At 37.0% G+C, this 72,089-nt stretch overlaps 3 protein-coding genes, 1 long non-coding RNA gene and 1 pseudogene across 5 annotated transcripts; 2 read left to right on the top strand and 3 right to left on the bottom strand.

Annotated features, from left to right (window-relative positions):
• Nucleotides 1-1,734: 1,734 nt before the first annotated feature.
• LOC145790894 (uncharacterized) lies at nucleotides 1,735-6,698 on the top strand. Its single transcript, XR_014330258.1, has 2 exons — nucleotides 1,735-4,513; nucleotides 6,484-6,698. It is a non-coding gene; the product is annotated as an uncharacterized LOC145790894 (long non-coding RNA).
• A 1,296-nt stretch (nucleotides 6,699-7,994) lies between these two features.
• LOC114283371 (perakine reductase-like) lies at nucleotides 7,995-11,833 on the bottom strand. Its single transcript, XM_082872175.1, has 6 exons — nucleotides 11,681-11,833; nucleotides 10,107-10,325; nucleotides 9,433-9,528; nucleotides 9,257-9,326; nucleotides 8,119-8,263; nucleotides 7,995-8,004 (listed from the first exon to the last, which is right to left on the bottom strand). The coding sequence occupies exons 1-6, from the start codon at nucleotides 11,831-11,833 to the stop codon at nucleotides 7,995-7,997; spliced, it is 693 nt and encodes a 230-aa protein (XP_082728301.1).
• A 3,117-nt stretch (nucleotides 11,834-14,950) lies between these two features.
• Nucleotides 14,951-22,737, bottom strand: LOC114298432 (putative aldo-keto reductase 1). The gene is made up of 4 exons (XM_082872174.1): nucleotides 22,585-22,737; nucleotides 15,968-16,162; nucleotides 15,168-15,227; nucleotides 14,951-15,070 (listed from the first exon to the last, which is right to left on the bottom strand). The coding sequence occupies exons 1-4, from the start codon at nucleotides 22,735-22,737 to the stop codon at nucleotides 14,951-14,953; spliced, it is 528 nt and encodes a 175-aa protein (XP_082728300.1).
• Nucleotides 22,738-32,536: 9,799 nt separating this feature from the next.
• On the top strand, nucleotides 32,537-33,917 carry LOC114283380 (uncharacterized). Its single transcript, XM_082868024.1, has 2 exons — nucleotides 32,537-32,833; nucleotides 32,943-33,917. Exons 1-2 carry the CDS (start codon nucleotides 32,572-32,574, stop codon nucleotides 33,794-33,796), a joined length of 1,116 nt encoding a protein of 371 aa, XP_082724150.1. The 5' UTR covers nucleotides 32,537-32,571; the 3' UTR covers nucleotides 33,797-33,917.
• Nucleotides 33,918-50,488: 16,571 nt separating this feature from the next.
• Nucleotides 50,489-68,206, bottom strand: LOC114319372 (putative aldo-keto reductase 1; annotated as a pseudogene). Its single transcript, XR_014330257.1, has 7 exons — nucleotides 68,140-68,206; nucleotides 54,067-54,237; nucleotides 53,124-53,327; nucleotides 52,610-52,782; nucleotides 52,170-52,266; nucleotides 51,562-51,715; nucleotides 50,489-50,819 (listed from the first exon to the last, which is right to left on the bottom strand). The product of XR_014330257.1 is annotated as a putative aldo-keto reductase 1 (transcript).
• Between the last annotated feature and the right edge of the window lie 3,883 nt (nucleotides 68,207-72,089).

The following is a 72,089-nucleotide window of genomic DNA, read 5'->3' as shown; positions in this document are numbered from 1 at the left end:
AACCTTCAATTGTAATAAAAAAACCATGGGCGAAACGCCACTAATCAATCCACTACTGAAGAAAGAAAGATTACAAAGATAATACAAAAATTACCCAACTCAGTCAATTTGTCTTCGAATCTTCTGTAACTCTTTCACCCCGCCTTCGTCTCAGAACTGATCAATCCTGAAGTTGAATCCACAACTTCACTTGTCGAATTAACGACTACGTACAGAATCAAACGCCTTTTGAAACTCTACACTTGAATCTCCAGAATCCACCGAAGAGAACTCTCTTGAAAATAAAGTAACAAACTCCTTGATGTATGAATCTCAAATCATAAGTTTAGAACTCTCTCAAAAATATCAAGGAAAACTCAAAAAACCTCAGAAGAAAACTTCAAACAAAACCCTATGTCCATTTTTTGGACATTTGTGGTACATACATATTTTGATATTTGGATGTTTTGTTCATATTTGGATATGTTGGATACTTTGTTGATATTTGGATATTTTGAATATTGTAGTTGGTGGTTAAGTCTGATTTGTTTGGATATTATTGTGGTCATTATGGATATTGTATCATGGTTATCTTTCTATGTATGTTTTGATATATTCTTATACAATTCCACAAGTTTTGTTTTTCTGGTATGTTGCTAGCTATTTCACAGGTGAATGTTGGATGAAGTTGGATGGATGGATTGATCACATGGCAAGATTGTTTGATAATAGAGTTGTTTCGAGTTTTTTTTTTTCTTTCTTTGTTATTAATCTTGTCTAGTGCGTGTGTTTAAGGACAATTGTTTAGAAAGGTTTTGTCCAGGAATTGACAAAGGGGGAGATTGTTAGGTCCCTTTATTGTCAAATCCGGGTACAAAACTTTGTGTTGAAAAAGTTATAATTTTTTCTATGTTTTTGTCTTTCCCGCTCGAGCAGGACCATTGGCGCTCAAGCGGAGATTGGGTTCTCTCAGTATTTTGTCAGGTCTGTAAAAATACTGGAGTGTGTGATTTCACGCTCGAGTGGGTTCTCAAGCGCTCGAGCGGAAATCAGTTTTATCACACGCATATTTTGCTAAAGTCGCTCGAGCGGGCTGTTGGGCGCTCGAGCGGAGATCGCGGACTCAGGTTGCCTATTTATACCTGTTTAGGTTATTTTTAGGTTTTACCTTTTCTAGATCTTATTCAAGAGACCTAGGGTTTTGTTTGAAGTTTTCTTCTGAGGTTTTTTGAGTTTTCCTTGATATTTTTGAGAGAGTTCTAAACTTATGATTTGAGATTCATACATCAAGGAGTTTGTTACTTTATTTTCAAGAGAGTTCTCTTCGGTGGATTTCGGAGATTCAAGCGTAGAGTTTCAAAAGGCGTTTGATTCTGTACGTAGTCGTTAATTCGACAAGTGAAGTTATGGATTCAACTTCAGGATTGATCAGTTCCGAGACGAAGGCGTGGTGAAAGAGTTACAGAAGATTCGAAGACAAATTGACTGAGTTGGGTAATTTGTGTATTATCTTTGTAATCTTTCTTCTTCAGTAGTGGATTGATTAGTGGTGTTTCGCCCGTGGTTTTTTTATTACAATGTGGTTTTTTCCACGTAAAAATCGTTTGTGTCAATTTATTGTTTATTCCAAAAAACAAACAATCTAAATCAGTTTCGTAAGTGCTTGTTGATTTAGACTGTGTGTTCTAGATAATTGGGATTTGGAATATTTTAATCTTGATCTAATCACGAATCACTTAGGATTTTTCAGAAGTAATTAAGCCCTTACATTTTCCACCTTCTTGAGATCAAACCACCCAAATTCAATACGTATACAGAGTGTACAAAAGAACATAATTGCCAAGAATGGTTGATGCTGTTGTCTCTTCCGTAGTGCGGAGACTTGGTGGTCTTCTCATTGATCAAGTAAATTTTTTGCAAGGAGTGAGAGATGAAGTTAACTATCTGAGAACCAAATTGGAATACATGTTGTGTTTCTTGAAAAATGCAGAAGAAAAACAAGATCAAGACAGTAGGATATGCAAATGGGTATCCGATATTAGAGATGCTGCTTAGAAAGCCGAGGATATTATTGACAAGTTTATTCTCAAAGTTGAAGAAGGAGGGATTCCCAAAAGGACAAGGTTCAAAGCTTGCCTCAAAAAGTACTTGTGCATCTACAAACAAGCAAACAAATATGGGATAGGAAAAGAGATTCAAGAATGGAAGAATAGACTCGATGAAATCGATCGAAATCATGAAATTTTCAAGATTAGAAATATCAAAGCTGCTGAGGAGGGATCAAGTAGCATGAATGAGAGATTCAAGAAACTACGAAGGACAACACCTTATGAAGACGACCAACATGTTGCGGGCTTCACGAAGGATGTTGAGTTACTGACATCTGAACTTCTCCAAGAAACGCCCCATCAATGTGTGGTTTCGATTGTGGGCATGGGCGGTTTGGGTAAGATGACCTTAGCTTGAAAATTTTACAACTCTAGCAGTGTTGGAGATAAATTTAAGCGTAAAGGTTGGGTTTCTGTATCCAAGGATTACAACATCCAGAATCTTCTTCGAAAAACAATAAAATCTTTCAAGATGCCAACCAGCAAAGATGAATTAGAGATGTTGGAAAAGATGGAAACAGAAGATTTGGAGTGTCATTTACATGAGTTGTTGAAAGAAAGTCGATACCTGGTGGTGATTGATGATGTATGGGATGCAGATGCTTGGGCAAGCTTGAGGAGAGCCCTCCCAGACAACAAGAAAGGAAGTAGAGTAATCATCACCACTCGTATCAAACTTGTTGCCGAGAGTTTTGGTAGGAGAAAATATGTTCATGAGCTTCCATTTCTACAACCAGAAGAAAGTTGGGAATTATTTTGTAAGATAGTAATGTTTCCACACTATGATGGGGTCAATGATAAAGCAAATCGTTGTCCTCCAAGGTTGGAGGAATTGGCAAGAGATATGGTCAGAAAATGCTAGGGCTTACCCCTGGCCATAGTCGTCTTGGGTGGGCTATTGTCAAGAAAACATCCCGATGAGTGGCCCAAGTTGCAGGGCCGCTTCTGGCAGCATGTAAGCGGTGATGACTTTGAAAGCCATGACTCGGCTCATGTAACACAAATATTGGCTTTGAGTTTCACCAATTTGCCTCATCACTTGAAGTTGTGCTTTCTTTACTTGGGGTTGTTCCCTGAAGATTTTGAAATTGAAGTAGAGAGACTTATACGGTTATGGGTGGCAGAAGGTTTCATACAACAAGCAGAAGGAGAAACTTTAGAGGAGACAGTTACAGAATATCTAAATGAGCTGATTGATAGAAATTTGATTCAAGTAGCTGAAAGAACCTGGATGAGAATTAGAAGATGCTGAGTTCATGATCTTCTTCGGGATTTTGCAATTGAAAAGTCGAAGGAGTTAAATTTCCTTCATATCTATGATGGAAATGTTTATTCCGCACCCTCTCCCTGCAAGCATCGAAAACTAGCTTCTCATAGCTATGGATTAAAAAGGTTTGCTTCCTTTGATCAGTCATCAAATTTGCATTTACGAACTATTTTGTTCTTCAACTCGGAAAATGAATCTGCCCAAATAGGGGAGTTACAATTTCTATACGAAAAATTGAGATTGTTGTGAGTGTTGGATCTTGAGGAAATTATATTCAATCATTCCCAAGAAACAGAGCATGGAAGCTTGCTTGATGCAATAGATAAATTGATTCACTTGAGGTACTTCAGGATAAGTGGCTTCAAAATGAACAAGATTCCACCGTCCATAGGTAACTTGCAAACCCTACAAACCCTGGAATGTTCCGAATTTCGTACCTCAATTATGTTACTAGATGAGATATGCAATGCAAAGCAGTTGAGACATTTAATTGGATGCTTCAAGTGGCCTTTCCGAGTGGAAAACCTAACAAACCTTCAAACTCTAAACTATATTGAGGTTGATGACCGGATGGAATTTAATCCATCAAGGGGTTTAATCAATCTTCGTGAGCTTGTGGTAATGTTTAATGGAGAAAGCAAGGGGTTCACTCTAGACTCTATTGGTAGATTAAGAAACCTTCAAAAATTATATCTAGAGTTTAGGGACACTGTTTGGAAGCCTACACTGCAACCACTTTATCACTGCCAGCGCCTCCTTCAATTGAAGTTAGATGGAAGAATAGGAAAGCTACCAACAGAGATGCATGAATTCTTACCGAATCTCAAATACCTCTCCTTGTTTGGATCAAACGTGAAGGAAGATCCTATGCCGTCATTGGAGAAGCTTCCAAAGCTGACAATTCTTGACTTGTGTTTCTGGGGAGTACATAAGTATGTTTGCACTGCAGGAGGGTTTCCTCAACTCGAAATTCTATATCTTCTCGGGTGTCATGTGAAGGAGTTACAAGTGGATGAAGGAGGAATGCCTCTGCTTCGGGGTTTGTTCATCCCTAACAATGTTAGCATCCCATAGAGATTAAGGTCCATCCCTGTCCTCAAAAATTGGGGTTTGGTACGCGTTGATGAGTGGCCTTACTAACAAAGAAAACAAGTTACAGGTGAGTAATAGTTGCTACCAGAAAATATATTGTAAATAAAAGGTTTCCTTTCTTATAGATCACTTTTCTATACGTTCTAGTTTAACTTAATAAAGCTTTTCAACTGGATAGGCTATAATAAAGTTTATTTGTTCCATGTATAATTAAATATATAGTGTATATATATATATGTGTGTGTGTGTGTGTGTGTGTGTGTGTGTGCGTTTGTGTGCATTTTCTTAAGAGAATGGCTTCCCTCCAGTCATCGGACTGGAGGGTACTGTTAAGCCCGTGGAGGTCCACCACGGGTCCCATTACGATAATCTATTCAATATGTAAAACTCGTTGAACAATATATGCCTTTAAAAAATCACGTTGATCGGATATCGATAGTTATGTGATCAAATTAGTTTTGTATGAAAAAAAATGGACAGTGAAAAATAAACAGCTGACAAAAATCTGATTTGATCACATAGCTTTTGATATCCGATCAACTTGATTTTTTACATTTATATATTACTCAACAAATTATACACATTCAACGGTTCGGATTATCAAAACGGGACCCGTGGTGAACCCCCACGGACCCAACAATACCCTCCAGTGGAGGGAAGCCATTCCCTTTTCTTAACAATGTATGTTTGGTAAACTAGCTAGGTGAGTGGAGAAATAATAAGATTCACTCTATTTGGTTTTAATTTTCTGAATTTAATTTTTTGCAAAATTGAGTTTCTTTTGGTTTTTTTAGGGAATTTTTTTAATAATTTAATCAATTTTTTTTTTACTTTTTCGTATTCTTGTATATTTATTGATTTTTTTAAAAAAATTTTTTACAAATATTTTACTTTTAAGGTACATCTAGGTTAGGTACATGTAAAAAGTAAAAAAAAATTGCTTAAAATATTAAAAGCATGTATTGAATTTTCTTTTTCTTTTCTTTTCCTTTTTTTTATTTTATATATTTGGAATTTAGTGAATTTTTTTTAAAAAAATTCACAAATATTATACTTTTTATTTGTATTTATATTAAGTGTATCTAAAAATTAAAAAAATTGCTTAAAATATTAAACAAATTCACTAAAAACATGAAAAATACAAATTTAAATTTCAAAAAATTGAATTCAGAAAATTGGAACTAAAAAAGGTGATTATGATTTCTCTTCTAGTACTTGGGTGAGAAAAGAAAAGAAAAGAAAAATTAAATAATTATGATTTCTCATCATCGTATTTAGATAAACCAAAATAAAAGAGAATAAATGTGTATTGAGGGCCAAAAATTAGATTAACTTTTTAGCTCTCTCATTTATTCTTTAATTATCAACTAATTATCTTGTTGACACATTATTGGTCGAGAAAGTGGGTTTAGAAAGAGAACACGTCTTTTTATTATCAATACTTTGTATCTAGATAGACAGTTGAAGTATTTTGATTTTTTTTTATACAACTACTTTTGTTTTTCACCAAAATTGGTGAGAAACAAAACAAGAGTTTTAGGAGTTTTTTTTTTTTGTTTTTTTTATTAACCTAATTCATTTGTGGACTCGTTTTCAAAGAGCTTGTTTTCTTATCTGCCAAATGATGAATCCAAGCATTTAGTTCCTTGCTAGTTTAGTGAGTTAGACAAATGAAAAGGTTTCTCAAGAGAGATTATGATTCAATCATTCAATTATCTCAAAGATTATGCTTAGAAAATGGGATAATCCAGTTATAATATGCATTAGTTACGATTTAAATTAATATTGACGAAATGTAAAAAGTAAGGCGGTAGTACTATATTTTAGATACATAGTTCCATCGTAACACATGTCCTACCTCAAGTGAGATAATCGATATATAGCAATTGACCCATCTCATGTGCGTCACTCGTGTGATAATTGATATTATTTTTGACATACATCTTTAAAAATTTTGTTTTTCATTTTTTATTTTTTAACACATTTCTTACATCTTAGTTTTCTTTCTTGTTTTTTTTCATTTTATTTATTTAACAGGAATGATAGTCGGAGGAAACAAAGAAAGTGGTTGGTGATGCTTGTGTGCCTGTTGTGTTGTTGGAGACAAGAAGTTCTTTTTATTTGTTTATTTATTTTCCTTCTATTTGTTGTCATGTTGGTAGTATTTTTGATTTCCAATGCCTTATCTTTTTATTATTTATGTATAAAAGACTATTGTGTGATTACATTCTACTATTGGCTATTACTTTTTTAATTGTGATGATATATAGGGTTATGAACATCCATTCTATTGTCAAAATATATATTAACTATTTTAGTTGGCTTTTTAGTTGTTTGATTATTGTAACTTGTCTAAAAAAGTTATGTTTGAAATGATAGTTGATTTTTTATTTTTTTTAATTTTTTTTTTAGTATTTGATTTAATGATTGTGAGAGAAAAAATTAAATAATTATAATTTGAATGTGACATTTTATCTTATTAACTATTTTAGCCTATTTTATCTTTATTAACTATTTTAGCCAAAAAAATCCTCCAAACCCAACTTCCCAAACACCCCTTATAGGGTGGTTAATAAGAAAGGCTATAAGGAGAGTCACTTGATGGTTGAGTTAAGCACTTCCACGAGCTCACGGAGCACAAAGCCAAACAGAGCATGTTGCATACAATTGGGTGGTTAATAAGGCTATAAGGAGAGTCACTTGATGGTTGAGTTAAGCACTTCCACGAGCCAAACAGAGCATGTTGCATAGAATTGGGTGGTTAATAAGAAATGCTATAAGGAGAGTCTAGTTGAACAGTTAAAACTATGACATTTTTGTAGACTAAGGAAATATTGATCCAAAATCCACCACCACCACTACCAATAAGACCGCCACAGACACAAATGAAAGCCCTCTCTTTCACTACTGCTAAGTTTTGATGAAATTGAACTATAACCGATGATCAGAGTACTTAATTGTCAGTGAAGTGAGATGCACAATTCAAGTCAATATAATGGCGTCAAACCTACTATAGTAATCTAACTATATTAGCCTACTAGTATCATATCATGTGACACAAAATTTAAAAGAGAATTTCCCCTATTTTTCTCAATTACGGGGCTACATTTTGGGCATTAAACTTGGTATTCACATCTCATTCATCTAATACTATGAAAATGCTTAGCCAAAAGATACACTAACATCACAATCTTATTTTTGATATTAAAAGTCAAACCAACTTTCATTATAGACATAACCAAATATTACTTGTTAACTGCCACGAAGGACAGTTTTAGCAAAAACATGAGCCAGCTCGACTACCTGCCAACTTACCTTACATATATTTACATAATCAAAACTGTTAAGTAAAGATCAAATCTCCAAAATTAGCAGTTGTGAGGCCCAATCGCATGATGATGTACCACGAAGTTGTTCGACCAACCATAAGCAATCTGTGAAAACTTGGAGAACTCGAATATCCCAAACTTGACGCCATCGGAACACATCCAAACATGTGCAGGTTTTAGCCGCAGTGGCCACAATGTTATTAAGACAACACACCAAAGCTACAACAAACTACAAGAGGAAATACAAAATGACAAAAGCACTATTAACATTAATTCCATCACAAAAAAATATAAAGCCAATCACTTGGAATTCTTTGGTAGTGGTGTGTTTGCAAAAATTTACGAGACACGAGTAAAACTTTTATATATTCTAGGCCCCGCGATCTTGAGGATGGGCACTGCATTAGATATCTCTTTTAAATCATCTTCTGTGAGCTTCACTCTCAAGGCACCAATATTCTCATCAAGGTTTTTAATCTTAGTTGTCCCTGCAAATGTACAATGCGAGGTTAAATACAACTTGACCATTCGAAATACAATATTAAGGAGCACATTTGGAAGTTTTGGTTTTGTTTTCAAAACTTGTTTTTTAAAAAATACTGAACACTAGTTTGGTGAAAATAAACACCAAAAATTAACAAGGATCTTTCTCTTAAATTGGTTAACAACTGATTTGATTGCATAATCATCCACTTGAAACAATAACAAAATATTATTAAAGCATTCAGTAAACATCCAAATATGATTAAAAAAACTCAAGAATTTTTAGAAAAACTAATAAAAACTAATCATTCAATGGAAGTTACATTTAATTTAATTCAAAAACCAAAAAATATACTTCGGCAAGGTTTGGGTTTGATTGTAAGAAAGACCACAACCTCCTACTTATCGAACTAGTTACCAGGGAATTAAAAGTTTTCGAGGTTTGTTCAAGGATCCATTTCACCTTCTGGCAATCAAAATTTTGATTAGTCACTCATCGGGAATAGGCACCGTATCATCCCCTTGATGAAGAACCCATGCAAGTGCGAGTTGAACAGGGGTGCAGCTATGCTTCTTAGACAATTCTTCTAGTCAAAGATAAAAGATCTTGTTGTGATCTAAATTCTGCCCTGTAAACCTAGGAACTGCTAGCTGATGGAGAGAAAAAGTCAGTCATCCATTCATCTAGTTGTTTGACTAACCAAAAGTGGAAATGTCTGAATGAATTAACACTCTGTTTCAACAAAGATTATTTTCCTATGGAACACATTTTCCAATAAATTTTTCGTAGAAAATGTTTTCCTATCTTTGTTTGAGACCTTGAAACTAATGTACTAGTTGTTTGTTGTGTTGGTGGTTGTGGTAGGGTGTTGGTGGCTGTGGTAGGGTGTTGATGATGCGAGTGTGGCGGCATTGGTAAGACCTTATTTCGGAAAACGTTTTCCACCTTTCAAAAGGAGAAAATGTTTTCCGCCTAAGTAAACTTGTTCTCTATTGACCACAGTTAACATTTTCAGTTGCCTTTGATTTTCCATTGTACCAAACGCCAGATAATGTGGAAAACATTTTCTAAAATACATTTTCTGCCAAAACAAGAGCATTAGTTCACAGAGATGATTTTTATCTAACATTAATTAAATTGAAGTAAATAAAAAACATAGATCCAGTTCATTACCAAGAAGCTATCTGTGGGGACACTCTCCACAACTGCCTTGCCAACAAAAAACCATGAGCAGTAGGGGAATATGGAACTATCGCAATTCCAAGTTCCCTGATAACCAAAACATGGTTTAGAAAAAAATATGATGAAAGGAAATATCAAAACAAATTGGAAGTGTAACTGAAAATAGTAAATGGCTATAAGTTTAAGATGCAAATTTCAATAAAGAAGAAATCATTATAAAAAAATAAAATAAATTATTATAGGAAATTGAAGTTCAAACAGGCAGTAGGGTGTCTTCTCCTGATAAACATATTTTTGTGAATAAAAAATGGCAACCCAGTACATGAGGCCAAAGCGAGGTCTTGGGAGGGCAAGAGGCCAAAGCGAGGTCTTAGGAGGGCAAGATGCCCACAGCCTTACCCCTACTTCTAGAGAGGTGGTTTCCATAACTCGAACTTGGGCCACCAAGGGCGCTAACGGAAAGCATTACTATTAAGTAAAGCCGCCCTTTCAAACATCTTTTGGCGGATGAATTTTTTATTTTAACAAAGAGCAACATCTGAACAGGAGCCCCAAAATTTTTGAATAAAATGTAAGTAAACTCAAGATGAAGATTCTTGGCCTTTCTTATCAATGTACTCTTGATGAACCTCTCCTGTACTTGAAAAAAACAAAAAAAAAAAAACCTCAAGATGAAGGTTCTTGCAGAATTTTGGAAGCAATATCAAGCACCTACAAAGCGGGATTATTTCTTCTTCAATGTCTCGAGTCAAAAGGTAATACTTCATTTGTAGAGCAGTTATAGGATGAGCAGCATGTGCCCTCCTTATTGTGTTTGGGCTTGCTTTTGGTAAACCAATGTACTTTATTTTACTATCTTCCATCAATTTCTTAAGTTCTCCCATCTGCCATTCAAAAAGAAAATTCAGCACCAATCAGTAAATATTTCCAATGTCACTTAGATTAAGGAAAAGATTCCAACTAATTAGAAATGAGTGGCAACTAATACAGCGCTGAAGTAACCCATACCATATGGGAGGATTCATTTAAATAACTAAAAAAGAAGTTTGCTCTTTTCTTTTACTAGAGGAATTTTGATAGATAAGGCTCGATAAAAACATCGAAATCATAACAAAAAATGCATTGTGTAAGAATTCATGGTTTTTTTTTTTTTAATTCCAGTAAAGTAGTTAAAAAAAAAAAGCAAATGAAAAAGGAAGAAAGGAATAATAAGAAAAGACACTTTCTTGTTGCTTTAGTAGCAAGTATTTTTCTTCAATCATATACTATGATTCATTGGAACAAAAAAAAGCCCGGTTAGATACTGACCTAGCCCGGCCATGGGATAAAAAAAAGGCCTTTTCGAACAAAATCAAAGAAAAGTAAGTCTTCTTTATTTTGATTTTTCTTTATATTTATATTGGATCTTTCCAACCCTTCTTTTATCTAAATGGAATTGCTGATAAAAATTGTACCATATCTATATAATAAAGATAAATGGAGAGAAAGAAAGACTTTTTTTAATCCTTACTTTACGTGTAATGTAACATAGTAATTATTTTCTTTTCTTTTTTAATTGGGAGAGGTGCCTGAGTGGACTAAAGCGACAGATTGCTAATCCGTTTTGTGAGTTATTTGTACCGAGGATTTGAATCCCTCTCTTTCCGTTTCCCTTGATGACTTGATATTTGATTTATCTTTCAAAGTACGAGGGTTGTTTTGAATTATATTCTCTACCACCTTTCCTACTTGCCTAAGTCACACTTACTGCCACTCTACAAAACCGTACATGAGATTTTCACCTTATACGCCTCCTCGTTCAAATCTTTTGAAGTCATTGGATCCTTTTCCTCGTTCAAGAATCTCCTCCTTTCTTCCACTCCGTCCCGATAGGACCCATTTAGTCACGTTTTCATGTTTCAATTGAACACTTTTCATTTTTATTTTTTATTCTTCTCAAAGGTTAGCTCCCCATTCTTTCATTCTTTCAACAATAGAAGACTCAAACCTGCTGCCTCTTTCCTCTGAGCTCGTTACCTTGTAGTTTTCATTTCTCTCCTAGCTGCGAGCAGGAAGCTATCGGAGTAGCATCCCATTTTTTGACCAAGATTCTTGTTATTTATTTTTGTAAGAGAAAGGGTCCGCTATCCTATCTCCTATCTAATATAGGCAATCAGTGGTAGCATCTCCTGCTTATGCCTGCCCTTTTTTTCTTCCTTTGCTTCGTGTCTACCTATCTATTATGTAGGGAAACCAAAACCTGGGTACCCCCCAATTGTAGCGAATCAGTTATGGGAAAACGATGGGAATTGAACCCACACATGGTTGATTCACAATCCACTGTAGGTGATTCGGTTGAAGCAGTCGATTTAGCAGTTAATTCAGTAGTTCCAATCGATGCTGATTTAGCCATTCATAACTCGTTGATTGCAGCGTGGAAGGACCAAAGACAGAGCTTATTACTATGCCTGTTCGTGAGCATACTAATGCTTCACTGAATCTATCCCGCCCTTCTTTTTTATACAGGCATATACAATCTCTCTACTTTAAAAAAGGGGGAAGAAATGAAAACCCAGAAGAAAATGTAAAAGAAGTATAAGTACCTCACCTCAAAGGCAAGCCAACCAGTAAGCCAATTGGTAATTGCATCTAATCTGTTCTTACAGAAATTTCCATCATAGTAGTCAAGCCTTTGTATTAACTGAATCACTTTAAGGTTGTTCCCCCGTGTCCTACTAATTGCGTAAGAGCAGTTTGAACTTCACTACCTTACAAGGCTTTTTCAGCTTGATCAGAATCGATTTTATGATTGAATAGCAGAAGTGCTACTTAGTAGTAGAAACTTAGAGAGACCGACAGTATCTAAGAGATAACTCTTCTTCCTACATACCAGCCAGGCACAATCGAATGAATATAGCTGATAGCAATTCTTTATCCTCAACTTTTTTCATTAAAAATTGGAAGTAAATGAGTTACCGCCCAAGTTATGAAGTCAAATTATGAATTACATGAATTATAGATCTGGGAACTTTGGATGAACTAATGCAAATGGGTGTAAGCCTCGCTGCTTGGAAAAACCCAGTGTTGACCACACTGAGAGAGACGAAAGCGCAGGTAACACTAGTTGGCGAAGTGGCGTTAAGCATCCCTCAATTTATACCTCAAAATGGTGGCTTGCTTTCATCACTTTCTCTCATTCAACTGGTGTCAAGGCTAAAGACAAAACCTATAATACATAGATAGAGTTTTGATGTCGACTCCCTTCTCACTCTAAGAGTAGTGAAGTAATTAGAGTGAAAAGCAGTTAGCTCAAGTAGCTTGAACTAAAACTCTTCCTCCCACAGTAGTTCGCACTGGTCTTCTGTTACCTCACAAGCTCACCGACGCCGGCATATCATGGCAGAAAGCGTCTGGTCTACTCTGCTTTTTCCGCCTCACGCCCTCCCATCTCATGTCTTTTCTAAACTAGATTTTCCTGTGAAGGGACTATAGACTCCCTCAATAATAGGTAGGTAGGATAGCAATCTAGGAATTAGAACCATAAGAGTCAGAGTTCTCTTTTGATTATTTCAGATTGATCGGAAAAAATAGATATAAAGAACCATAGGATATTCAAACAATAAGATAATCCCTGGCCAATCCCATAGAAGGGATGGGCCCCTTTGCTCAACTTCCAGTATAGGATAGGCAATCCTAGGTCTATCCTAACAAAAACAAAAAGGCCCCCAACTTTGGGATGCCTACAAGAGAAAGGCACCTTAGGGAAAAAATCACCCTTCTTTTAGAGAGAGCTAACCGTTCCCGTAAGGGGGGCGGGGGCAAGTCCAGTACTAAATCAAGTGCTTTCTATCTATCTTTCCTATTGAGTGCTCTTAGAGGTGCATGCCTTGACCCCTTTGCGGATGTCGCAGCACAAGTCTGACTTGTAAGTAAATCTCTAGACCATCTTTGTCCTCGCTTAGACCCTTATTGATTAGATTAGGGCACATTGCCACTTTTATGACCAAGCTGACCCTGGATAGGCTTTACCATCCCATGGAGTAGGAATGGCAGAGCGACCCGGAATTGGAATATGCACCATAGCACTACGTTTACTCTCCTCTTGCGCAGTTGATCAGGAAGTATATTCATATGTCCACTATAGTCTGTTTGAAGCATTCTTACCCTTCCTTGACTGGAATCAAACGAAATTGTTGAACCTGTGTAGTGCGTAGGGAATACCCATTTTATTAGCGGAAAACAAGAGTTATAAGCTCTCTCGTGTGAGATCACGTTCGTTTCGAGTTTCTTATTCTCCATTAGCAGCGGGAAAAGAGTCTATCTACCTGCCTAGCTTTGGTAGATTTCCCCCAACGCAATCCACAGAAATTCCACGAATCCCTTGGTGGATAACTCCGACAACTCAGCAGCAGTGCGGAATTGGTTTGAGGATGGTAAGTATACTATAGGTCATATCATGAAAATGCCAAATAATCAAATACCAACAGAAGATATTTCCTTTACAATAGGTAGTGCTATTTCTTTAAATGATTCTATTGGTAATGCCTTTCCTAACATGGATGTATATAATAAGTGCAAGTCGACTAACGCGTGAAACACCTATTCCGTAACCATAGAATATCTTTTGCTGCTAATCTCACATTGAGTTCTCCACAGACATACAAGTCCAATAGGTATAAATAGTGTGGTCATACCTCACTACATATGACTTTCCTGCTCTGAACTAGTTCTCAAAGGCTTTCTCTGCTTGAGAAAATGAGAATGCTTTTAGAAAAGACGAATGCAAGGTTTGAGGAGAAAACATAGATTGAGAAGTAGGAAGCTGATAGAGACCATTGCAATCAAGGTTTCAAAAAGCGGTGTTACATAACAGCTTACGTAACAGTTGCGTCCGTTATGTAACAATTCCGGCGGTAGGCACTACGCATTACACCCGCTTTTGCGGTGTAACCGAAATTCAAACATGTAACGGCCGTTTTGGTGTTACATAACGACTCGTTACACACCGTTACACACATTTACAATATTCTGAACAACTTTCTTTATTAAAAAGAAAAAAAAAAAAAACTTACAAAATATACATTATACACATTCTGCAATATTCAGTAGCTCAAAAATAATTTTTGTTTTATTTTTATAATCATTTCATTTAATAATTGTAAAAAAAATTATTTAGTTAGTTCAAGAATTGGTCAAAATAATTTTGTAGACATTTAAAATCAATTTTTCTTAAAAAAATAAATAAAAATAAGAAGTACAACATGGATTTCTGACATATAAAGTCATTAACTATTGAAATAAAATGTAAAAAGCTTATTTTATAGTGATTTAAAAATATGAAATATATTAGATCATACTTAAAAACTAACAAATATTGATCAAAATCTAGTTTAAACTCCAATAAATGTGATTTTGAAAAGAAAAAAATATGCATACCGGGTAAGTTTTTTTGAAATTGTGTGAAAAATAAAAAAATTCACGGTTCTGGTTACTGCAACTGTTACACTACGGGCTTTACACCCCGCAACTTTTACGCTACAGGCTTTACACCCCGCAACCGCAACCGCACCACTGCAACCACTTTTTGAAACCTTGATTGCAGTGATTTGAAGAGAACTTGTTTAGTGAGACGCCTCCGAGGGATGAAATTCTGGACGCCATTTCCGAATAGACAAATAATGTCCCACAATAACTCATGGACCATCAAAAAGCACATGATCATAATCATCCCTATTGGAAAGCCTTACCAAAAAGAAATCTGATCCTAGATCCACAATCTTCACATCTCCCATAGCTCCCCACATCTGCTGTAAATGATCACACATAAACGGAAAGCTAATGGACTTACCTAACAATTTCACAATCAGCACATTCCGCAAGAGTTACCATTCTTTTTATGAGAAAGAACAAAAGAAAAGTAAATCAATAACACAACTGTCTATCTTGTCAAAAAGATAAGGGGGAAAAAAAAACTATGGCATCCCTTTAGGCATTGGTTTTTTTGGGATTTTTTTTTTCTACTTTTTATCGACTTCAGTAATGATTCAAGATTTTTACTTTTTAGGTTCATCTAAACGAGGCAATCCTTACAAAAAATAAAAAAATAAAAAGGAAAAAGAATTTTTTCGAAAAAATTACACTATAGACGAAAAAACCAATGCATGTTTAGTACTTTCAAAAAAAAATTGCCTAAAAAGTGGGTTTTTTGGGGGGGTTCTTTAATGGACTTTAAATATGTTATAAATGGCGGGGCCAGGCTAGAATTACTCATGCCAAGCCCATCCCATAAAGTAAATGAGCTCAAAATCTCAGCTCAACTCATGGGCCAAATATCTATCTCAAGCCATAGAATGGGTTGGGCTGGTTAGGCCATCAAGCCCATGACCACCCTAACCTAGATGGATTTCAAAAGTACATAAAAAAACAACTAAAAGTTGAAAAAAATTCAATAAAAACAAAAAAACACCACCAAAAAAAATGCCAACTTAAAACTAGGAACTAGACTTGAGGCGCATTCGTAAATGGCAAATATAAACAAGAAACTTACAATCTCCTCTATAGGTACTAATGTGTCAATCCGGTGTACGTAGTAGAGATCAATGTAGTCCACACCAAGGCCCTTCAAACTAGCCTCACAACAGGAGCGCACATATTCAACAGTACCCTTCACTACAACTTGAGTAGGTTCCATTTTGACAATCCCAAATTTCGTAGCTAACTGAACTTTTTCTCGAGGCAAATCCTTTAATGCTTGCAAATATTAGGATCAACAACTGAAATATCACACAAAATTGCAAAAGCATATTCATTTTTGCTTTGGAAAACAGCCAACAAGACTCTCTTTGGTTTGATTTTTAGAATAAATTTTCTGAACAAAAAAATTCAAATAAACTAAAAACTAATTTGGTGTAGAAAATGAGAAGGGCAAATATGCAAATGGTCCCTGTAATTTACACGTGTCATTTTGGTCCCTCTAATTTCAATTTGCTCGATTTTAACCTTGAATTTTGAACTATGTATCATTTTGGTCCAATAGATAAGTTCTGTTAAGCATTTGGACGGAAAAGGCCCACGTGAACATGTACAGAGTTTTTAAGGGCAAAAAAGTCAATTTACTATCTCTTGATTAACTCAATGATTAATCCATCTAACTCCAAGTGAGTTAAGTCATTCCCATTTAACTCAATGATATGTATATATATATATATATATATATATATCTATCTCCGTACACAGAAGAGAGAGAGAGAGAGAGAGGATGTGGAGTGAGGAGGAGATGTCGAAGAGTTGGGGGTGGGGGTGTGGGTGGGGGTAGGGGTGGGAGAGGGAGAGGGAGGTAGCGTCGAGGGCCTATGAGGGATGGCAAGACAGCGTAAGGTGATGGCATGGCGGTTGCTGTCGCAAGTTTGGAATGAAAGGAGTGGGGTGATGGCTCAACATTGTGGAAGAGGCAGGGTGACGCGATGGAGAGAGAGCCCCTAAAAAGAAGAGAGTTTTAACCAAAACCCTGAACCCTATTCAGCTGAGGCCATTTGAGTCGATAGAGATCGATTCAAATTTTGATTTGTGTTGGGTTTTTGTATGTGTTCATGGTTACTTTAAAAGTTCCTTTTGTGTTCAAAATTGGGTTCAGTGCTATGACACGAGGGTTTGAATGGGTTCTTCAATGGCGTATTGTCTCAGCCTCTAGAGCTTCAAAGAGAAGAAGAATTGGTAGAAAAAGAAGCTCCGATTCGGCCCTTGGAGGTCCCTCTAAGAGATTCGAATCACCAACATTCACAATCGAGAAGGCTCGCGAGGCAAATTAGAGAGTACAAAACTCTATCAAGTTTGAATTTCGAGAATAGTGTTAAGAATAGTAGTAGTAAAAATGAGTTTTCAGGGATTTTGAAGTCGAAGAAAAAGGCATTCGAATTGGGAGAAGAAGCTCTGGGATGATCTCGAATCAGGGAAAGTTCGAAACAATGTGAAAAAGACTACAGAGAATCGAACCGAGTCATGCCCAAATTCGATTTCATTGTTAGGGTCTGAATTCATAAACCGCGGAGGAATCATTGTTTTTCTATGTGGATTAACATTGGATTTTCATATAACTGTTGTGGGGAAGCCGAGACAAGCTCACGCCGAGCACGACCCGAAGGTATCTTTAAACGATGGTCAGTATGTGATGGTGTCATAGTTTATGAAGGAATTGCAAGGTGTGAAGACTGTTGATGGAGAGGACTTCAAGATGTCTCTGTGTTGTGATTTTTGATCAAGGATAGAAAATTAGATTTTGTTCTGTAATTTTTGATAGTTATGATGATCTGTTGATGTTGGGATTGTTGTTTGGCTGTGGCGGCGACAACGGAAGGCAGTGGAACGACAGATGACGGTGATCAGTGGCTCTGTTTAATCACAAGCAAAGAAGAAGCTAAAAGAGAAAGAAAAATGTCTATTTTTCCCTTGGAAACCAATCACATGTCATTCACATGCAAATTTTCCGTCCAATTTCTTAATTTTCGTTTTCAATTGGACCAAAATGATACATAGTTCAAATTTCAAGATCAAAATCAAGCAAATTGAAATTAGAGGGATCAAAATGACAAAACGTGTAAACTACAGGGACCATTTGTATAATTTGCCCAAATGAAAAATACTCATCATTTTCACACAGTTTTATCTTTTGGGGATACAAAAATATTCTTTGAAAATTTGAAAATACCTTTTTGGGGCTTATTTTTATCAGACCATCTTCTATTTTATTCAAAAAAATTTAGAAAATAGATTATGAAAGTGAAACAAAATTTTCCAGTTAAACTCTGACTGTATTTTGTATGTATCATATTCTACATATTTATTTGTTTTCCCTTTTCTCATTAATAAGAACAACTACATTTATAGTTATAGTCTTACCCAAGTAAACCAGCAAAACAAAAAGTATTACTATCCTCCTCGAATATTTCATTTCTTGTTAAAAAAACTATGAAAAGAGAACACTCTCTCCCAAATGTAGCCTCCACTCTGTAGGTGTTATTAGTTCAAGTCTTATGTATCAGATCAATCTATAACACATCCTATTCCATGATGCAAGAAAAACAACAACAATCAAATCAAGTATACTACCAAAACCTTTCAAAAAGTTAGGGGAGTCTCCACTCTAAAGGTGTGAATACAAAACATTCATAATCAAGTGTTATATTTCAGATCAGTTAAAAATGCATCCCATTCAATGATGCAAGAAAAATGACAACAACATTAATAATCAAAGAAGTATAGCTCCAAGACCTTTCAAAACGAACTTTTTTCCCTTTCCTTTCTTGGACTCATAGCACAAATACTTCTAAAAGGAAATTGTATCTATATTATACCCATATTGGATATCGAAACTCCTCAGATACTCGCGGTTACATATCCAATACTTCCTAAAACGTATCTAATATTTGATGCCAATTTTGAGAAGTATTGCATACTTTCTGGATAATCTAGGTCACATATCCAAACTATTATGAAAATGAAATTGTAATAATTTTGCATATAATTAGAGTATAATTGTTAAAATAGATACATAAATAATTTTTCAATATTTTCTAATTTCTTACCCAAGAAGAAAATAATGAAATTAAAGTAGTACTCTACCTTTTCAAAAATTATCAAATTAGTTATTGGCTCAAAAAAACAAAAAGTAAACTAGCTCTTACTCTAATAATTAATAGAGATTATTTCATTTTTACCCTTATACTTTGTCACAATTTTCAACGACCCCTCCCAAACTACTTTTATTTTCACACGTACCCCTATATTATTTAAATTGCTATCAATTTTGCCCCTGCCATCAAATTTGAAACGGAAAAAAAGTTTAAAAAATTATATTTTGGCCCCAAATTTCAAAAGAATGATGCAGACCCACCTTTTTTCCTACCAGCAAACCACCACCAGCAACCACCACTTCAAGCCCTTTTATCTCCTTCGTCATAACTCTGTTTCGTCTCATTTTTATGTCGTTGGATTCAACTCACGGTCTAGTTTTCATATCACATCTCACATGTCTCATTCTTCCTCTTTTCGCATGCTATCGGAGCTCTGAAAGTCGATAAAAAAAAAAAAAAAAAAAAGACATTTCTTCTTGTTTTCGACTTTTCTTTGAGCCATCTTTCGGACTTCATATCTTTCTCAATTCTTCACAGTTTGACTTCATTCTTTCGCCATTCTCTTCACCTCACTTCCTACTTCGCCCTACACTACCTCGCTTTCTCACTTCTTCGTGTAATTGGCGGTTTTGGTATGCCGAAAGTTGTCCGGAAACTAATTTCAAAAATTTCAAAATATTCATCTTTTGTTTCTTTCTTCTCCATCCTCCTCATTCTTCTTATTCTTCTTCACTTATACATAAATTACCTATAGTTGCATAATTTACCTACTCAGAAACTCCAACCAAAACATGCAAAGTTTTGATTTACTATTTATGGCCTTCAATGCAGATGTTTCTATACAGCATTGCATGGTCTTCCTGGGTACTTCCTTGCAGCCCAAAAAGCTCTTGCAAGTTTTTTCCTTTTCACAGTAGTGTTATTGCTAATGGTTACCTAATTTGTGTTACCTCTTAGTTTCTCTAACAATTGTAATCTGGTAGGTTCTTTATGCGGCTGCTATGTGCTCTCTTCGGGCTATATTTACAACACCTTGTGTGAGTTCTATGTATCTTATCACAAACTCAGTCATGTGTAGTGACTAGTTTGAAGCTCATATTTAATGAATAGAGGATCTAAAAAATGTGCAGTTATGGAGCATTACATCTAAACAAGTTGGCCCCAATGAGCAAGTAAATCCTGAAAAGTGGCTGTTTTGGGTTGATCAACCATCATGTTATAAGGTTGATCAACCATCATGTTATCGATCTTTCTCTTGTTATAATTAAAAAAAATAAAAATTTTATTTTATTCTATTGATTAATTAGATTGTTTGATGAATTATAATTCTGGGTTTCTAATATTCGGTGTTTTGATTGTGTTGTTATGTCTCTTTTAGGATGCATGGTTTTGAATTGTTTGCTTTTTAAATTTGTGGGTTGCATTGGTTTTCTCTTTTGAAATTTTAGAAATTAATTTTCGGTCAATTTTCGGCATACCAAAACCGCCCATTACATGAAGAAGTGAGAAAGTGAGATAGTGCAGGGTGAAGTAGGAAGTGAGGTGAAGAGCATGGCGAAAGAATGAAGTAGAACGGTGAAGAATCGAGAAATATATGAAGTCCGAAAGATGGCTTGAAGAAAAGTCAAAAACGAGAAGAAAAATCTTCTCTTTTTTTTATCAACTTTCGGAGCTCCGATAGCATGCAAAAGAGAAAGAATGAGATGTGTGAGATGTGATACGAAAACTAGACCGTGAGTTAAATTCAATGACATAAAAATGAGGCGAAATGGAGTTATGACAAAGGAGATAGAAGGGCTTGAAGTGGTGATTGCTGGTGGTGGTTTACTAGTAGGAAAAGGGTGGGTTTGCATCTTTGTTTTGAAATTTGGGGCCAAAATGTAATTTTTTTAACTTTTTCCGTTTCAAATTTGACGGCAAGGGCAAAATTGATAGTAACTTAAATAGTATAGGGGTACGCGTGAAAATAATAGTCTAGGGGGTCATTGAAAATCGTGACAAAGTATAAGGATAAAAATGAAATAATCTCTAATTAATATCTAAATAATGGTTTCTCACTATTTTTGGAGCTTATGTATAATATAATACTAAAAATAAGAAACAAAAAAAGAAAAAGAAAAATTCAACATATCCTTGCCATACCCGTATCCAATTTTATTAGATTTTATTGTATGGCCGTATCCGTATCGTATTGTATCTGTATCCCGTACCTGTATCCCGTATCAATATCCTTACTTCATAGGTTGTTGGATATGGTCCAAAACATGCTTTGGGCAACATAAAAAATAGTAAAAAACATAATAAACAAAGATAGAGAAAGTATACCGAACCAAGCCAAGTCTTAAGTCCCATTAAATGAGGTCGGCTACATGAATCCTTCTCCTCCACTCGACTCTATCAAAGGCCATTTCGCTAATCAAATTAAGGAGATTCATATTTCTATTTACTACACTATCCCATATCAATTTAGGTTTACCCCGTGTCCCCCAACACTTCCATCTACTGTCACTGCATCACATCTCTTCACTACTGCCTCTGTTGGTCTTCGTTGTATATAACCAAACCATCTCAATCTATTCTCTCTCAACTTAGCTTCTATCGATGCTACTCCTACCCATTCTCGAATATACTCATTCCTAATTCTGTCTTTCCTAGTCTTGCCAAACATTTCCAAGCTTCAATAGGGATATCATCGGGTTCTAAAGTCATATTCGATTTCATTTTCTTAAGTGCAACCTCCACTTCAAAATTCCTAATCCTACGATAGACCTTATAGTATTAGTTTTCCTTATTACGGGCTAGTTCCTCCCTTATTGACCTACCTCTATGTTCAAAAAAAAAAAAGACACAGAAAGTGTGATTGGAAAAATGGAAAATTGTGTTTTAGTGGGACCAACTCAAAATAATTACAACTTTCATGAAGATACAAGTTGGTCTTAGTCCAGTATCAGTGAAAGTTGTGGCATAGAACACAACTCCCACTTGCACCTCCATAAAAATGCACTTTTTTTGAGTTGTTTCAACTAAGATGCCATTTCGCTAAGAAAAATTGATCTGGGATATATGACATCTTTTCAACAAGTCCTTAAATGAGCATAATCCTAACGGTCCTTTATACCAATGTAGAGTAGGGAAGAACTCATGTTTTCTTTTTCTTTTTTTAATTTTATTTTATAAATAAGAGTAGCTTTATTAGAAAAAGAGTATCAAGATGATACTAACAAAAACAATCCACACCAAGAAAATTACATCTCAGCCAACTAAGAATCAACAAAAATCAATAAGGAAAATAAATTCAGCTCAACCCTCCCCAACACCCAACAGGACGACACCACCAACAACAGGAACTCATGTTTTTCTTTTCAAGGATTCTCCCAAAAAATAGTTTCAACAAAATCTTTCAATTTCTTAAGACTTACTAAGTTCAATTCTTTATATTTCTCTAAAACAGAGTACGTTAAATGTAATAAATGGCTATAACCAAATTCCCATAACAAGCCCAGATGCTCAAGTACCATGTTAATGAAAGCATTACCTTTCCCACTAACATTTCGTTAGAGTGGTCAACACCATAAATATCTAACGTATCAAAGAAAGTAATTCCTTTACTGAATGCATACTTGATTATTGCAATGCCATCCTCATCAGAGACGAGAATTGTAAGCTCCACTAAGCCCCATACAGCCATAACCCAATTTTGAGACCTGAGAAAAAGAAGAAAAAAAAAAAGATTCCAAATTCAGAAAACGAATGAGAAACAAAAATACATTGACAAAACATTTCTAACACTCACACCTAGCCTTCCTAACTAGTTGGTAAAGGGTTTGACTCCCCCCCCCCACAAAAAAAAAAAAAATTCAAATTCCTATTAAAAGACATATAACTTAAGTTCTAAATATAGCTAAAGGTCACCAACTTTTATCATCGCAAACATGGAAAGATATATATAACTTTCTTCATAATATAATTTATTCCAAACATGGAACTAATCACAAGCATCCAACTAGGCAATTACATAAAACAACAATAAAAATCTGGTGACACACCATTTTGTTTTTAAAAATACTAGCAAACAAAAAGAAAAATGTTAAGTGTTATTGTTATCAAAGGGTAGTTTAGTACTTTAGCTTATGTTTATGTTTATTAGCTTAAATACGTATGCTTAAGTTGTAACCCTATCATCATTGAAATAATATTACAGCAGATGTTTCTCTCTTTCTCTCTCGGTTCATTCTTCTTCCTCTTCTTCTTCATCTGTGAAGTTAACATGGTATCAGAGCCTCCTCTTCCTCCTCGAAGAATTTTTCCTGGTTTTTCTTTACTTTCCTCTTGTTTTTTTTTCATTTTTTGTGTACAGTTTCAAAAAAAAAAAAAAAAAACTCCCCGTGCTCGAAATTTGATGGGCTTCCTCTATATGATTTTATTTAAATTTTTTGTCCATTGTTTGGCTGTTTTTCGATTTTTGGTTGATTTTTTGGGAAAACGACTGATTTTTCGAAACTCCTTGCTCCAGCCTTTTTAGGGCTAATTTTTCCCTTCTTCTCTTCTCCTTGGGAGCCGACTGGACCAATGTGGTAGGTTAGAAGTCCTGCTTTGATGATTTCTTGAGGTTTCTATAGTTGATTAGTCCTTTACTTGCTCTATCTGGCTTGTTTTGGTGTGGGTTTGCTTTGTTTTCACCCATATCGGTGCATTGCTGTCTCTAGTTGATTGTTTTTTGATTTGTTTGATACCTTGCTCTATTTTCCTATGGCTGGGTTCGAGCACCAAACTTCTAAGGGCCTTAAGGAGAAGGGATTGAGTCGTGGTGTGAATCTTGGTGATAGTCCTCTTCAAATTAGTCCTGTTAAGCTTGATAGTACCAACTACTTGATTTGGTTCCACTCCTGTAGTCTTGCTATCGCTGCTTGTCATTTGACTGGATATATTGATGGTACCCTCAAGCAACCTACTGATGCTAGTGATTTGTGAACTCAATGGATTTTCGAGAATGCTTTGGTTATGACCTGGTTGATCAATTCCATACAGCCTCCACTTAGTCAGACTTTCCTTTTGTTGGACACTGTTCATAAGATTTGGATAGCTGTGGCACAGATGTATTCTCAAAAAGGTAATGATGCACAGGCCTATGAGTTGCGGAAGAAAGTTCAGGGCTTAGATTAGAAGGATCGCTCACTTGCGGTGTATTATGCTGAGTTTAGTCGCTTATGGTAAGAATTGGACTATTACCAGAGCAGAGCTTTCAAGCTGTTTGTTCTCAGGATGCCTCTTTGTTTCAGCAGGCTATCGAGAAAGAACGTGTTTATGACTTCCTTGCCTAGTCCATCTCAATTTGGCAGCAAGGTTCCATCGGCTGATCAGGATCGCTTGAAGTGTGATTACTGTGGGAAGAACAGACATGACCGGGCACATTGTTGGAAATTGAATGGCCGTCCTTCTCGAGGCCGTGGTCATGATAGTGAAGTTCGTCCTCAAGCACGTGTCCGAGATTACTGCTAGCACCCCTACTGACACTGGTACTATTTCAGAGGATGAGCTACACACTCTTAGGCGTTTGATGGCTCGGCTGGATTCTACCACAACCTCTTCTTCTTCTGTTTCTTCCAACTTTGCTCACACAAGTATTCCTGCTAGTGCACTCAGTACATCCTCATCATCTCCTTGGATTATTGATTCCAATGCTACTGACCACATGACAGATGCCTCAAGTTTTTTTTATTCATATTCTGCTTGTTCTGGGTGAGATAAGGTTAGAGTGGCAAATGGAACTTTATCCTCTGTCTCTAGCAAGGGTTCGGTTCTTTGTTCCTCTTTATTGTCTCTTTCATCTGTGCTTCATGTTCTTAGGTTGCGTTTGGCAGAGTTTTGTAATTATGATTTGAGAGTATGAGTTGTATTTTGAGTTTGTGAGGTTTGGAATTATGATTTGAGTGTGGAAAATTTGTTTGGTAAAGAGTTTTGAAAATAGTTTTGAAAGAGTTTTGAAAGAGTTTTGATTTGAGTGGAGAATTGTTGATGTGACATTTGATATTTGATACAAAAATTTACAACTCATAACCAAACATACAACACAAAATTATTTTAAAGCACATAAAAAATTTAAAAAAATTCAGAAAATGTTTTTTTCGATTATATAAAAATTAGCATATCAAAAAAAAAAAATCCCTATTCCGGTCAACCGGCCGGACGACCGGTTAGGCAAAATTTGCAAAAAAAAAAATTTCCAAAAAGCGCGCCTGAGACAGAGTTCTCTGCAGAGTATTGGAAAGCTAATTCCAAAACTCCTACCAAACATGATATTCAAATGTAGGTGTAGAATTATATTTTCAAAACACAACCAAACGGAGCCTTAATTTTTCTACTTACTCACTCTCTGTTAGTAGTCTTACTACCTCTATAAATTGCTTCGTGACCTTTTTTCCTACTCATTGTGTCTCAGGAAGTGGCTACGAGGAAAATGATTGGCAGTGGTAAAGCACAAGATAGACTGTAATTTCTGGATGCTATTCCTTCTTCTTTTTTGTCATCTCAAGCTCTCAAGTGCACTACTAGCTCCTCTCTTCATCTCCTCCATCAGTGGCATCGTCGTTTAGGTCATCCGTCCTTTAGTGTTTTAGAGAAACTTTTCCCTTCTTTAGTTCATGATTGTCCTAGGCATAATTTTGGTTGTGATGCTTGTGAACTTGCAAAGCATGCACGTACTTGTTATCCTTCCATTAATAAAAGTAGTTTTCCTTTTATGCTTATTCATACCGATGTGTGGGGCCCCTCTCCTGTGGTTTCTACTTCTAGGTATCAGTTGTTTGTTACTTTTATTGATTGTTATTCCTGTGTGACTTGGATTTACTTGCTTCGAACTAAAAGTGAAGTGTTTTCTTGTTTTCAAATTCTTCGGAGTGATAATGAGACTGAGTATGTTGATAGAGCTTTTCAGGCATACCTAAAGGAGCAAGGCATCCTTTATCAGACTAGCTGTGTTGGCACTCCTCAACAAAGTGGAGTTGAACGCAAGAATGGCCATCTTCTTGAAATTGTTCGCTCTCTTTTGCTTACCATGAATGTCCCTCAGTCTTTTTACGGTGACGCTGCTTACCTTATTAACCGTATGCCTACTAGTGTCCTCCAATTTCAAATTCCTCTCGAACTTCTACCTGTCACTTATCCCACCCCTTCTCTTCCTCCTCAGGTTTTTGGGTGTGTCTGTTTTGTTTATCTCCAACCTCGTGCTCATGGGACACTTAATCCTAAGGCAGTGCATTGTGTCTTTATTGGCTATTCTGCTACTTAGAAGGCTTACAAATGCTATGATCCATACACTCGTAAATTGTATGTTAGTATGGATGTCACCTTCTGTGAATCTAAGTCCTTTTTTATTTCTTCTCCTCCATCTCCTCAGGGGGAGCGTGTTACGGATGAAATTGCGGATGAGTCATATCAGCATGAGTTATCTTTTTTCCTTCCCAGTCAGCGGTCTATTATTTGTGGTGAGGGGGAGCCTAATAGTTCTCTTGATGTGGAGCTTGACATTGGTGGTCGATTGGACAGCGCTGATCTTAAGACTTAATCACGACATCAGAAAGAATAGACTCCTCTTGTGCCACCAGGTCAATCATCATCCCTTGTGCCAGCTCTACATCTTGTTTCGGCTTATTCTGCAGGTAATGACCCTCCGTCTACTTCTCCATCAGTAGTTAATAGTCCTATTGTTGATGATTTGAGTCTTCCAATCGCTCTTAGAAAGGGGGTTAGGGCTTGTACTCAACACCCCATTTCTAAATTTGTGTCATATGATTTATTGTCTCCTACATATTGTGCTTATGTTTCGTCTATGTCTTCTGTGTGTATCCCATAGGGTTGGAAAGAAGCTATCAATGATCCTAAGTGGAAAGTAGCTATGGTAGAGGAGATGCAAGCTCTGAGCACGAATAACACTTGGGAGTTGTTTCCTCTTCCTAGTGGAAAAAAACTAGTAGGGTGTAAGTAGGTGTTTACCATCAAGCAGAAAGCAGATGGGACAATTGAACGGTACAAAGCAAGATTAGTGGCCAAGAGGTTTACCCAGATGTATTAATTGATTATCAAGAAACCTTTACTCCTGTTGCAAATATGAATTCCATTCGAGCTCTTCTTTCTTGTGCTGCCAACTTGGGATACAACTGGATGTGAAGAATGCCTTTCTCCATGGTGACTTGGAGGAGGAGGTGTATATGGATATACAACAGGAATTCTCATCTCAGTCTACAGTTGGCAAAGTTTGAAGGTTGAAGAAGGCTCTATATGGTTTGAAACAATCTCCCCGAGCTTGGTTTGACCGATTTCTAAAGGCCATGTTGAGATTTGGGTATAAGTGGAGCAATGCAAATCATACCATGTTTGTCAAACACAATGCAAATAAGGTTGTTGTGCTTATTGTATATGTGGATAACATAGTAGTGACAAGAAATGATGAGGAGGAAGTGACGCATCTCAAGAGGCAATTGGCCAAGGAATTTGAGATCAAAGATGTAAGAACCCACATTTTATGTCTTAATCATGTTCATGAGCATATGTATGATTATGGGTTATTAAGCTTGCGTGTGTATGTTCGTGACTTGTCCCGCTTAAGTGAGTGAGATCCATGCCTTGATTTGATACCTTTGTGATTTGTTTAAGTGTTATGTGCTTGCCCAGGTTGTGATTAGCCGACGTCATTCCAAGCCGAGGTCATTCTCAGTTTAGAAGTATCTTGGAACCCCTTGTTGACCTCCGTTCATGCCTTGACACATTAGCCGAGATGTTACCTTGTACCCCAGTGATCTCGTCCTGGAGCGGTATGACCTAGGCCGAGGTGTGGCGCATCTAGGCCAAGATGTGGCACAGCTTAGTCAAGTGTTGTCCTTTCTAGCCGAGGTCATTGTCACCTTAGTTGCCGAAGTCCTTTTTGTTAGCCGATGTCACCCCTTGCTGGAGTATCGTTCCGTGTAGCTTGTTAGATACGCCTTGTTATTATCCGATGTCGTTGCCTTGTCAGGAAGCCCATACCGTTTTGCTTGTTGAACACCCTTCCACCATGCCTTGTCTGGTCTGTCAGCCACCTTTTCACGGTGAACCCAACCAGTCGCCGCCACGTGTCCCAACAGAGCTATTAAGCCCAGAACCGAATGAGAGCACTTATCATTTCTTCTTAGTGTTATAACCTTGCCTTGTAGAGAGAGAAGCTCTAGGAAGAAGAAGGAGTTTTAGAGCGAGAAGTGAGTCTTCAAGCTTGATTCCTTGAGATCGAACCGTTAGATTCGTGTTCTAAGGTTAGATTCTTGCTCCGCTCTTGTTGTTCTATATGTTTATAATATTGCATTGCATGATTGAATATGATTTGTAAGCCATGCATCGTTTTGAAATTCGGTTTTAGAAAAGAGAAAATGACATTCATGTGTTCTTCGAGAAAGTCATGTTTTGACCCGAAAGCTTTTTGCCTAGACTCATGTTTTGTGTTTGTTCTTGCATGATTTTCAACTATGGGTACCCAGGTCCATGTTTTCAACTCGTAGCATGAAAATCCCAGGTTTGTGATAACAGATTTGCGATTGAACATTCACATTTTTTCTTTCATGTTTTCGCACCCATGTTCTTCATATTCATCAACAGAGGGAAACCCAGAGTTTCCCGACCTCTTTTCCTTGCATGTGGCCCTCGGAAACACACCTCGGCTTAGACCTGGTTGGTGCCCAGTATGTTTTCCAAAATCATTTGCATGCATGTTAGACTTGTTTTGAGGAATATGTTCAAGTACGCTTTGCCATGTGATTGTAGGACTTGGACCTTGCTTGACCCCGACGTTTGAAGAATTAAGTGAGTGGTATTTTTAATAAAGCTATGTTACACTTGTTTTGATAAATCTCGTCTTGCCTTGTTTTGAAAAGTACTTGATATAGCATGAATGGCTATCCCTATTTGTATATCAAGAACTATCTTGTTTTGATGACATTTCTCGAAAGTCCTTAGTTGCAGGGGACTATAATGCAACTGCACTCTTGTCTTGACAGTCCTTAGTGCTAGAGGACTCTAAACTTTCGCAGCACAGCTTGTCTTGAAAGTCCTTAGTTGCAGGGGACTTTAATGCAACTGCACTCTTGTCTTGACAGTCCTTAGTGCTAGAGGACTCTAAACTTTCGCAGCACAGCTTGTCTTGAAAGTCCTTAGTTGCAGGGGACTATAATGCAACTGCACTCTTGTCTTGATATGTCATCACCCCTTGAAATAAGTAGATGTTATTAACATCCAAGGAACTTGAAAGCCGGCAAATGAACTTGACTTTTCCCTTGATTGTAAAGTATACTATGTATTGTTTTGTAAGAGATCTTGGATGTCAATCATGCAAAACTTTTATTTCTAGTATCATTCACTGAGTATCCAAGCTCACCCTCTCTATATATATATGTAGGTGATGAACAAGAAGGCATTGAGGCCTAGGCGTGATGCCGATGTGTTTTGGGCGCATTGCCGGCATGTTTTGGATTTGCGTTTTGTATCGTCTTGAAGATTATGCTTCTCGGCTTATGTTTTCTCTTGTTTGTTTTGGAATATGTCGGCTTGAGAAGCCTTTTGGTCAGGATGTATTTTGTATCTCATTCTTGTCGTATCTAAATTGTAAGACTTGTAAAGATGCTTGATGTATGACATTCCATTGGGCTTAAGCACGGCTCTCATGGACTACTCAGTTTTATATGTATATTTTGCTTCCGCTCTTGTAAGCCCCATATTTCATACTCTGATTGTGTGTGATTTTTGTAAGACGGCCTTCGGTAACCACGGGTTACTGGCCATCACGGCACCAAACTACTAGGGGCAGTTTGGGGGCGTGACAAAAGATCTTGGCTCTTTGAGATACTTTCTTGGAATTGAAGTTTCTAGATCTGACAAAGACATCTTTATTTCTCAAAGGAAGTATGTTCTAGATCTTCTTAGAGAAACTAGCATGTTGGGTTGCAAACCTTCTGATTCGCCCATTGAAGCTAACCATCGTCTCTGCAGTGGTGTTGGTGGGAAGAATAGGTACCAGAGACTTGTGGGAAGACTTATATATCTATCCCATACTCGTCTTGATATTGCTCATGCAGTCGGAATAGTGAGTCAATTCATGCATGATCCTCGTGCAGCATATTTAGATGCAGCATATTGCATTTTGAGGCACCTTAAATTAGCTCCAGGAAAAGGGATTCTGTTTTCAAATCATGGCCACTTGAGGTTAGAGGTCTTCACGGATGCAAATTGGGCTAGTTCTATAGATGACAGTCGATTTACTTCTGGTTACTGCGCTTTTGTGGGGGGAAATTTGGTTACCTAGCATAGTAAGAAGCAAGCAGTTGTGTTCAGGTCTAGTGCAGAAGCAGAATATAGAGCTATAGCACATGGTACGTGTGACCTTATGTGGCTTCAATCCTTGTTGGGCGATATAGGAATCATTTGTGATGGACCCGTGACTTTGTATTGTGACAACAAAGTTACTATCAGACATTTAAATCGACAGACATTTTATTAAGGAGAAATTGACTAAGGGTCTGATATGTATGCCTTATGTGAAGTCGAAAGATCAATTGGCTGACATATTTACTAAAGGTCTTAGCAATAAGGTCTTCCATCCTATTTGTTGCAACTTGGGCATGAGAGATATATTTGCACCTACTTGATGGGGAGTGTTAAGTGTTATTGTTATCTAAGGGTAGTTTAGTACTTTAGCTTATGTTTATGTTTATTAACTTAAATACGTATGCGTAAGTTGTAACCCTATTATCATTGAAATAATATTAGAGCAGCGACTTCTCTCTTTCTCTCTCGGTTCATTCTTCTTCCTCTTCTTCTTCATCTGTGAAGCTAACAAAAAACAACCTTAACCCAGTGTTATTAAAAGCGCACCTAGGCGCAAAGCCCAGCCATGCCCACCCCTTGCGCCTTGCAGTGGTCAAGGCGAGGCGATGTCACTAAGGCGCGATTAAAGCTCACGCTTCGAGCTAGGCGCAGTTAAGCCCAAGGCGCAGGCCTTGAGGGCTTTTTTTTTTTTTCATACAGATTGGACCACCAAGATTTCAGGGTCAGCTACAGCAGATTATTTCCTTCAAATATACTTGAAGATTTAACCCAAATCAGCGACGACGAAAGAAACATCGAGCCCTAATCCAAATCTTCAAAGAAGTTCTTCTCTTCCAATCATCTTCCAGCGCAGTCGTCTTCCAGTTCAGGATGCCCAAGTATGTTCTTCTCTTTGTTTCTTCGTCTCTTCTTCTCCTTCTCTCCGTCTATTCTCTTCGTTTGTTCGTCTATTCTCTTCGTCTTGTTTGTCTGTTCGCCTGTTCGTCTTTTCGTCTTCTTGGTCGTCTCTTCGTCTCGTCTGCCTTGTTCGTCTTTTTCTGTCTTCTTGGTCGTCTCTTCGTCTCGTCTGTTCGTCTGTTTTTTTTTTTTTTTTAATTTTTTTTGCCTTCTCCTCATCTGTTTGAACCTTTTTCTTTTTTTTTTATTTAATTTTTTTTTAATTCTGAATTGCTCTGCTTAGATTTAATTTTAGCACAACTAAAATTAACTTCTAGTTGTGCTCTGTTTATGGTTCAATGATTTAATTTATTTAATTTCTTTACTTCTATGATTAATTTTTTATGGTTCAACTAAAATATACTAAAATTAATGGTTCAACTAAAATATATTAAAATTAATTTTTTTTAATTCTGTTTATGGTTGTGCTCTGTTTATGGTTCAAAATTTAATTTAATTTCTAGTTGTGCTCTGTTTATGGTTCAACTAAAATATACTAAAATTAATTTTTTTTAATTCTGAATTCTCTACTTCTATGATTTAGATGGCATCTGAAAGTACAAGAAAAGATCCTGCATGGAAATATGCACATCAGTTAGATCCTAAGAACCCAAATCAATTTAAGTGTAATTTTTGTGGTAAAGTATCTAATGGAGGGGTTTATAGAGTCAAACAACATCCTGTTGGAGGTTCAAGGAATGTCACAGTTTGTCAAAAATGTCCACTTGATGTAAGGGAAGAGATAAAAGAGTATATGGGAAACAAGAAAACACAGAAAGATCAAATGAACTTGTTGCCTCATTTTGATGAGATGAACAATGATTTTGAAGAGGATGAAGATGACATTGCTTATGAGATTCAGCGGCCTCGTGGATCAAGTGGTAAAGCATTGCCAAACAATCAAAATAGTTCTTTTGCTGGATTAAAAAGGTTGAAGAAGAAGGGGCCCATGGATGTATTCTACACACCCAATCCTGATTTTGTGGTGCAAAATAAAAAAGGAAAACAGACAACAATTGATCATAATGATCCTTATAAGAAAGAATTAAGAGACCGAGCAGTGATAAGAATCACAAGGTGGATGTATGATGCAGGTATAGCTTTTAATGCAATTAGTTATGATAGCTTTGGACCAATGGTTGAAGCAATTGGGCAGTATGGTCCTGGTATGAAACCTCCCAGTTTCCATGAAGTACGGGTTCCATATCTGAAGAAAGAGTTGAATCATACAAATGAGTTGATGAGGATTCATAAAGAGGAATGGGTGAAATATGGGTGTTCCTTGATGTCAGATGGATGGACTTCGCAGAATGGAAGGACTTTGATTAATTTTTTAGTCAATTGTCCTAGAGGAACTATGTTTGTTGAGTCCATCGATGCTTCAAGCTATTCAAAGGATGGGCAAAAACTCTTCGAACTACTTGATAAGTTTGTGGATGATGTTGGAGAAGTTAATGTAGTCCAAATTATCACAGATAGTGCCTCAGCTAATGTGTTGGCTGGTAATAATCTCTTGTCTTCTTGATTCTATATGTACTTACTAGCTAGTTAGTTAGTTAGTTTAGTTGTTATTAAATAATCTTATGTGTTTTGCTTCTATAATTTTAATAGGTAAGTTTTTGGAGGCAAAGAGACCACACCTTTTTTGGACACCATGTGCGGCTCACTGCTTGGATTTGATACTGGAAGATATTTTCAAATTGCCACATATGAAGAAGACATTTGACAGGGCTATTCTGGTACACGGTTATATTTATAACCGTCCAGGTGTGTTGAATATGATGAGGATGTTTACACAGTTAAAGAATTTGGTCAAGCCTACAAAGACAAGATTTGCAACAGCCTTTCTCACTCTATCTAGGATTCATCAACAAAAAAACAACTTGAGAAAGATGTTCACTTCGGAGGAATGGACAAGCTCCAAATGGGCAAAGGAGCCAAAGGGTAAACAAGCAACACAGATTATGTTGATGCCATCATTTTGGAATTTGGCTGTCTATGCTCTTAAGGTCTCAGGTCCACTTGTGCATGTGCTTAGGTTGGTTGATTCTGAGAAAAAACCTGCCATGGGATACATTTATGAGGCTATGGATAGGGCTAAAGAAAGTATTGCAAAGTCATTTAATGAAAAAGAAGAAAAATACAAGAACATCTTTGAAATCATTGACAATAGGTGGAATATCCAATTGCATCAACCTCTTCATGCAGCTGGCCATTTTTTGAATCTGGAGTTCTTCTATTCTAATCCAAGTATTGAGCATGATCCTGAAATCATGACAGGGTTGTATAAGTGTGTGTCAAGGTTGGTTCAAGGCACTGACATTCAAGATAAAATCACTCAAGAAATGAGTATTTATACAAAATCTGAAGGTCTCTTTGCAATGCCACTAGCAATTAGGCAGAGAGTGACAAGGGCACCAGGTAATCCATTTTACACCATTAACTTTTTCATGCCTCTAGATTAAATCAAAAGTTTCTAGTTGTGCTAAAATTAGTTGCAATTCACAGCTGATTGGTGGTCTGCATATGGTTCTTCAGCCCCAAATTTGCAAAAGTTTGCCATAAAAGTTCTTAGCTTAACCTGTAGTGCATCTGGTTGTGAAAGAAATTGGAGTGTATTTGAACATGTGAGCATCTACCTCAAGTTTGGTGAATTCCTTTTTTTTTTCCCTTCTCATATGGTAAATTTTAATACATTCTCTTTTTCTTGTAGCTCCACAACAAAAAAAGAAATAGGTTGGAACAACAACGTCTCAATGATTTGGTATTTATTAAGTATAATAGACAATTGAGACGTCGATATGATATGCATGACACACTTGATCCCATCACTTTAACAAATATTGATGAAAGCAATGAGTGGTTGGTTGGGAAGATGGATGGAGAAGAGGATGAAAACAACGATAATGTGTTTGATAATGAAAGTTTGACGTGGGGTGATGTTACTAGAGCTTCTGGTGTTCGGGAAAGAAATAAGCGAACTAGATCAACAACTTCAAAGACACCATCATCGTCGAGGGCAAGGCCAAGGGGTTCTAGATCATCAAATGCATGTCAATTGATAGATGAGGAAGAGGCAGATTCAGAGGAGACAGAAGAGGAAGATATAGAAGGATACAAATCCAATGATGAAGAAGAAGATTATGAATTGCGTGTTATTGATATTGAGGATGATAATGATTGTTAGATCCTCATTGGATAAATGGAAGCAAAGACTTTATGTTTTGTTGGTTTAATTTGTTGATGTTTTGAAATGCATGCTTAAACTTGAAATATTGTTATTAGTTGACTTTTAGATCATGGATATTCGCGTTTTATGTTTTGAAATGCATGCGTATACTCATTTGTCTATGTTAAAATAGCGATATTTGTTGGTATTTATTTTTTTAAATGTTCAATATTGCATTTTGTTTATCTTATACCAATTAGTTATTTGCTTATATGTCTCATATTAAATTATATTATTTTAACTTGTCATGGTGCGCTTTACTTCGATAAAGCCTGCGCCTTGCCTTGCGCCTTGCACCTAATGCCTCAAGAGACCTTGGCGCCTTGGTGTGCTTATCGCTTTTAATAACACTGCCTTAACCTGTTATCATAGCCTATGAAGCATGGATACTTCCATATCGAAATTGTATTGGATACCAATACTCGTTGGATACTCACAAATGCTTATCCAATACTTCCCAAAAATATCCCAATTAAAGTTTATTTGTCTTTAATTTTAGAATCAAAGTATCATATATGTTCAAGATACTCCAAGTATTCAACATATTTTGACAATAAGATGTGACATTTCTTGTGTAATGTTAGAGTATAATTGTTAAAATAAATGTAAGACTAGTTTCTTCAAATACTTTGCGTACTAGACCAGAAAAATTGAGAAACAGTAAAATTAAAGCATGTCAACTTTTGTCGAAATTTGCATCCTCATAACATAACGTTAATGTTTTTTTACATGAATACGTTATAAAACTGAAATAAAGAATATTTAACTGATACTCAAATACATAATTAGTAATAAATATGTTATGATAAAATTACTTTTATATTTATACACATACATACATACATACAAGATATATTTATACACATACATACACACATACAAGATATATATATATATATATATAGGTTTAGTGTAGTTTTCAAACCCAATCCAACTTGTTCTTGAATGTTGTCACATCAAAGTGCAAACAGATTCAACACCCTGGTCTCAATCAACAGTAGACCAATCTGTGAGGAATGCTGATGGGCTACCATTGCACCACGGCGGCTCATCCTCGGAATCTGAAAATAAAACAAAGACAGAATGGAATCACTTTGTTTCAGTGACATATATAATCAGACTGAATAGGATTTGAAGAGTTGTCACGATCATTCACATCAATTTCAGCAGGCAGGAAGGATGTGGAAGCTACCGTTTCTAGAATGCAAACAAGGTAGCTTCATGTTAGCAGCTTGTCTTTTTTCTATTTTGACCACCTAGTCTAACGCAATGTTTAGGTCTTTGTGTATGTGACACCTAGCTACAAACTCTATGTGATTAAGTAGGTGCCACACTGCCTTATGCATCAGTGGCATATTCACTCTAGACGAGAACCAGTTGACTGATGACTTGATTATTGGTATACCGATCAGTCCAGCCGAGTTGGTCTGATTCAGGAAGCTCCCTCCAGAGCAAAGCAAGCTGTAAGTCAGTTTCAAGTCTGCCTTTCTGCAAGAAAGCTAACTACACACCGCATCACTTTTTGACTTAGCAAAGTGCAGATGCAATGCTTAGGAGGTGAAAACTACTGAATTGAAAGTTCTGGTAGGTTCTTAGCAGTTTATCGTAGCTGGTGCAATACATATTTATTGTTGTATCATACCTTTTTTTTTATAAATTTGTCATATTGGTATCCTTCTCATGTTGTTTCTCTATCCTGTATTCATATCTATGTTTCATAAATCATGGCAGTCCTGTCTGTTGCCAGGAAAACTTTTGATAATGGATAAATTTTTTGATTTTGGCTGTTGTCAGCAAAATCAAAGCTTTTCAAGTATTATTTCAAAAGTACAAATTAGCTTAACTAAAATAAAAATAACCCAGCCAGAAAAATAATTAAAATAAATCAACAAGACTCTGATTTTTCACAGTCTATTCAAATAAAAGCCTGATTTGAAGCACTACTGAGACTGAAATTCAATCTAATGTGTGTATATATATATATATTCTATTACACACACACACACACAAATATCTCGATGCAAATGCGATTGGAGTGTAAAGAATTGAACCGACATGTATATTGATAATCATCTGAATTTCAAATTCTAGCTCCATAATCGTGTTTGAACTGAAACAAATACCGATTATTGGTGGGAATTTGGAAGAAAAAAAAAAAGAAGGGGTAATTAGGGTTTTGTTACCTCAAATCCGTGGATTCCGAGTCTAACTCTAGGCATCTCAAAATCAGCCATTGTTTGTGTAATCGATCACTTCCACTTTCTTCTTCCTCCTCAACTCAACTCAACTCAACTCTACAACTTCACTCTTTCCCTATATATATATCAACAATGATAGAGACCACTAATTTTGGAGCTCTAAAAAGACCACTAATGACATGGCACTCAATAAAAAAAGAAAAAATATACAACACCAGGACCAAAACATCAAATCATTCATGGTGGGACTTACTGCCACATCCTTAGTGGGAGCACTAATTAGTCCTCCCACTCATTTTCCTATATATATTGGGCCATATAGCATTACCAATATATGGAAGAAAAAAAAATTGAACACCAATATATATACTGGGCAGGTTGATTTACCCTTTTTTTTTTTTTTAAATAGATAAATTATAAGCACATCTCCATGATGTTTGCTTAAAATACATATTATCCATTACAGTTTTAAAAATTACATCTCGCCTCTTTAAATTTTTAATCGCACAACAGATGACACATTTTTTCTAAAAACTTATTAAATCAATTAACGGTTTTTAATAATATCATAAATATATTTCAATTAATAATACAGATAATTTTATTGTTGTATAGAAGAGTAATTAGAAATTTTATTTTTTTCTATTAATTCTGCTAAGTAAATTTTTTTACAATAGAGTATTTGTAACTTTTAAAACTATCAGGGATGTATTTGCAATTTAATTTTTTTAGATAAATTAAATTCACCTCCCCTAATATTTGGACAAAATATTGTTAACCCCATCCCACTTTTCACCCAAAAAAAAGTTAGTTTTCTATTTTTTTTTAAATTCATTTTTAAACAGGTTTTCATCTCTTTTTAATGAACTATTTTTTATATTCTATTTTTTATTTTTTATTTTTACATTTTAGATATACCAAAATTAGATGTATCTAAAAAACATAAAAATAAAATTGACTAAAATGTAGAAGAAAAAAAAATTTACTAAATACAAACGGAAATTCAAACAAAAATGCACATAGTTTTTTTTTTCTTCTAATTTTCGTTTTTTTTTTAGTCAACTATTTTTATATTTTAGTCTCTTTTTTTTTTTTTACCTTTTATAAGCATTTAGATTAAGTGAATCTAAAAAATATAAAAAATTAATTAAAATATGAAGAAAAAAATCCCTAAATACAAATGAAAACTCATTTGAAAACAGTTTTAGAAAAGTTAAACCAAATAGAGCGTAATTTTTTTTGAAAATTTTTGTTAATTTTTTTTAATTTGTGTCCAAAAAACATTTCTTTTCGATTTGGTCACAAAGTATCTCGCAATATTGTTGGTAAAATCATAGCATTTTAGTTTTAGAAGAATTTAAATAGTAAGTTCAAAATGAGGGATTTTTTTGTGTGGGAGAAGAGTGGAGATAAATAAGTGTAGTAAAATGCACGTGTGGGGACATTTCTAGTACTTATTAATACATGCATTTGTATGTGTGCATGTGTGACTTTGTGCGTGTGTATCTACATGTTTGTACATTTCTAGTTCCTATGAATGGCCAAGGTGTTATGTTTATTGGCGCACTTTACTCATTTTTTCATTTTGTTACGAGTGGGTTAAGCTCTTTCAAACCAAACCAAACCAAACCAAACCTTGAGTCCCATCAAATGGGGTCAACTACATGAATCCTTCTTCTCCACGCGGCCCTATTAAAGGCCATTTCGTTAGTCAAATTAAGTAGATCCATATCTCTATTTACAACGCTAACCAACGTTAATCTAGGCCTATCCCGTCCCCTAACACTTCCATCTACCATTACAGCATCGCATCTCTTCACTACTGCATCTGTTGGTCTCCGTTGAATATGACCAAACCATCTCAATCGATTTTCTCTCAACTTATCTTCTATCGATGCTACTCCTACCCATTTCTGAATACACTCATTTCTAATTCTGTCTTATCTAGTCTTGCGACACATTCACCTTAGCATTCTCATCTCAGTCACACTCATCTTATCTACATGTTGTTTCTTGGTTGCCCAACACTCCGTCCCATACAACATCGCTGGTCTAATAGCCGTTCTATAGAACTTACCTTTTAAGTCTAGTGGGTATTCGTTTATCGCACAATACCCCAGACGTACTTCTCTACTTATACCATCCCGCCTTAATCTTATGGGCAACATCCGCATCAATCTCCCCCCGCTGTTGTGATAATCGACCCTAAATAACGAAAATGTTCACTGTTAGGCAGTTCTTGATTCTCAATCTTTACTTCTCCTCTGCTTTCATTGTTACTGTTACTAAATTTACACTCCATGTACTCTATTTTAGTTCTACTTATTCGGAATCCTTTAGATTCAAGAGATTTTCTCCAAATCTCCAACTTTGTACTGCTTCTCTAGTCTCATCCACTAGCACTATATCGTCTGCAAAAAGCATACACCATGGCACGTCATCTTGGATATTTTTTGTCAACTCATCCATAACTAAAGCAAAAAGATAAGGACTTAAGGTAGATCCTTGGTGTAACTCTACAATGATAGGAAATTCATTTGTCTCTCCAGCAGGCGATCTAATAGTGGTCACCAACCCTTCATACATATCCCTAATCATATCAATGTAACCTTTTGTCACCCCTTTCTTTGCTAACACCCACCATATTATATCCCGGGACACTCTATCATATGCTTTCTCAAAGTCGATAAACACCATATGAATGTCTTTTTTCTTTTCTCTATACTTTTCTATTACTCTCCTCAAAAGATAGATCGCTTCCATTGTTGACCTGCTAGGCATAAACCCAAATTGATTCTCTAACACCTCCGTTATATCTCGCAATCTACGTTCTATCACCTTCTCCTATACTTTCATTATATGACACATTAGCTTGATTCCTCTATAGTTGTTGCAATTCTGGACATCACCTTTATTCTTATAGATTGGCACTAAAATGCTCTTCCTCCACTCATCTGGCATGTTCCTAGTCAACAAAATTTTGCTGAACAACCTAGTCAACCAAGCAATCCCCTTTTTACCCAAACACTTCCAAGCTTCAATAGGGATATCATCTGGTCCTAAAGCCTTATTTGATTTCATCTTCTTAAGTGCAATCTCCACTTCAAAGTTTCTAATCCTGCAATAGAACCTATAGTCTTGGTTTATCGTATTACTGGTTATTTCTTCCCTTATTGTCGTACCTCCATATTCTTCATTTAATAGTTTCTCAAAATAGTTCTTCCATCTTTTCTTAATCTCTTCATCCCTCACCAATACCTTAGAATCCTCACTCTTGATGCACTTAACTTGATTAAAATCTCTTATTTTCCTCTCTCGTATCTTAGCAAGTTTGTATACCCTCTTCTCTCTCTCCTTGCTATCTAGTCTAGTGTATAGATCATCATAAGCTTTCAACTTAGCCTCTCTCACTACTTTCTTGATCTCCTTATTAGCCAATCTATAGCTCTTAAGGTTTTCCTCAGTTCTATCCTTTTGCCACTTTTTAAAGCACTGTTTTTTTGCCTTAACTATCGCTTGAACTTCTTCCCTCCACCACCAAGTTTCCCTAGAGCTGGGTCCCGTTCCTTTCGACTCTCCAAGCACTTCCCTTGAGATTCTCCTCATACAATTGGCTATCGAGTTCCACATAGTGTTAGCATCATCTTCCAAGGCCCAAGTACCTTTCTTATCCATTCTATTCTTAAAAACTTCTAATTTATCCCCTTTTAGGTCCTACCATCTCGTCCTACGATGCCCACCATCCTTCCTAGCTTGGTATTGCCCTCTAAAACATAAATCTAGTACCAAAATCCTATGTTGAGAGGTCAGGTTCTCTCCAGGAATCACCTTACAATCATTGCATTTTAGGCAGTCCACTTTTCTCACTAAGAAGTAATCTATTTGGCTCTTAACTGACCCACTTTTTACGGTTATCAAATGCTCCTCCCTCTCGTTATACATAGTATTGGCCACCACTAGGTCAGAAGCCAACGCAAAATCTAAAATACTCTCTCTAGCCTCATTTCTGTCACCAAAATCATATCCACCGTGCACCCTTTCATAGCCCAGTTTATCTATGCCTACATGGCCATTAAAATCTCCACCTATAACCAGGTTCTCTCCTACGAGTATCTCCTATAAGATCTCATCCATTTGCTCCCAAAAATGCCTCTTAGTCTGATCATCTAATCCTACTTGAGGGGCGTATATACTAATAACGTTCACTATATTCCCACCAATAACTAGTTTAACTAGCATAATCCTATCCCCTTTTCTAATGACCGCCACTACATTCTCCACAAGACCCTTGGCAATTAAGATACCTACCCCATTCCTGCATCTATCCTTACCACTGTAATACAGTTTAAAACCGGTATCCTCAATTTCTCTAGCCTTCTCATCCATTCACTTAGTTTCTTGTACGCAAGCTATACTAACTCTCCTCCTAATCATAACATCTACCAACTCCATCGTCTTACCAGTTAAAGTTCCTATATTCCAAGTGGCTACCCTAAACCTATAGTCTCGGACTAGTTTCATTACCCGCGCTCGTCTAGAAAAACGCGGGAACCTTTGCCCGTGAAAATGCTTGTTCATTTCAACTGAGTTTATAGAAGGATATGATATTGAAGGTAGGAAAGAATTTTCCTCGAAAATGTCTAGCTTTCTATTGTATTGGTGCACGGTAATTGGTACTTGTAATGAAAAATTAAACTTCGTTAGCTACTTTGAAAAATTGAACTTGTAATGATCTAGAAAATGGGTTTAGAAAGAGAAAACACGTCTTTTTATTATTAATGCTTTGTATTTTGATAGCGAGTTTACGTATTTTGATTTTTTTTATACAACTACTTTTGTTTCTCACCAAAATAGGTGAGAAACAAAACAAGAGTTTAGGAGTTTTTTTATTTTTTTATTTTTATTAAACTAATTCATATATGGACTTGTTTTGATAGAGCTTGTTTGTTTATCTGCCAAATGATGAATCCAAGCATTTTGTTCCTTGCTAGTTTAGTGAGTTAGACAAATGAAAAGATTTCTGGAGAGACATTATGATTCCGTCATTCAATTATCTCAAAAATTGTGCTTCGAAAATAAAATAATCATGTTACAATATGTAGTAGTTACGATTTAAATTAATATGGGTGATGTGTAAAAGGTAAGACAGTAATGCTATATTTTAGATAGTATCTCCACCTCACACTTCCACGTCAACACATGTCCTACCTCAAGTGATGTAACCAGCATATAGTAATTGACCCACCTCACGTGTGTCACTCGTGTGATAATTGATAACATCTTTTACATACATCTTTAAGAATTTTGTTTTTCATTTTTCATTTTTTATTTTTTATTTTTTAACACATTTCTTACATCTAGGGTTTTTTTTTTCATTTTATTTATTTAACAGGAATGAAAGTTGGAGGAAACAAAGAAAGTTGTTGGTGATGATTGTGTGCCTGTTGTGCTGTTGGAGACTTGGAGTTCTTTTTATTTATTTATTTATTTTTCCCTTTTATTTGTTGTCATGTTGGTGTGCTTGTCATGTTTGTTGTATTTGGATTTCCAATGACTTCTCTTTTTATTATTTATGTATAAAAGATTATTGTGTGGTTATATTACTGCTACTATTGGCTATTACTTTTTAATTGTGATGATATATATTGTTATGAACATCCATTCCATTGTCAAAATATATATTCATTATTTTAGTTGGCTTTTTAATTGCTTAGTTGTTTAGTCTGATTAAAAAGGTTGTATTTGGAATGATAATTGGCTTTTTTTTAATTGATTTGATGTTTGTAAGAGAAAAAGTTAAATAATTATAATTTAGATGTGACATTTTATCTTATTAATTATTTTATATTTATTTTGCCTTTATTAACTATTTTAACAAAAAAAACCTCCCAGCCCAACTTCCCAAACACTGCTTATGGGGTGGTTAATAAGAAAGGCGATAAGGAGAGTCACTTGATGGTTGAGTTAAGCTCCTCTATGAGGTCAAGGAGCACAAAGGCAAACAGAGCATGTTGCAAAGAATTGGGTGGTTCACTGGTTGAACGGTTAAAACTTGACATTTTTGTAGACAAAGGAAATATTGGCCCAAAATCCACCACCACCACCACCACTACCAATAAGACCGTCATGGTCATTGCCACTGCCACAAACAAAAGCCCTCTCTTCCATTACCGCCAAGCTTTGATGGAATCGAACTATAACCGATGATCAGAGTATTTAATTGCCAGTACAGTGAGGTCTAAAATTTGAATCAATATAATAGCTAGTGTCAAACCTACTAACATCTTATCATGTGACACAAAAGGTTTAAAAGAGAGTTTCCCCTTTTTTTTTCTCTCAATTATGGGGCTACATTTTGGGCATTAAACTTGGAATTCACATTTCATCCATCTGTACTATGAAAATGCTTAGCCAAAAGATGCACTAACATCACAATCTTATTTTTTGATATTAAAAGCCAAACCAACTTCCATAATAGACATAACCAAATATTACTAGTTAACTACCCCGAACGACAGTTTTAGCAAAAACATGAGCTGGCTTGACTACCTACTGACTTACATTACATATATTTACATAATCAAAAGCATTAAGTAAAGATCAATTCTCCAAAATTAGCAGTTGCAAAGCCCAATCTCATGATGATGTACCACAAAGCTGTTCGACCAACCATAAGCAATCTGTGAAAATTTGGAGTACCTCATATTGAGGGAACCATGTAAAATTCTTGTATCATTATTGATTTAATTTTTTCGCATTAGTTTTTATTCCTATTGATTGATTTACTTGTGGGAAATCATCTATTTTCTCTAACAATTGGTATCAGAGCTTACGGTTTATTTGGATATATTTATTTGTGTAAATCAATGAAGGAGAATGTGAGTCGTATGTCTAGTTTCAATGGAAGCAATTGGGTAACTAGGAAAACTAAATAGAGGACCTATTATTTTGTAAAGATTTGTATAAGCCTACTGAGGGTGATAGTGGCAAACCCGAGGGTATGAAAGATAATGAATGGAAGAGGCTTAAACGAAAAGCCGTTAGAGTTATCCGTCAATGGATTGATGATAGTGTGCTTCACCATGTTGCTACTGAAACTTCGGCACATGATTTATGAAAAAATTAGAAAGTCTTTATGATAGAAAATCAGTCACAAATAAAGCTTTTTTGTTTCGAAAGTTGGTTAATTTAAAATATAAAGATGGCAACCCTATTCTGGAACATTTGAATGAAATAAAGAGTATTGTTAACCAACTTGCTTCTATAAAAATTGTTTTTGATGATGACTTGTAGGCTTTGATGCTACTTTGTTCTCTACCCGAAATTTGGGAGACTTTGGTTTTGATGGTTAGTAATTCGGCGCCTGATGGAATTATCATAATGAGCCAAGTCACTAATAGCTTGTTGAATGAAGAAACTAGAAGAAAATCATAAGGTTCTTCTCATTCAGAGGCATTTGTTGTGAGAGGCCAAAGCAAAACAAGGGGAAGGAGTAAGACTCCTCATGGTCGTGATCAAAGCCACGACAAATCAAGAGATGGTTCTTTTTCAAAGAAAGACATTGAGTGCTATTATTGCCATGAGAAAGGGCACATGAAGCGGGAATGCCGAAAGCCCAAGATTTAACAATATATTTATATATATTGTTTTTGTTCTTCTATATATCCGGTGGTTATAATTGTTTTATCTCCTTGGTGCGTGCAGCAGCTACATGGTATTGGTGATCAATTTCAGTGGGTGCTGTTTTGCTACAGAGGCTTGGAAGTTTTGTTTGGGTGCATATTTGATTACTTGAGTGGAGATTGATTTGGGTCTATTACTTTGGGTTTCTACAATCTGTTTTGAAAACTTTTGTTCGTCTATTTGGTGAGATCTTTCCTCTTGATTATTTGTGATTATTTGGAATTCACCTAAGGGTGGTTTGTGAGACCATTCGTGTCTCATTTGGAAACTTTTTAGTTGATAGTGGAATTGGATTTCGATCCTATGGATGTACTTCACATTGAGGGAACCACATAAAATTCTTGTGTCGTTGTTGATTTAATTTTTCCGCATTAGTTTTTATTCCCATTGATTGATTTACTTGTGGGAAATAATTTATTTTTCCTAACAAACTTGACACCATCGGAACACAATGTTATTAGGACAACACACCAACGCCACAACAAGCCACAAGAGGAAATACAAAACAGATCAAAAACACTATTAACATTAATTCCATCACAAAAAAAATATAAATCCAATCACTTGGAATTCTTTGGCAGCGGTGTGTATGCAAAAATATATGAGACACGAGTAAACTTTCATATATTCTAGGCCCCGTGATCTCAAGGATGGGCATTGCATCAGATATCTCTTTTAAATCATCTTCTGTGAGCTTCACTCTCAAGGCACCAATATTCTCATCAAGGTTTTTAATCTTAGTTGTTCTTACAAATGTACAATTCGAGGTTAAATACAACTTAACCAATTGAAATACAACATTTAGGAGCATATTTGGAATTTTTGGTTTGGTTTGGTTTTCAAAACTTATTTTTTAAAAGATACTGAACACTAGAAGAGTACGATTATGGTTGGCAAAAGGTTTCGTACAACAAGCAAGTAGAGAAGCTTTAGAGGATACGGTTGCAGAATATTTAAATGAGCTGATTGACAGAAATTTGATTCAAGTAGCTAAAAGAAACTGGAGGAGAATTAGAAGTTGCTGAGCGCATGATCTTCTTCGAGATTTTGCAATTGAAAAGTCAAAGGAGTTTAAATTTCTTATGATGGAAATGTTTATTCCGCACTATCTCCTTGCAAACATCGAAGACTAGCTTCTCATAGCTATGGATTAAAAATGTTTGAATCCATTGATCATTCATCAAATTTTCCTTTATGAACCCTTTTGTTCTTCAACTTGGAAAATGAATCTGCCAAAATAGGAGAGATAGAATTTCTGTACAAAAAATTGAGATTGTTGAGAGTTAGATCTTGAAAAAAGTAGGTTCTACCCTTTCAAAGAAATCTTCTTTGATGCAATAGAGAAGTTCTTTCACTTGAGGTACTTCAGGATAAGTGAGTCCAAAATAAATGAGATTCCACCATCCATACGTAACTTGCAAACCCAACAAACCCTAGAATATTTCAATATGGGTTACCCATATATGTTATCAGGTAATATGGATCACCCAATTATGTCACCAGACAAGATATGCAATGCAAAGTAGTTGAGACATTTAATTGGATGCTTTAAGTGGCCTTTCCCAGTTGGAAAACCTAACAAACCTTCAAACTCTAAACTACATTGTTGTTGGTGACCGGATTTAGTTGGGAGATTTGAAAAGGGATTTGGAAAAAGAAAAGGTAGGTGAAATGTAAATAAAATATACCTACATTTCACATAATTTCACACACCTTTTCCATTTTCCTTCCCAAATCCTTCAACCAAACACAGCGTAAGTGATTTAATCAATCTCAATGAGCTTCACGTAGTGTTTAATGGAGAAAGCAAAAGGCTCACTCTAGACTCTATCGGTAGATTAAGAAGCCTCCAAACATTATGTTTGCGTGTGTTTAGGGACACTGTTTGGAATCCTACACTACAGTCACTTTCTTAGTGCCAGCACCTCCTTCAATTGAGGTTAAATAGGAAACCTACCAACAAAGATGCACAAATTCTTACTGAATCTCAAATACCTCTTCTTGGATGGATGGGTAATGGAGAAAGATCCTATGCCATCATTGGAGAAGCTTTCAAAGCTGACAATTCTTTACTACTACAGACTAAATAAATTTGCTTGCACTGCAGGAGGGTTCTCTCAACTCGAAATTTTACAACTTCTCAACTGTCATGTGAAGGAGTTACAAGTGGATGAAGGAGAAATGCCTTTGCTTCGGGGTTTGTACAACCCTAACAATGTCAGCATCCCAGAGAGATTAAGGTCCATTCCTGCCCCCCAAAAATTGGGATTTGGCAAAGGTGGATGAGTGGCCTTACTAACAAAGAAAACAAGTTACAGATGTGTAATAGTTTCTGCCAGTAAATATATTGTAAATAAAAGGTTTCATTTCTTATAAATCACTTTCCTAAATGTTCTAGTTTTAACTTAGTTTATAAAGCTTTTCAACTGGATATGCTATAATAAAGTTTATTTGAAATTCTATGTATAATTAGATATATATGTGTGTGTGTGTGTGTGTGTGTGTGTGTGTGTGTGTTTTCTTAACGATGTATGCTTAGTAAACTAGCTACGTGAGTAGAGAAATAATAAGATATGATTTCTCTTTTGGTTATTTGGTGAGAAAAGAAAAGAAAAGAAAAGAAAATGATTGTTATTTCTCATCATTGTGTTTGAATGAATCAAAATAAAAGAGAATACATGTCTTCATTTTTAATGTTTTGTATTTAGATAGACAGTTAGTATTTTGATTTTTTGATTTTATTTTTTATATAATTACTTTTGTCTCTTACCAATTTTGGTGAGAAACAAAACAAGAGTTTTAGGTTTATTTTTTATTTTATTATATATATTATTAAACTAATTGATACATGGATTTGTTTTGATAGAGTTTGTTTTCTTATTTGCCAAATGATGAATCCAAGCATTTAGTTCCTTGCTAGTTTAGTGAGTTAGGCAAATGAAAAGTATGTGAAGAGATATTAATCATTCAGTTATCTCAAAAATTGTGCTTAGGAAATGGATAATCATTTTACAATATACATTCGTTACGATTTAAATTAATATTGATGATGTGTAAAAAGTAGGGCAATAGTTATATCTTAGATAACATTTCCACCTCACAGTTAACAATTGTCCTACCTCAAGTGATACAATCAGCATATAGTAATATTTTTTTTTTAATCAACAAAAGAAAAAAATTTATTGATGAAATCAAGCTTACAAAGTATGAATTACAACAATAAAAGGGAGAAAAGTGCAAAGAACATCACAACATAACTTCAAGATCCCAACTAAATTGGCACAAAGGTCCAGGGGAGTCACGTGCCCCCCTTGGGTTTTGGAAATTTTATTTTATTTTATTTATTTATTTATTTTTGCAAACATAAAGAAAATATTTTTAATAAAAAAAATTATAAAATATTATTTAGAGTGAAATATCAATGACATTTTTAAAACTATGAGAATAATAATAGTTGTTTTTTTATTGAAAATAAAGACATTACGATAAGTCATATTATTATCTATGAAAATTTCAATACAATAGTGATGTGATGTCTATCATTATTGACATACAATTATAATTAATCTTAATGAAGATATGGAATTTATTGAATTGTTAGTTACATTTGACATGTGAGGTTTATCCTCTATGTGTTTCTTTAATATTAATTGGTGATATCATATGTCAATGATGACGTGATATTACTATTCTATTGAATTTTTACTGAAATTTTGTATAAAAGATTACTTTATCGTTATATAATTTATTTTAAAACTTATATCTATGACTTTTTTTTTTTTATATTGTCCATAATATTCTAGTTACAAATAATATATATATTATTTATCTTTTTTGAAGTCAATCGTAAAAATTTATGTGAAATATTTTTTGTAAATTTTTTTAATATTATAATTAATAAGTGCCCCATCTGATTTAATTTCTTAGCTCCATCGCGGTACACAATCACTTGCTAGCATAAGTCTCAAAATTGGCAAGGAACCAACAAAAGGAGACAAAAAACAACAAACTCAAAGTAATAAAAACAACACCACCACCCCCAAGCAGGCCCAAACACCAAGCTCAACAATCACAAGGCAGCACAAAACAACACAGACATAGAGCAATATCATCAGCCCACTTAGATACATCAGTACATTAGTAGTGAGCACAAAATCAGCAGCAGTAACACAAATAAGCTCAAACTCTGTTCCTCATGCTCTGCTCCTCACACTTTAACTCAAGCTCTGCTCCTCACTCTTTAACTTAGCTACAGGTTAGTAGAGGAGAACCTAATCTGATGCAAATCAAAAACAGGTCATGTACTGAGTACCTGCAGTCCTTATAGCGAGCTTTGACCCATAGAGCAATTCTTACTTTTATCAACTCGCAAAGCTGCTCCATCTGAATCTGCTTCCCATTAAAGATGCACTCATTTCTAAGTTTCCAAATGGACCACATTACTGCTAGTGATATGGCATTCCAAATTTTATTTTTCAACTTCTTCCATTTAAAACTCCTCCTCCACTCAAGTAACCAGCCACCTTATCCGGCATTACCCAAATTAAACCGCACCAATTCATAAGATTCAACCAAAGCCTCTAGATAATGGGGCACCACATCAACCATGATTCACATATTCAACTTCAGCCTTACAGAAAATGCATTCAGCACTGACATTCTGGCCAATTACCCCTAATCTTTGAAGATAAACAGTTGTTTTAACTCTCCCTTTCCAAGCCAACCAACCAAAGAATTGCAGTTTTGGTGGTGTAATATTGTTCAAAGCAGTTTAGTGACCGCAATGCTATTTCTAGAGGCATTCCAATTATAAATTGTAGACACAGAAAATTGACCTGATGGGGAAGCCTTCCAAAATAAGCAATCCTCTTTAATTGAAAGGAAGGTAAGGCGGAGTTCAATATGGTAACGAGTCTTTCCAGTTATTCCTCCTCCCAAGCAAATAAAGATCTCCTAAAAATCTGGTTCCAAGTTGCTGAGATTCCTCTTCTTTCCACCATCATCCTCAAAGAGGCCTCTTTTTCTGATGACAAATCATACGATCTTGGACTGACCCACCTCACGTGTCACTCGTGTGATAATTGATATCATTTTTTACATGCATCTTTAAGAATTTTGTTTTTCATTTTTTTATTTTTTAACACATTTCTTACATCTTAGTGTTTTTTGTTTTATTTATTTTTTTATATTTTTTATTTAACAGGAATGAAAGCTAGAGGAAACAAATGAAAGTTGTTGGTGATGCTTGTGTGCCTGTTGTGCTGTTGGAGACTTGGAGTTCTTTTTTTTTTTTCCTTTTCTTTTATTTGTTGGCATGTTGGTGTGCTTGTCATGTTTGTTGTATTTGGATTTCCAATGACTTCTCTTTTTATTATTTATGTATTAAAACCTAATGTGTGGTTGTATTACTGCTGCTATTGGCTATTACTTTTTAACTGTGATGATATATATTGTTATGGACATCCATTCTACTGTCAATATATATATATTGTTAAGTTCGGTTCCTCCATGAGGTCAAGGAGCACAAAGGAAAACAGAGCATGTTGCAGAGAATTGGGTCATTAATAAGAAATGCTATAAGGAGAGTCCCTGATTCAAGGGTTAAAACTTGACATTTTTGCAGACTAAGGAAATGTTGGCCCAAAATCCACCACCACCACTACCAATAAGACCACCACGGTCATCACCGGCGCCACAAACAAAAGCCATCTCTTTCACTACCACTAATGCTGTAACAAAACACAAATTTCTTTGTTCTTTTTTTTTTTTTTTTTAAATAGATAAATTACACTGACAGCCACTAAGATTTGTCTTTGATACAGTCTCCCTTTGATGTTTGATGGACTTGGGTTGTAATGAGGGGCCACTTTTCAGTGAGGTGAAGTTTCAAGTTCGAGTTAATAGAATGTCATCGACTTGCTATAGTAATTTATCTATTACCTACTAACATCCTACCATGTGGCACATAAAATAAAGGGTTTTCTCTCTCTCTCTCTCTCTCTCCTCTATTTTTTCTCAATATTGGGGCTACATTTTGGGTATAAAACTTGGTATTCAAATCTCATTCACCTCACATTATGAAAATGCTTAGCAAAAAAGATGCACTAACATTACAATCTTATTAAGACAACATAGCAAAGCCACAACAAACTGCAAAGATGAAATACAAAATTGAAAAATATAAAGCTAATCACTTCGAATTCTTTGGCAGTGGTGTGTTTGCAAACTGATATGTGGTGTGATGATCTTTTTCAAACATTCTAGGCCCTGCTACATCAAAGATCGGCACTGCATCAGAAATCTCTTTTAAATCATCTTCTGTAAGCTTCACTCTCAGGGCACCAATGTTCTCATCAAGGTTTTTAATCTTAGTTGTTCCTGCAAATGTACAATCAGATGTCAAATACTAACTTTACCATTCGAAATACAACATTTAGGAGCACATTTGGAAAGTTTTGGGTTTGTTTTCAAAATCTATTTTTGGAAAAATACTGAAAACTAGTGTGGTGAAATAAATACCAAAAATCAATAAGGATTCTCTCTCTCTCTCTCTCTCTCTCTCTCTCTCTCTCTCTCTCTCTCACATCCAGTTATTTCGTTTCCTTCCTCGTTACATTGTTTTGCTGCAAGTTACAGAACACTTGTAGAACAAAAATCAAACCCGATTTCTAAAATCTAACAATAAACATTCCAACAATAACATTAATTTAATCTTTCAATCTACCACTTTCCCTTCATAGTTGTTTGATTTCAAGAACTCAATACAAGAAGAGATTCCATGGTTCTTGAGCTGGTTTTGTTTTAACTTCCTAGAATTCTTAAATTGATTAACTTTGCCTTGATTGCATAAACATCCACTACACAAATCATTAAAACATTCTACACATCCAAATATTATTAAAAAAATTCACAAATTTTCAGAAAAACTAATCAAAAGTAATCATTCAATAGAAATCATGTTTAATTTAATTCAAAAGCAAAAAATCATATTTCGGCAAGGTTTACGTTGAATTGTAAGAAAGACCACAATCTCCTACTTATCAAACTTGTAGCATTTTTGACATAGCTTTTCTCACATTTACTTCATTACCAAGAAATCAAAATTTTGTGAGTCACTCACCAGGTATAGGTACCATATCATCCCTTTAATGAAGAATCCATGCAAGTGCGAGTTGAACAGGAGTGCAACTATGCTTCTTAGCCAACTCTTTTATTCCAAGATAAAATATCCTGTTGTGCTTTAAATTCTGCCCGGTAAACCTAGGATGTGATTGCTGATAGAAAGATTAAGTTAGTCATTCATTCATACAATTATTTGACTAACCAAAACGAGGAAATATCAGAATGAATTTGCACTCCATTTGTTTCAGCAAAAAATATTTTCCTCTGTTTGGTTGCGACCTTGGGACTAATGTACTACTAGTTGCTGTATTAGTGATGGCATTGATGGTTGTGGTAGGGCGGTGGAGGTGGAGATGGGGGAGGGGGTGGTAGTGCGGTGATGTTACTAAGACCTTAGTTTGGAAAACGTTTTCTACCTTCCAAAAACTTTAAAAATAATAATAACAATTCTACTTAAATAAGTTTGTTTTTTGTTGACCACAGAAAATGTTTTCTGTTGACTTTCGCTTTCTGCCGAAACAAACAGAACATTAGTTCAAAAAGATGATTTTTATCTGACAATAATTAAATTGAAAGAAAATAAAAGATAAAAATCCAGTTCAATACCATGAAGCTATTTGTAGGGACAGTCTCCACAACTGCCTTGCCACCAAAAAACCCATGAGCAGTGGGGGAATATGGAACTATTGCAATTCCAAGTTCCCTGATAACCAACACATGTTTTAGACAAAAATAAGGTCAAAGGAGAAAACAAAAGAAATTGGAAGTCTTATAAAAAATAAGAAAAATGGCTACAAGTTTAAGATGGAAATTCCAATAAAGAAGAAATCACAAAAAATGATTACAAGAATTTGGAGTTCAAACTGAAAGTAACGTGTCTTCTTATGATAAACATCTTTCTATAAGCAAAAAAGGGTGATTCAAAGCATGGGGCTCCCATTAAAGCGGTGCTTTTGAGGATTATGTTAATGAAGAGTAACAATTGGGCAGGAATCTCCAACATTTTGGATAAAATGCAAGTAAATTTTGGAAGCAAAATGAAGCACCTGCAAATCGGGATTATTTCTTCTTCAATGTCACGAGTCAAAAGGGAATACTCCATTTGTAAAGCAGTTATAGGATGAACAGCATGTGCCCTCCTTATTGTGTTTGGGCTTGCTTCTGATAAACCAATGTATTTGATTTTACCCTCTTCTGCCAATTTCTTAAGTTCCCCCATCTACCATTCATGAAGAAGATTCAGCATCAATCAGTAAATATTTCGAACATCACTTACATTTGAGGAAAGTATTCCAACTAATTCGAAATGAGTGGCTACTAAGGTACCATTCCTTTCACGAGAAAGAACAAAAAGAGAATCAATAAGAGAGTTGGCAGTTTTGTCAACAAAAAAAAAGGTTAAATTTTAGGGTCATCTTGTATATACAAACCTAAAATGTACAAAAATATTGACTAAAAACTGAAAAACTCACTAAAAACAAAGCCAGCTTAAAGTTGGGAGCCAAAAGAACAGGACTTGAGGGTGTGTTGATAAATGGAAAAAAGAAACAAGTCACTTACAGTCTCCTCTATAGGGACTGATGTGTCAATCCGATGTACATAGTAGAGATCAATGTAGTCCACACCAAGGCGCTTCAGGCTAGCCTCACAACAGGAGCGCACATATTGAACACTACCATTCACCACAACTTGAGTACGGTCAAGTTTGACTATTCCAAATTTTGTAGCTAATTGGATCTTTTCTCGAGGCAACTGCTTTAATGCCTGCAAGTTTTAGGATCTACAACTGAAATAACTAACACACAAAATACCCAAAAATAGATTCATTTTTTCTTTGAAAACAGCCAACAAAAAGATAATTTTCTAGACAACATCCACAGCATGTATCATATTCTACATATTTACACTCCATTCATTTCTACGGATTAGAAAATATTTTCATTCATATGTTTGATTACGACTTTGAAACTAATGTGTCAATGGTTGCAGTTGTGGTAGTGGTGGTGGGGTAGCAGCTGTGACTGGCAATGGTGGTGGTAGTGGTGGTGGTGATAGTGGTGGCTGTGGTAGTGAGGTGGCATTTGTAAGACTTTAGTCCAGAAAACGTTTTCTACATTTCAAAAGTATAAAATGTTTTTCTCCCCAAAAAAAGATTTGTTGTCAGATGTAGTCCAGAAAACACTATGGGCAACATAAAAAATAGGAACGGAAACAAAAAAGAATAAATGAAGGCAGAGAAAGTGTGATTAGAAAACTTGACTTGGAATATATGACAACATAGTGCCAATGGTCCTTTGTCCCAATGTAGAGCAGAGAAGAACTCAAGTTTCAGGAATTCTCAAAACAAACAATTTCAACGAAATCTTTCATTTTCTTAAAACTTATCAAGTTCAAATTCTTTATATTTCTCTATTAATAGAATACATTGAATGTAATAAATTTCTATAACCAAATTTCATAGCAAGCCCAAAATGCTCAGGTACCATATGAATGAAAGCATTACCTTTCCCACTAATATTTCATTAGCGTTGTCAGCCCCATAAATATCTGATGTATCAATGAAAGTGATTCCTTTACTGAATGCATACTTGATTATTGCAATGCCATCTTCTTCAGGGACGAGAGAATTGTACATACTAGTAAGCCCCATACAGCCGTAACCCAATTTTGAAACCTGGAAAAAAAAAATTAAAAATTAATGAGAAAGACACGTTGTCCATTTGCTATTGTAGTCCATTTTTGTTGATAAATCAAAGCTTTACAAGTAGTATTTCAACAGTACAAATTAGCTCAACTAATAAAATTCTTTGTATAGAACTTGAAAACTACATGACGGACAAAGCCCCAGTGTATATAACCCAGCCAGAAAAATATTTAAATAAATCAATAAAACTAATTTTTCAAGGCTGAAGAGGATTAAAAGCCTGATTTGAAGCCACTACTAAGGTTGAAATCCAATCTGAACATTTTCTGAAAATCCATCACTCTTTTCTTTTTCTTTTTTCAAGAACACCCATAAATTTTTTAACTGTTCACACTTTTTTATCCCCAAATTATAATTCGGTTAATTTAAAAGTCCACATCCAGTTATAAATAGCTGTTAACAGGTTCTCAAATTCGACACATCTTTCTTATTCATCAAACCACTCAGTTTAGATATAAAATTACAAATGCATTGCGTTTTGCACCCACCATTAACGTATATCTATTCTATTATATAAAGTGCACAAATCACTTGGTGTGAATCTTTGTCACATAATTTTGATTCTCAAAAACTTATAGCAACATTTTATTTTTCCCAAATATTTACATTTGATTAGCAGTTATTTGTTTTTAAAAATGTTTAAGAACTCTAAAACAATGTTTTAAAAATCAGACTAGTGAACAAACCGAAAAAGGGATCGGGTGGACGGGTCACCGGTTCAACCGTCGGGTTGAACCGGAATCAAACCGTAACGTAATAAATATATTAAAATTATATTTAAATAAAAATATAAGTAATAAAATTATAAATTAAAAATATTAAAAATATTAAATTATTTTAAATATTTGTCCTAATATTTTTTTTACCGAAAAATATAATAATATATTTTAAAATATTATTAATTTTAATTTTGGAAGAGGAAATTAAGTATTTAATATTCCCTTCATGTGATTTTAATTCAAATAATTTGATTGAAAGAAGAGTAAAAATTTTGGAGGGATATCAAAATTTCAATATTCCATCCAATACATTTGATTGAATCCCACATGGATTTCTTGAATTTTTTTGAAAGAATTTTTTTCTTATAAATAGGTGGAAACTTTCACAATAATTTAAAGCTCCTAATGGGATTCTTCACAAGAGGAAACCCTTGAAAGAGAGTTTCCGATTAAAATTTTCTTATATATTTATATTATATATATATATAAAATAAGAAAGAAAAAAAAATTACCTGAAATCAAAAAAAAAAAAAAAATCCAAATCCATCAACCCAGTGAACCGGCTCCGAGTCAGCCGGTTGAACCGTCGGTTTTCCCGGTTCTCTTTAAATAGGCCAATTTTTGGCTTCAAACGGTTTAGAGGGTATATCCAGACCAAAATCCCGACTAGTCGACGGTTCAACAAGTCAAACCTGCCGATCCAGTCCAATTATCAAAACCTTGCTCTAAAATAAGAGCTCTAATGGAGCTTTAGCAGATAATGGGTCTCATGTGATGTGCTGTTTTGGTCTTCTTTTTTTTTTCTTTTTTTTTTTTCACGTCACTAGAGCTGGGTTAGAGCTGGGTTAGAGCCCCAGCTCTAGAGCTCTGAATCATCACCCATTTGTTTGGATTAAAAAGTAAAATCAACTGTTGCTCATTACTCAATATAGACTTTCTCACTCTCATTACCTTCTATTTTGATTTTAAATTTTAATAAATTTTCATTTTCTTTTTCTCCTTCCATATTCAACTGGTTGATTTCATAGCACTCGCACCTTCTAATATATATATATATATATACACACAAAACAAAAGTAAAAGTTTGTTGATGATAATGTGATTGGAGTCTAAAGAATTGAAACAACATTTATATAGAAAATCAATTTATTAACTTTGTACGGGAAAGAAATAAACCTTCTCGTATAATCCTGTTGATCAAGTCTGCGCTCCTCCGTACGTCGTCGCTTTATTACCTGAAAACACAAACGTGAGCTAGCCGGCGGGTGTGTGCCGGAAACCTCTCCGATGCCTAAGTCAGTAAGCTTGACAAATAGACAAAAGCTCTGTGTATTCAGAAAGCAGAGTTGTGTGTTACCTCTCCAAAGGTGATGTTTGTGAGCTTTTATAGGTTTTGTGTGGCACAATCCTAGTAGGACTTCTACTCCTCCATGCAGAGTCCTCCTAGGATTTAACCTCCTGAAGGATAATCCTTATCCTCCAACACCCCCCTCACTGCTTAAACCAAGTGAGATGGTTATTACCATGGCCGAACTCTAACATGACCGAAGTAATCATGGCTATGCTGAGCCGTAGAGTAGGCCGAACTATCCTTAGTTCGGTTCTTCAATTTACTCCTCCTTATCTCGGTTCTCTCATGTACAACCCATGGCGTAATTAGACCGAACTAACATGTCATGACCGGTGTAACTTCCAAGACCGGTCTCACTTCAAAGTACTGTTTAGACTGATCTAACTTCGATCTTCTGCTGGACCGGACTAGATTCACGGCCTCAGGACCGGACTAACTTCAACATATCCACATGACCGGAGTAACTTACATGGCCATTTTACTCGACCCTTTGTACTTTGGCTCAAAACGGCCCATTACCCAGCTCGGCCCAATTTTCACAAAAATTACCCTCTCAATTGCCCCTTAATTCCATCTGCGCAGCATGATAGGGATTACCTGTCTATCAGCCGAGCTGAAGTTTTTAAGCCTTTCCAGCCGAGCTAAAACTCTTACGCCTTCCAGCCGAGCTAATTTCATACCGGGCTCTGCTTGTTTGATCAAAACGTCTCTTCAATCACAGCAACTGAATCGCTTCTTATTCCAATGACACGTGGCAGGCACTGATTGGCTCTCTGCAGTTGTCCCGCCGCCCTCGTACTTCGCAAAATTTGAACAGTTCCCGCCCTTCCACTTTCGTCCTTTTCACAAAACAATCTCCTCATCTTTAGTTTCATCACCGTATTTCTTATTTCCCTTATTCTTTCTATCAAGCTCCATTGCTCTCCAACTTTTGCAACTGTGAAGCTTGTTTCGTGTGCCTCTTTTACTGTCGTTGCTTCCATCTCTAGGTCTTCTACTTCAATCTGGTAAGCAAATCCATTTTTCTTGCTCTGTTTGTTCTCGTATTTGTTCAATCCATATTTTGTTTTGTGTGCTTTTTGTAAACACTTTTTCTGTTTTGCTTTGCTTCTGTACTTTTAACAATAGAACACATGAATATATGTAATATCATGTAGAAAACTAGTTTTTGATCCAGAATCATGATGCAACCGAACTAGGACACTGTTTAAGCTAGGTAAAAGTCTAGCCAGCTTACAACCGAACTTACACTTCATGTTTACACCAGTAGCTTTGAATAAGTCAAACCACTTCTTGCTAGACCTTAGCCGAGGTAACCAATCGAACTAAGTTTGCACTTAGCATACTGAGATACCTGAATTCCAACCGATCTTAGGCCTTCAGGGCTAAACCAGCTCTCAGTTTTCTAGACCGAACTCGGAAAGCTGCCCCTAGTCGATCAACCGGTCTAACAAAATTGTTTCCATAACCGATATATCGAGACGCTTGCCAAGGCCGAGCTGATAAAAGCCCTACTCAAACCGAGCTACCAATCACCTTGCAGAAACCGAGTTAGAACTTGTAGCATCCACATAGCCGAAGTAGGGTTCCTATTTTTTGTACTTTTATTTTGTAGCACGGTCCAATGATCTGTGTTTAACCCCTTTGTTTTCTACTTTGCAGACTTAGGTTGCCCAAGCACTCCTCTGCGCGCTCAACCGAGCTACTGAGACAATTTTTTGGACCGATCTTTAATTTATTCGTAAATTATACAATAAATGGGGAAGTATAGGTATCTAGTTGAGACGCCAGGTGGTCTAGCCGAATTTCGAAGGGATTATGGCATACCTGACGATGTACACCTTACCCTGGCAGAAAAAGATGTCATACCCTGGGGGAATGAAGGCTTTGTCCCCTACACCCTCTTGTCCATAATTGAGACCGGACTACGATTTCCAGTCCAACCCCTGATTTGTGAGTTCCTTAGGCAAACCAGACTATGTCCAACCCAACTGTCCACCAATTCATACCGTATAATAATGGGAATAGCCGAACTAAACCGCCAAGCCGGTCTCAACCTCGGTCTGGCCAAAATCTTCCACCAATACTCCATTGGTTCAAAAGAAGATGGGTGGGTCTACTATTTAAGAATACGCCGTCGCCGAGAGAAAATAATAAAATATACACCGGATAAAGACTTAAATGATGACGATTTTTTCTGGGTGTCTGGGAACTTTGAGGATCACCAAGCCCAGATTCCTGGCCGACGTATAAACTGGAAAAAAGGAGAACCCGGTATATTTACTTCGGTTTTCTTGCGTGCTTTACTGTATTTCGGTTTTTCAATCTTTCAGCCGAACTAACAGTTGTCTTCTTTCGCAGATTCTGCCCACCTTCATTCTCTATACAGCTACCCCGATCTAGCGACCTTGCACGCCGCACTACGATATCCAGAACGTAGTTGGGCCAAGCTGCTAAAGTTCAAGCCGACCTACAGATACAGCAGCCGTCAAAAAGTGAGAGTGACCGACTTTCTGCTAGAGGAGGCCCCAGAACCGGACCCAACCTTGCCAGAAATCAGACTAATCCCACTGACCGCTGAAGAAGAAATGGCTAAAAGGAACAGAGTAAGGGCGCTTTTAACTGAAACTAACAGACCCGAGGTACCACAAATCGGTCAGACGACTGAGACCGTGGTAGCCCTTCCATCCCAGCAGCCATCCTCATCTCGGCCGAACAAGGATGCCCAGACAAGCCAAACCGAGCACCGCCTAGTTGACGAAGACGAGTCCATCCTTCCACCAAGCCCTCAACCCATCCTTCAACCAGAGCAATCTGACCGAGCTGACTCCTCCAAATGGGCTCCAATTCTGACCTTTCAAAACCAAAATATCCTGGAAACTGACTTGGTTGTTGCTGAGAAGGATCACTTGATGGCTTTCAATCTAGCCAAGAGTGTTTGCCTTCCAAAAGATATGGAGCACCACAATAAGTAACTAAACACCGAGCTGAAGGCCATCCGGTCATCAACAAAATCAATGATCCTGGTAGGTGGCTCTCTGTTTTCTTTGTCTAACTTTTTCCCAACTGTTAGTCCGGCTAAAGAGAGTTATTATTTTGCAGGCCATTCAGAAGAACAACATTGCACATAGGAAAGTGCTGGAGCTCCGGAAAACAACGAGACAAGCAATGGCGGAAGCCGAAGCCAAGACTGCCGAACTAAAACGTTCTCAACAAAGGATGGCTGAGCTGGAGGCCGAGGTAACACGTCTAACCGGACTAGTTGCCTCGGCTGACAGTGATAAACGGCGAGCTGTTACCGAAGTGAAAGACAAATATTTGTGAGAGATGGCACAGCTTGAGGACGCTAAAGACGCCGAAATAACAGTTTTGAAGAAGAAGGCTGAGGACGCCGTGGTGAAGGGTTTCAAGGATGGCGAGGCTGCGTACATCCAACAGTGTGAAGCTGCGAAGGACTTGTTCTTCAAATGCGGCTGGAGGGGTGCTGTGGAGCAGCTCGGTTGTGGGCCTGACACCGATGTCTACAATGCTCCGCAGTATTTCATTCCAGCCTCACTGGCGGAGTATGCTGCCAACCTCCAGAAACAGTTTCTTGATGCGTCTGACGATGAAGAAGAAGATGAGCAAACTGAGACTCTGGTTGTTAACGCAGCTGTCAACGATCAATTAGCTCGGTTGGAGCCAGTAGTTGAAGACTTGACGACCGAAAATGTGCTTCCAGCAGAGACCATGCTTCCAACTGAGACTGTTCGTCCCTCTGAAACTGGAGTTGGTGTTGAAATTGAAGCCGATCTCGATGATCTTTTTGACTAATTTTGTATTTTTCATTTTCTTGGACTTGTAATCGGGCTAAGGACCCCCCTTTTGTACTTGCTTTTTGATGAATGAAAATTTTCTTGAACTTTTACTTCGATTGATCTGTATGTTTGTACTTGTAATGACTTCCATGATCTTTTTACTTCCAACTGTTATCTCGGTTTTAGCTGGTCAATCTAACTATGCTTACTAGCCAACCACTCTTTAGCTGACATAATTACTTCGGCTGAGGAGTACAAAGAGTTAGTTTAATCCAGCTAACCACTCTTCAGCCATACCCTTACTTCGACTGAAGAGTACAAGGAGTTGGTTTAATCCGGCCAACCACTCTTCAGCCATACCCTTACTTCGGCTGAAGAATACAAAGAGTTGGTTTAATCCAGCCAACCACTCTTCAGCCATACCCTTACTTCGGCTGAAGAGTACAAAGAGTTGGTTTAATCCAGCCAACCTCTAAGTTAGTTTTTTCAGCCAACTTAGAATAATGTTTGGTTATTCCGACCAAACGTCCTGCAGCCTGGATCCTTATCCTGGGCTTAGGAAGGGTGTTGGTTTAATCCAGCCAATCTCTAAGTTAGTTTTTCCAGCCAACTTAGAATAATGTTTGGTTATTCCGACCAAACGTCCTGCAGCCTAGATCCTTATCCTGGCTTAGGAAGGGCATTGGTTTAATCCAGCCAACCTCTAAGTTAGTTTTTCCAGCCAACTTAGAATAATGTTTGGTTATTCCGACCAAACGTCCTGCAGCCTGGATCCTTATCCTGGGCTTAGGAAGGGTGTTGGTTTAATCCAGCCAACTTCTAAGTTAGTTTTTCCAGCCAACTTAGAATAATGTTTGGTTATTCTGACCAAACGTCCTGCAGCCTGGATCCTTATTCTGGCTTAGGAAGGGTGTTGGTTTAATATCCAGCCAACCTCTAAGTTAGTTTTTCCAGCCAACTTAGAATAATGTTTGCAATATTCCTAACTTCACTAAAGCTAACTTTTACAAAGAACAACTTATGCTGAAAAGAATCGATTTGTTTTATTGAGGAAAGAAAAAATTACACGTGTTTGAAAGAGGAAAGCTAAAAATAAAATAACTTGAGATTGACGGTGTTCCATGGTCTAGGGATTGCTTTGCCATCCTTGTCTTCTAGGTGGTATGCCCCTTTGCCTGCTAACCTAACCACTTTGTAAGGACCTTCCCAATTAGGCCCTAGCTTGCCATCTCCCGGTATCAAGGTGTTTCCCATCACTTTGCGCAGTACCCAATCTCCGATCTTGAATTGTCTTGGATGCACCGTTTTGTTGTATTTCCTGGATAACTCTTGTTGGTACGAGGCAATGTGAACCAGTGCTCTTTCTCTTCTTTCTTCCGCAAGGTCGAGCTCCAATGTTATGGCTTCTCCATTCAAGTCGGGATCAAAATTTTCGCTTCAAATTGTGGGGAGGCCAACTTCCTGTGGGATTACTGCTTCCATTCCGTAGGCTAAGGAGAATGGTGTTTCCCCTGTTGATCATCGAGGTGTGGTGAGATAAGCCCATAAAACATGAGGAAGTTCTTCCGCCCATTTGCCTTTGGCTTTCTCCAACCTTTTTTTCAACCCATCCAAGACTACCTTGTTTGAAGCTTCTACCTATCCATTTGCTTGGGGATATGCCGGTGTAGAATTATAGAACTCTATCTTGTATTCTTCACAAAAGCCTCTGAAGATTCTGCCGTCGAACTGAATGCCATTGTCTGAGATTAGGGCTTTTGGTATGCCAAACCGAGTGATGATGTTTTGCCAGACGAACTTCTTCACATCTCTTTCCTTAATTGATGCCAATGCTTCTGCTTCCACCCACTTTGTGAAGTAGTCTGTTGCTGCGAGAAAGAACTTTCTATTGCCAGGTGCTGTTGGAAATGGTCCTACTATGTCCAAGCCCCACATTGCGAAAGGCCATGGGCTAGTTAATGGTAGGAGTTCTCTTGCTGGTTGATGTATTTGGTGTGCGAATTTTTGGCATTTCTCACACTTCTTCACATATTTCTCTGAGTCTGCCTCCATGTATGGCCACCAGTATCCTTGTGAAATGGCCCTGTAAGCTAGCGATCTTCCTCCTTGATGGCTTCCGCACACCCCTTCGTGTATCTCATACAAGAATGCTTCCACTTTGCTGGGGTGGACACACTTTAGATAGGGTCCTGAGAACGACTTTTTGTATAATGCCAAAGATGGGGAGAGCCAAAATCGCTGTGACTTTGCTCTAATTTTGTTGGCTTCTTTCTTTTCTTCCGGTAGGACACCGTCTTTCAAGAATAGTATGATGGGATCCATCCATGAGGGGCCTAGTTCTGCGCAACATACTTCTTCTGCTTTAGGGTCCTCAATGCTTGGTCTAGGTAGGTAGTCGATCAGTAGTGGATGAGGGATGGAGGTGTCTGCCATTGAGGCGAAGCCTGCTAGTTCGTCTGCTCTGCTGTTCTCCTCCCTGCCTATCTGTTCTATCCTCACTACTTCAAATTTCTTGATTTCTGTTCTGACCAATTCTTGGCACTTGGCCATTCTATCATCCTTTGCTTCATAGTTGCCGGAAATTTGGTTTACCACCAACTGTGAGTCGCTGTAGACCATTAATTCGGTGGCCTTCATGTGGTATGCTGATTTGAGTCCTGCAAGCAGTGCTTCATATTCCGCTTCGTTGTTTGATGCTGAGAAGCCAAGGTTGATTGCTTGCTCCACAACCAGGGCGTTTGGTAAGATGAGGACTATGCCAAGCCCTGCACCATGCCGGTTGGATTCTCCATCCACAAAGAGCTTCCACATCTCACCAACGAACAATTTCCAGCAAGTGGAGGGGTCGGATGATGTCGTGGGGTCAAGAATGTTGCTGGCGTTTTCTTCAAGGTCCATGCTTGCTGTCTGCCCCTCGCTATCTGATCGAACCAAGTCTTTATTTGTTGGTGAGTCTTGGTTTGTTGAAGCTTTGTTTGCTTCTTCCTTGCTGTCGTTAGTCTGGTCTGCCTTGGAGTCTGACTGAGTACCTTGTGCTAGGGGTTGCGCTATTCCGGCGTCAACTTCCATCCCTAGTTCGGTTGTGTCAGTTAGGTCGACTGGGCAGATATGATGACTTCCAAGAGTAAACTCTGCGACGAAGTCTGCCAAAGATTGGGCCTTTACTGCGGTTCTAGGTTGGAATTTGACGTCAAATTGTCCCAGCTCTACTGCCCACTTCAAAATTCGCCCAGAAAAGTTCGCCCTCTCAAACAAAGATTTTAGTGGGAAAGCTGTGAGGACGACTATGGTGTGGGCGTGAAAGTAGTGTGCCAATTTCCTGGAGGCCATCATCAAGGCTAATGCCAGTTTTTCCAGTGGCAAATACCTTGTTTCGGCTCTCAACAATGTCTTGCTGACATAATAGACGGGCAGATGTTGAATTCCTTCCACACGGACCAACACTGCGCTAATTGCATGCTGAGAGACTGCAAGGTATAGGAAGAGTTCTTCTCCTGGTATTGGGGTGACCAGCAATGGTGGAGAGGTCATGTATTCTTTCAGGCTTTCCAGTGCTTGGTCGCATTCTTCGTCCCATTCGAACTTGGCTTTTAAAGCTGGAAAGAATGATCGTAGTCTGTCTGACGATCGGCTTATGAAGCGATTGAGCGCGGCCGCCATGCCGGTGAGATGCTGTACTTCTTTTACTGAGTTTGGTCTCTCCAAATCTTGAATTGCTTTGATCTGGGAGGGGTCCGCTTCTATACCCCGGTTGGTCACAAGGAAGCCTAGGAATTTGCCAGATCCTATTCCGAATGCACACTTGGAGGCATTGAGGCGCAACTTGTGCTTTTTCAGGATTTCAAACATCTCTCCTAGGTCCTTGAGATGGTCATTCTCATCCTTGCTTTTGACCACCATGTCGTCGATGTACGCCTCCATCGTTCTTCCTAACAATTGTTCAAACATCTTGGTGATCATTCGTTGGAATGTTGCCCCTACGTTCTTTAGGCCAAATGGCATGACCTTGTAACAATATAGTCCTCTTGGCATTGTAAAGGATGTGACCTCCTGGTCTGGTTCATGCATGGCGATTTGGTGGTAGCCTCTGTATGCATCCAGAAAATTGAGTCGGTTGTGCCCCGCCGTTAGGTCTACCAGTTGATCTATCCGTGGTAGAGGAAATCTATCTTTTGGGCACGCCTTGTTGACTGTTTTATAGTCGACGCAGACACGCCATTTGCCATTCTTTTTTGGTACTACGACTGTGTTGGAGATCCATCTTGGGTAGTGCACTTCTCTAATTGCTCCTGCCTCCAGCAGGTTACCTACTTCTTCCGACACTATTTCGGCATGGTGAAGTGCCGATCTGCGAGTGCGCTGAATGACTGGTCTGGCGGATGGGTGGACATTGAGTTGGTGATAGATGAAGTTTGGATCAATGCCTGGCATGTCGTAGGGTGTCCAGGCGAACACTTCGATGTTAGAGGTTAAGAATTCCAAGACCTCTAATCTCTCAGTGCTGGACAACGACGAACCAAGAAAAAAGAACTTATCTGGGTTCTTTTCATCTATTTTTACCTCTACCAAGTGCTCCACTGCTTTCTGATCCGCCGCTTTGCCGACATCTGCGAATAGCTCATTACTCTCAGGTTCTTCCACTGAATGAACGTATCCTTTGGCAGCGCGGCTGCCATTCACCGTGACGAAGCATTGCTTCGACATGATTTGATCTCCATAGACTTCTTCAATTACACCGGTGTCGTTGGGGAACCGCATTACTTGGTGGTAGGATGACGCCACCGATCGCATGGCATGCAGCCATGTTCTGCCCAAGATGATGTTGTAAATGGAGGGGACCTTCAATACCCAGAACTCCACTTGTTTTGTCACGCTTCCTGCTCTAACTGGAAGAATTATTTTGCCGACGGGCCATTCTGGCATAGAGTTGAATCCAATTAGGGGCGATACAGCAGGCGCCAAGTCTTTGTCTTGTAGCTTCAGTTGTTTAAATGTTTCGTAGTACATGATTTCACATGAACTACCTTGGTCAATCAGAATCCGCTTGACGTCAAAATCCTTGACTTAGAGAGTGACGACCAGGGCATCATTGTGAGGGCAATATATCCGTTCTAAGTCTTTATCCGAGAAAGACATGACGTTTGTGGCCTCTGTCTTCCCCTTCTTGATGGCAAGTTGGGCACTTAGCACCTCTCTTAAGTGTTCAGCCTTTTTTATCGATCCCCTGAGCTCGCATACACGCTCAGGTTCAAAGACTCCGTGTATCACATTGATAATGCCTTGAGGTGGTGCATCGACTGGCATCCCGTTGGAGTTATTGTGGTCCTGGGGGGCTGGTTGCGTCCCTCCTTCAATGTATTTATCCAAGTGTCCTTCTGCCACCAACTCCTCCAGGTGTTGTCTCAATAGCGTGCAATTCTCAGTGCGATGTCCTTTTTCTTTATGGAAGGTGCACCGTGATCTTTCGTCATAGTCCTTTTGTGCTTCCCCTAGTTTGGCTGGCCATCTGACGAAAGGCTCATCTCTTATTTCACTTAGAATCCGATATATCGGTTTCTTGAACACCGTGGTCATGGAAGTGCGAATTCTCAATCATCTTTTATCCGGGTCTTCTCCGTTATCTCGTCTGCCACGTCCGTTTCTGTTCGGTCGATCTACCGTATTAACCTTTGCTAAGGTCTTCTTTTCTGGTACTGTGGTCGCCCCAGATTTTGCTTTGGCACGTGTGCTATCCTCTTCTACCCTGATGTGCTGATGCACTCTTTCCATCAAGGCTTCCATAGTGAGGGGTGGCGTCATGGTGATCGAGTCCCTTAGTCTATTTCCGACTGGAAGGCCTCTTTTATACTGTGCAATGGCGAGATTGGTAGGGCAGTCCCCAATCTGATTGAATGTCTCCCAGTAGCGACTATTGTAGGATCTTAGGGTCTCTTTATCGCCCATGTCGATGGAGAGCAATTGGTCAATCTCCACCGGGGTTTTAGTGTTCGTTCAGAACCTTGTTACGAACACCTCTGCCAATTGCGCCCAAGAGGCTATGCTGCCCTCTGGAAGTTTCTCGAACCAAGTCAAGCCTAGGTCGCCAAGGCTTGATGGGAAGAGTATGCACATTAAGGCCTCGTTTCGCCTGTATACAGCCATGACCTGGCGAAACTGGCTCAAGTGTGAGTAGGGGTCCGTCTTCCCTTCATATGTAGTGAATTTGGGCTGAAGGAAGCCTGATAGTAGGGGCGCGTTTTCAATCGCCGGAACAAACGGCGAGGTCTGCAGCCTTGCTAATGCTTTGTCCGTTGGTTCGTAGGTAGGGCGCGGTATTGGCATTCCAACCTCGATGCTCCCATGCATTCGAGGAGCCAACTGCTGTAAGGCAGAAACTCTGTGTGGATCCCGTGCCCTGGCATCCTCCTTGCATCGTGCTCTTTCTTCGAGCACGGTTCGTAAGTCGGATGATCTGGGTAACTCCGTCTGTCTAGATCTGGTTTGGTGCGTATGGGAGGGCCAATACGTGCTTCCTTCAGTGTATGATCTTTCAGATCTCGTTCTCTCAGATCTGGAGTGACGAGTTCTGGACGACCTGGATTGAGTATCGCCTATCCTGAGGCTTCTGCTCTCTCCTTGCGAGGGTGTGGTATTCCTACTACGATTTTCTGAGTGGCAAGGGGGCGTCTTGTTTTTGCGCCCCTCTCCTGTCGCCACTTCTTTTTTCTTCATCTGGCGCTTCAGGGCTTCCATGTCGGCCGCCATCTTTCTTATCAATTCGTCTTGCTCCTTTACGCGGTCCTCCAAAACTTGAGGATCAATCCTCCGTCTTTGTCTGTCAGGACTTTGTGAGTGAGAGTGACGGGGGCTGTGTGTCCGTCTTCCCCTAGTATCTCTCCTGGGGTTATGTCGTTAGGGTTCCAAATCTGCCATGGGAGGGATAGAAGGTAGTCCTTCACGCCTGGCCCCCCCATCTGGTGTTTGCCCGTCGATGGCGGACTGTGGTAATTCTTCATTGTGCGCCATTGTTCCTCAAGAGGCAAAGCTTGATCAAGAGGTTTTGTCCTGTCTGTTATTCCCACAGACGGCGCCAATTGTATGGGAAAGAAATAAACCTTCTCGTATAATCCTGTTGATCAAGTCTGCGCTCCTCCGTATGTCGTCACTTTATCACCTGAAAACACAAACGTGAGCTAGCCGGCGGGTGTGTGCCGGAAACCTCTCCGATGCCTAAGTCAGTAAGCTTGACAAATAGACAAAAGCTCTGTGTATTCAGAAAGCAGAGTTGTGTGTTACCTCTCCAAAGGTGATGTTTGTGAGCTTTTATAGGTTTTGTGTGGCACAATCCTAGTAGGACTTCTACTCCTCCATGTAGAGTCCTCCTAGGATTTAACCTCCTGAAGGATAATCCTTATCCTCCAACACCCCCCTCACTGCTTAAACCAAGTGAGATGGTTATTACCATGGCTGAACTCCAACATGACCGAAGTAATCATGGCTATGCTGAGCCGCAGAGTAGGTCGAACTATCCTTAGTTCGGTTCTTCAATTTACTCCTCCTTATCTCGGTTCTCTCATGTACAACCCATGGCGTAGTTAGACCGAACTAACATGTCATGACCAGTGTAACTTCCAAGACCGGTCTCACTCCAAAGTACTGTTTAGACTGATCTAACTTCGATCTTCTGCTGGACCGGACTAGATTCATGGCCTCAGGACCGGACTAACTTCAATATATCCACACGACCAGAGTAACTTACATGGCCATTTTACTCGGCCCTTTGTACTTCGGCTCAAAACAGCCCATTACCCAGCTCGGCCCAATTTTCACAAAAATTACCCTCTCAAACTTATTGACTTATTTCAATCATATCAAACATTTATTTTTTTTTATATGTATTTTCAGGATAAAAAAAAACAATAAAAAAAATATGACATACCCAAAACAATCCTCAAACAGAAACATTACATTACCAAGTATGGGTGGGAATTTGAAAAGGGTAAATAGGGTTTTTTGGTTCGGTTACCTCAAGCCCGTGAGTTCCAAGTCTAACTTTGGACATCTGAAAATCAGTCATCTTTCTTCTTCCTCTGCTTCTCAACTCTACAATGCAATGCATTCCTACATATATAGGTGAGGGTTTTTGCTGACGTCATGGATCGCGTCACAGTCCAGCTTTTTCAGTGATTTTTGATATGCTGATGTCACGCATGACGTTATTGTTCTTCTCGTCAACGGAGGTAACAAATAAATAAACAAAAATATAACAAGGAGTTATTTTCCCAATTTATTTTTAAAATAAAATATAATAAAATAATGTAATTACAATATACACTGCACAAAGAAATTTCAAAAGTGAACCAATCATGAAGGTTGCTTGAATTTAGAGTTTTTCTAATTAAGTTTTCACGTGGGTAGAAATTCATATTGTAGATCTTAGTGAGGTTTTCTTGATTTTTTTGCATTTCCCACATTGCACTTCTATCATTTGTAAATGGATTTTTCTTAAGTGTGCCTTGCATATGGTATGCAAGGCACTTATACCCTTCTATTTTGCATTTACATATTTGTATGTATTGGGTTATATCAAAATATTTGAAAACTTACACATTGGTGACCTGCTAAGCAGGTCACTTTCTAGGTAAATTAATAAAATAATATATTATATGACTAAATGTGTAAATGGTCACAAAAAATGTATAAGTTTTCACAAAAGGGGTATATTTTCACGAAAGGCGTAAGGAATTTCAGAAAAAGGCGTAACTTATTTCTGAAAAGTTACACATTTTTCTGAAAACTTACGCCTTCTGTGAAATCATTTACACCTTTTATGAACACTTACTCCTTTTGTGAGTTGACTTACCAAAGGTGTAAACAAACGAAAACTTATACATTTTGCTTAAGCTTATACCTTTTCGTGAAAATACTTACACCATTTTTTGAAAAGTTACTCCTTTTGTGTAAGAATTTTTGGCATAACAGTTATACCTTCTCTTCGAACTTACACTTTTTGTGGAAGCCCAACTTAAAGCCTTTTCGGAAGTCACTTATACCTTTTGTGAAAAAATAAATTCATCAAATTTACACCTTTTGCTTCAGCTTATACCTTTTCGTGGAAGTGCTTATATTTTTTTTGAAAAGTTGCTCCTTTTGTGTAAGAATTTTTGGCATAAGATTTATACATTTTGCTTCGAACTTACACCTTTTGTGGAAGCCCAACTTAAAGCTTTTCGGAAGTCACTTATACCTTTTGTGAAAAAATAAATTCATCAAATTTACACCTTTTGCTTCAGCTTATACCTTTTCGTGGAAGTGCTTATATTTTTTTTTTGAAAAGTTACTCCTTTTGTGAAATAATTTTTGTCATAAAATTTATACTTTTTCTTCAAACTTACACCTTTTGTGAAAGAGTATATAAGCACAAAAGTATAAATGTTATGCCAAAAATTCTTACACAAAAGGAGTAACATTTCAAAAATGGTGTAAGTCTTTTCAGGAAAAGGTGTAAGCTTAAGCAAAAGGTGCAAATTTCATGAATTTTTTTTTTCACAAAAGGTATAAGTGACTTCTGAAATAGCTTTAAGTTGGGCTTTCACAAAAGGTATAAGTTCGAAGAAAAAGTATAAATCTTATGCCAACAATTATTACACAAAAGGAGTAACTTTTCAAAAATGGTGTAAATATTTTCACGAAAAGTATGAAGGAGTAACATTTCAAAGTGTTGATAACCAGAAAAGGAGTAACAAAGGGTTCATTTCAAAATGTTCGTAAACACAGAAGGAGTGACATATGTTCATCTCAAAGTAGTAAACACAAAAGGAGTAACATTTCGAAGTGTTCATAAACCAATTGAGACAACCACTGAACAAATCAAAGGGTCGTGACCCCCGCTGACCACCCAAGCGTCGGTGGGCTCCGGTGCTCACAGCCTTCTGAGATCGGCACCTCCACTGGCACTGCCGCCGCAAATCAAAGGTTTTTTGAAAGATTGGCTATCGATCTTGGTCTCTCTGTGTCGATGTCAGTCTCTCTCTGTCGATCCCTGTTTATCTCGGTCTGTCTCTAGCGATCTTGGTCTGTCTGTGTCCATGTGGGTATCTTCTCTGTTGATCTCTGTCGATTTCGGTCCCTCTGTCGATCAGTGTCCATCTAGGTCTCTATGTCTGTTGATCTCAGTCTCTCTCTCTCTCTCTCTCTCTCTCTCTCTCTCTCTCTGTCCGTTGCTCTATATTAAAAATGGTTCTCTTTTACATTGACATACTTGGTTGGATTTGGGCTCAGAGTCGCTATTCCAAGCCCTCCCAGACTCGTCTTCTCTGAAATGGAGTTCTACTGGGAGAAAGGCCAAGCCCTCCGAAACGCCCTTCTCTCTCACATTGCCATTATCTGAACAAGACAAATACAGTGTGATTGGATTTTAGGAACTTACAAAAAAAATGGAACTTAGACGTTTTGCGAAGTTACTTACATCTCTTTATGGCATAAGATTTATATTTTTTCTTCAAACTTACACCGTTTGTGAAAGCCCAACTTAAAGCTTTTTCGGAAGTCACTTATACCTTTTGTGAAAAAAAAAAATTCATCAAATTCACAAATTTTGGTTAAGGTTATAGCTTTTCGTGGAAGTGCTTACACTATTTCTAAAAACTTACTCCTTTTGTGTAAAAATTTTTGTCATAAGATTTATACGTTTTCTCCGAACTTACACCTTTTGTGAAAGTCCAACTTAAAGATTTTTCAGAAGTCACTTATACCTTTTATGACAAAATAAATTCATCAAATTTACACCTTTTGCTTAAGCTTATATCTTTTCGTGGAAGTGCTTATATTTTTTTTGAAAAGTTACTCCTTTTGTGTAAGATTTTTTGGCATAACATTTATACCTTTTCTTCGAAACTTACACCTTTTGTGAAAGCCCAACTTAAAGCTTTTTCGGAAGTCACTTATACCTTTTGTGAAAAACTAAATTCATCAAATTTACACCTTTTGCTTAAGCTTATACCTTTTCGTAGAACTGCTTATATTTTTTTTGAAAAGTTACTCCTTTTGTGTAAGAATTTTTGGCATAAGATTTATACCTTTTCTTCGAACTTACACCTTTTGTGAAAGCCCAACTTAAAGGTTTTTCGGAAGTCACTTATACCTTTTGTGAAAAAATAAATTCATCAAATTTACACCTTTTGCTTAAGCTTATACCTTTTCGTGAAACTGCTTATATTTTTTTTGAAAACTTACTCCTTTTGTGTAAGAATTTTTGGCATAACATTTATACCTTTTCTTCGAACTTACACCTTTTGTGAAAGCCCAACTTAAAGGTTTTTCGAAAGTCACTTATACCTTTTGTGAAAAAATAAATTCATCAAATTTACACCTTTTGCTTAAGCTTATACCTTTTCGTGGAAGTGCTTATATTTTTTTTTGAAAAGTTACTCCTTTTGTGTAAGAGTTTTTGGCATAAGATTTATACCTTTTGCTTAGAACTTACACCTTTTGTGGAAGCCCAACTTAAAGCTTTTTCGGAAGTGCTTATATTTTTTTGAAAAAGTTACTCCTTTTGTGTAAGAATTTTTGGCATAAGATTTATACATTTTCTTCGAACTTACACTGTTTGTGGAAGCCCAACTTAAAGCTTTTTCGGAAGTCACTTATACCTTTTGTGAAAAAATAAATTCATCAAATTTACACCTTTTGCTTAAGCTTATACCTTTTCGTGGAAGTGCTTATATTTTTTTTGAAAAGTTACTCCTTTTGTGTAAGAATTTTTGGCATAAGATTTATAATTTTTCTTCGAACTTACACCTTTTGTGGAAGCCCAACTTAAAGCTTTTTCGGAAGTCACTTATACCTTTTGTGAAAAAATAAATTCATCAAATTTACACCTTTTGCTTCAGCTTATACCTTTTCGTGGAAGTGCTTATATTTTTTTTTGAAAAGTTACTCCTTTTGTGAAATAATTTTTGTCATAAGATTTATACT

The sequence above is a fragment of the Camellia sinensis genome, chromosome 5 (genome assembly GCF_055761805.1).
Source record: "Camellia sinensis isolate YWXY chromosome 5, ASM5576180v1, whole genome shotgun sequence".
NCBI lineage: Eukaryota > Viridiplantae > Streptophyta > Magnoliopsida > Ericales > Theaceae > Camellia > Camellia sinensis.
The sequence above is the reverse complement of the archived record's forward strand: the minus strand, read 5'-3'. Positions and strand labels throughout refer to the sequence as shown.

What these genes read in the sequence shown, in the direction of transcription:
- LOC114283371 (XM_082872175.1), bottom strand. Translation starts at nt 11,833, where the DNA reads ATGGCTAAATCAGCATCGATTGGAACTACTGAATTAACTGCTAAATCG. An exon ending in GCAAGAACCTTCATCTTGAG is followed by an intron (nt 9,529 to 10,106) that starts GTTTTTTTTTTT and finishes TTTGGTTATCAG; the next exon opens with GGAACTTGGAATTGCGATAG. An exon ending in TCCCCACAGATAGCTTCTTG is followed by an intron (nt 9,327 to 9,432) that starts GTAATGAACTGG and finishes AATGTATTTTAG; the next exon opens with AAAATGTTTTCCACATTATC.
- LOC114298432 (XM_082872174.1), bottom strand. Translation starts at nt 22,737, where the DNA reads ATGGCTGTATGGGGCTTAGTGGAGCTTACAATTCTCGTCTCTGATGAG. An exon ending in ACGAAATGTTAGTGGGAAAG is followed by an intron (nt 16,163 to 22,584) that starts GTAATGCTTTCA and finishes CAAGCATTAAAG; the next exon opens with GATTTGCCTCGAGAAAAAGT. An exon ending in TAGTACCTATAGAGGAGATT is followed by an intron (nt 15,228 to 15,967) that starts GTAAGTTTCTTG and finishes GATCATTTACAG; the next exon opens with CAGATGTGGGGAGCTATGGG.
- LOC114283380 (XM_082868024.1), top strand. Translation starts at nt 32,572, where the DNA reads ATGAGGATTCATAAAGAGGAATGGGTGAAATATGGGTGTTCCTTGATG. An exon ending in CTCAGCTAATGTGTTGGCTG is followed by an intron (nt 32,834 to 32,942) that starts GTAATAATCTCT and finishes TAATTTTAATAG; the next exon opens with GTAAGTTTTTGGAGGCAAAG.